The sequence below is a fragment of the Dreissena polymorpha genome, chromosome 11, assembly GCF_020536995.1.
Source record: "Dreissena polymorpha isolate Duluth1 chromosome 11, UMN_Dpol_1.0, whole genome shotgun sequence".
In the NCBI taxonomy this organism is placed as follows: Eukaryota; Metazoa; Mollusca; class Bivalvia; order Myida; family Dreissenidae; genus Dreissena; species Dreissena polymorpha.
In genome coordinates, this window is record NC_068365.1 from 38,500,992 (window position 1) to 38,557,318 (window position 56,327).

Genomic DNA, 56,327 nt, shown 5'->3' on the forward strand with positions numbered 1-56,327 from the left:
CACATCAGAGAAATGAGTTGGAATAAATGATACTGAGCAAACGGGCATTGTTAATTGGTAGTATTTTAAGCATGCTTTATTTAGATTAACTTTAAAATTATTTTTAACTGGAAGTAAATATTTTTATAATTTTGTCATTTTGATACTTTTTTGCTTATATTGCTCGTTTAACGTGCAAATTCGTTAAATTTTGGAACATTTGAATATTTATTATAAAAAAAATATTGAAATATGATATGCCTGTTTGTATTCAAAATTTACTTTTGACGATTTCATAGCATATCGACAACTTATGAAACAAATAAATTGTGCGTTAGAAGTGCTGTTTACTATAAAGCGGGATATATAGTTGTTGCCCCCACCTTCCGCCTACACATGTGGGGATAAGTAGTTGGACTAAAAACTAATGGTTTCATCCGTCATTGTCTTTGATGTAATTGATGTAAAAAAACTTGCTAATTTTGATTGTAAACTGTATTTAAATATGAACGTGGAGATTTGATATTCAATTCCAAACCATTAATTTTTTTCCCCAAAATTTCAATGCAAAGTTATGGGAGAATTAAAGCTTGATTGGCCATTGTCGGCTCGGGTACTACTTAAAAGTACCACGGCAACTTTTTAAATTTAGGTAATTTGTTTTGTATTATGAACCTGAAACACTCAATATTTTCAAAATATAAAAGAAAATGATACTACTTTTCATAATATATTACTTAAACAAACAAATAAAATCGTACCAAAGCTAATCGGATTTTCTTGTGATGGCAGAGTTTGTTCGTGAGAGCAAGGAACGACAACTCTGCGTGGAGATTGCTGAATTAAAAAACATACAAATAATACTTTCAATGTCGTTGTCGGTTCTCACTGTCTTGCGATAGATACTCAAACTTTCCGGTGTCTACGTTGATCTTTGGACCAACGTTCGTTCCATGTGCAGCACAACATTTAGGAGAAGACATCCGACGTAAATGATAATTTCTTTTTATCAGCTAGTACACATTTTGCACATCATGTAACATATTTGTCTTAAAGTATTATGATGTGTTTGTGCATGCATATCGGAATACATTAAACGATTTTGTATATAATAATAAACAAAATATATATATATACCTCTTCAAACTTAAACTTTAACTGTTCGAAGGCGGGACCGAGAACGATGTGCTCGCACGACAAATACGGCAAGGACATTAGTTTCCTCAACAAGAGGAATTTGTCGACCTTTGCCGCATATGCCGTTGCGATGATTATTGTTCGTCCATGCTTTTAAATTATTTTTAAATGTAATACACACTCACATAATGCAGAAAATAAAAATAACAGCACTTCGTGTTTCATATTTATTGAACAGAATGAACTATGCACACATATTTTATAATAGCAAGAAATCCTTTTTATTTCTAACATTTATAATTATAATTGTAAACACTGTTGTAATATACATAACATAACTATACATCCCTGTATTATTCACACCTATAGGTATGATTCAAACCTACTCGTCTATATATTATCAGTGGGCTGAAACGTCCAATACATCCCTACACAAATATCAGTGGCTCGAAATGGTAGTGGCACGAAACGACCATCACCGTAACCGCAGGTATAGTCGGGTGTGGGATTTTTACAGGCATTTCCGGAAATGAAAGCGGTTGTTTTTAAAAATAACAAGTGTTTTTGTTTATTTATTAGAGGTTATTTGCTATAATAGTTTGGCGTGGAATGTAATTTCACGTTCAGTAAGTGTTTAAGTTAATTTGTTATGTATTTGTTATCTGCTCGACTGCTGTCGCAATTACAGATTATAGCAAAATTTGAAATAGCAAATTGACTAAACCCCTAGTTCTTCTTGAATGCTCTGAGCTTTTACAAGTACATACGTACAGCTCAGAGTTCTTCTTGTTAACCCATTTTGTTATGTAAAAATTTATGTCTCACGTATGTCTATAAAATCGAGTTTAATCAACCGAAGACATCAATACCTGTTATTACCGATATCAATTTGCGAGTGAATTGTGCAGAAATACTAAAAACAAAAACTTAATACAAAAACCGTTATCAAACCGAAAGCCGAAGTTTTGAATTGACGTTTCGATCTATCTTACAGATATTCCGGAGGTAGTCGGTATATTACGATTGGTAGATTAGACACGAGATCTATCTCGCCGAGGATTCCGGAGATAGTCTATAGCGTATTTTCGCTTTCGGAATTACTCGGAATACTTGGCTATGTCCATTGCAAAAACACATACATTTAAATGAACCGTTGATGTGTTTGAAACTTTAGATTAATATCTATATTATGCAAGCATAACATATCATGTTAGTTGTTTTAATTTGCGCATTATGGATATATTTACGATCTTTTTGTGTTTATTTATGCCAGAAAATAGTTTATGTGGCTAATATTTCGGATTAAACTGCCGCCCGGATTCTGGGCGGGGGACTTGACATGGGAAATGCCGTAAGCAGTTGCAACTCCCAGCGACCAAGGGTCAACTAAGCTGGGAGTTGGATTATTGCAACTAACTAAACCCCATATTGAGTCCTAGTTCATATAAACGGACTCCCATAGCCTTTGATGATTTTTGCTTTGATGGCTCTGGGAGTCCATATACACCCCTTCATAAACGCAACCGCTGTTCTCGGCAGCGGATCAGTGTGTATCACTAAACTGATGTTATTCAGGGTTCCCTCTGGGCTTTAAAAAGTTGTCGCCACTTACTTTCGCCAAATTTAAAAAGTTGTCGCCACACTGGGGCTACATTTGGGCAATGAAGATCATGTTGTTATAATACAAACAAAAACTGAGCATTTTACAGTATGCATACATGCCATAATTTTTCAGACCAATTCCGGGACATTGAGTTAAATTGTCCGGGACTTTTGCAGATTTTCCGGGACATGTATAAAATGTAGCGATATTTAAAGACATATGCATTTTTGGTACGTTTTTTTTTGTTTCGCATCGTTAATTGCAAAAGATCGAAAGCCTATCCGAAATACACTTGATCTATTAACGTCAAATTAAACATTACTACTTCCGTTACTAGATACAAGCCACGTGTTTTCAGTGTAAGCGTTCTAAACATAGATGGTGACGTCACTGCGTTATTGTTATTAAGACTTGTGTGTAACGCGTAGTTGTTGATACGACATGGCGAACGCATTTCAAATTCACTTATTATTTTTAACGTATGTTTACTGAGGGTTTAGAACAAGACAATAATAAACCTAGTGAGGATGACGTTTTTATATGCTTACTTTTTTACTCAACTTCTTTGTCGGTTAAACGTGCGAACATAAACTGCTTTTAATGTTTTACTCAGCGATGTTGGACTTCAGATGTGTGAACAACTATCCTTTGCCCTTACGCAGCGGGAAATAATGATGTAGTAGATTAAAGTCAATTAACAACCACATTAAACAATGCGGCCTTTTCGGTTTGACCGCGAACGTGAGACAATCGATATGATTACAGGACCCCTGTTAAATTGATCCATTTTGACACGTAGCGTAGTCTGCCTATTCGGGTAGGCATTGTCATGGAGACGCTGCAGATATACCAGGGGTGGCGAAATCAAATGTCCGAGTTGCCCGAGTCGTACATTTGCTTGTCTGGGCAACTGACTTTTTTCAATTAAGTTGTCCGTGGACAACAAGTTTTTTTAAAAGTCGAGTCCAGGTATACAAAAATACATTGTATTAAAGCCGTAATTAAGTTTTACAAAACCAGATATTGACACGCGATTACATTGTCAGTGCTATTTGCGGAGCAGTCAAGCTAAAATACGTGCACTTTCCTGCGCAGTGATCTCCCTTATTCTATAAGAGACCGGGAGCATGCCGCATTTTTAACATTTGGCCCGACTGTTAGACAGTGTACAAACTGGTTTCTTTATTTTTACAATCAGACGGAAATAAAAAGTATCAATCTAAGATAATCAAAACACGGTCTACCTTGTTATTTAAGACGACTTTAATGGTAAAGATGAAACTTTTTTTTTAATCTTCAACAACGGAGCAGAAACCCGAAGCTTTGAGGATCCCACCTCCCAAAAAACTAAGAAAGATTATGATAAAAAATATGATCTAAGTAAACGCACCAGAACTTTTCAAGAAACTTGGCTAACAGATTTTCAATGGTTACCAGTTTATATAATCAAATTGCTACCAGTAGCGGAGCCTCAGTCTTGATGAGGTCCACATATTGGACTAGTTTAATTTGTTTAGATTACAATGTACTTGTGTTCAGCACATGTTTTAATAACACTAGCTTCGCAAGATTTAAAGTTTGAGAAAGTCTTTATATTGTTTATAATATACTGCTATAATGAATGTACCATTGAAATACAATCAGTGATTTTTTTTGCCCAAAATTACAGCCGATATTCGGCTGCTTCCCAATTGCAAAAAATGACTTTTTTTCCCAAAAATTTGATTAAAATTTCCCAAAAAAAGACAAAATTTTCCCAATAAAGCCAATAAAATTACAATGTGATTTAGCAATAATTTCGAACGAGTGCTGATCAAGCTTGTCGAGTCTTCGCTGAACGACAACTGACTTACGTATTGTTCGCGAATTTAGCTGAATACGATTTTACGTTGCTATCCACATCTCTCTCAATATTGCGGATGATACGGACGATAGTCGATGTATCCCGATTGTAAACGCCTGTTTTTACACACGTCCAAGATGGCGGCAAGCAGACGAGAAATTTGCGATGAGCGGCAAAAATGAAAAAGTAACATTCAAATTAACAACAGATATCATATGGTTATTACCAAATAATTTAATGCGTGTGTCCATTAACGCAAAATACAACGTTTGAGATAAAAACAACAAATATTTATTAGAAATCTTCACAGTGAATGTGCATCACGGAAATTAGTGTTGGGAAATTGGCGTTAGTCTACCGGTACTCACAAAGTTAATGCATTTAAGATGAGTATCGTTCGAAAATGGAAAGAGACAAACATGATATGATTTATATGTTAGTGGATCTGTGTATAATCAGATTCATATGCATATTCTGCTTTATTATGTTTGTCACGCTTTACAGTTTACTGAAATAGCATTGAACGGAGGATGTCAAGTGCAAGATGTTGAAAGGTAAAGAAATGAAATAAATTATTTTAACTCCATTTAATACATCATTGACATAGCAAGACCACTAAAATTTTTTTTTTTAATATTTGTTAATGTTTTCACCATATGATATTTAATTAAAAAAAAATACTGAATTAAATTCTTACTGTTAAAGAGGTTATGATTAAATGGTATATTTAAGAATCTATATAGAATATTGCAAGATCAATATGCATGTGGAAGGATATTAACTTAACATTGACTTCATTGTAAGAACACATTAAATTAGCACTTTATAATATAAAAATGCTGTCAAAGATACTCTAATAATTTTAATTCTGTTCTTATAATCATATTTATAATGTTTCCCAATTTCATGGATTATCGCGCTATTTTTCCCAATTTCATGGTTTATCGCGCTAATTTTCCCAATCCAAATGGCAAAGGCTGTAACAAAAAAAAGCAAAAAAAATCACTGACAATTATAAACAAAACAAGCAAATCATACTCATTTTGATATATTCAACATTATTTAACATTAATCAATCAATGCGTTTATAATTTATATAAACATTAACGGACAAGTGTAGTTCAGCAACGGGCAAGTTAAATTTCCTAAATGGTTGTCCGTGGACAAGTATAGTTTTTAACCAGGTTTTCCGAAGGAAAAAACTGGTTATTAGATTGGCGAATGCGGGCGGGCTGGCTGGCGGGCTGGCGGAATAAGCTTGTCCGGGCCATAACTATGTCGTTCATTGTCAGATTTTAAAATCATTTGGCACATTTGTTCACCATCATTGGACGGTGTGTCGCGCGAAATAATTACGTCGATATCTCCAAGGTCAAGGTCACACTTTGAGTTCAAAGGTCAAAAATGGCCATAAATGAGCTTGTCCGAGCCATAACTATGTCGTTCATCGTCAGATTTTAAAATCATTTGGCACATTTGTTCACCATCATTGGACGGTGTGTCGCGCGAAATAATTACGTCGATATCTCCAAGGTCAAGGTCACACTTTGAGTTCAAAGGTCAACAATGGCCATAAATGAGCTTGTCCTGGCCATAACTATGTCATTCATTGTGAGATTTTAAAATCATTTGGCACATTTGTTCACCATCATGGGACGGTGTGTCCCACGAAAGAATCACGTCAATATCTCCAATGTCAAGGTCGCCACGACTTAAAATAGATTTAAAAAAAAAAAAAAACTTACAAAGGGGGTTAATTTTTTTTGGTCATTTCAAAAGTTCAGTTTGAGTTTTCTCCCTTTATCAGATTTTTTTTTCACAATGAAAACCTGGTTTTGTGACAATTTTGTCCCTTGTTTGAGATTTCGCCACCCCTGTATACACAGATTCGAGGCGAAGTTAAGCCTATTAAGATTAGGTACATGTATATATGGATTTGTATATTCCGGGACATTTGACAGATTTCCGGGACAGCGGGACAAGTTCTTCATTTCCGGGACTGTCCCGGACAATCCGGGACATATGGCATGTATGAGTATGTTAAAGGAATTGATTTAATAACAGTATTATTAATAATAACAACACATTTAACATTGTTCATAAAATAAAGGCACATTCAATCAGTTGTAAGTCTTGTTGATTTACAACTTCTTAGCAGCCTGAATATGTTGCAGGGGTTTTTATCTGATTTTGGGGAAAGGGCCTGACCTTTTTTGAGGGGGAAAAAATCGCGCAAAATGCCGGATTTTGGGGGGAAAAATCACGCGAAACGCCAGATTTTGGGGAAAATAAGGAAAGTCTTAAATAATCAATTCAACATATTTTGCTGTTTTTAAAACAAAATTAAGGCAACAGATAATTTAATTATGCAATATGTTATATTTTCTACACTGGATCAGGTAAACTTATGTATTTAAAGTTAAAAAAAAAAAAAAAAAATTTTTTTTTTTTTTAGGGGAAAAAAATGAAGTCTGGGGGAAAATTTACCTGCTGAGGGGAAAAAAAATCGGCGGGTCCCAAAGAAGGAAAAAAGCCCTGGCAAAGCGTCCAAAAACACGCTTTTAACATATTGTACGCAAAGTGAGCCGAAGTTAAATGTTAAGAAAGACATAATAGAAAAGATCTTATACGATGTTGTATGTTCAGTTGCCGACACAGTCGGAAAAGCTAAACAAAAACGAGACACGACGGGTCCAAACTTAAACACAAAAAAAACATTGAACGAGTGGAAGGGACAAGTCCCGTGGCTAATCGTTGAAAAGATTGAAGGGGAGACCCGTTTTAATTGTGAAATATGTAAAAATTCATCTAAGGCATGCAATCTAAGCACAGTTTGGGCATATGAAGGTATTTGAAAAATAAAATTGTATAATACTGAAAAGACACTGTTGAACTCGCATAAATTAAGTTGCTAGTATGTTTATTTTGATTTTTTTTTTTGCATGAAAATAACCAATTATTATTTATTTTTAGGTCATTTAGAAAAAGTAAGAATTATTTTCCAAAACTTAGTCGTCACGTTAAGAATAAAATTTCAGAGTAAAGAATTATTTTTGAAAATCTGGTAGTTATTTAAGAATTTCACAAAACCTTATCTGGAGCTCTGATTAATGTGTAGTATATAAGTAATATAAATGTGTGCTAGCATATGACCTACTACAAAGAGCTCATAACACAACAGTCAAATGAAATAAGCATTTGTGTATATCAAATGTCAAATTGATTTAGTTTTGAGGATAGAAAGAGTTCACACAGCAATGTGACAGCATAGATTGTGTGTTGGAAATCATATTGATGCTGTAGTGTTTATCACGGTTAGCTCTTTGTGCAGTGCTCACTCTGGCCTTCAGAAAATAATAGCCATATTTTTTTTCCTTAAAAAAATAATAGCCAAAACATATGCGGACTTTTCCGAAAAACGGTACTGAAGGCAAAAAGAAAGAACAAACCATGAATCTCATTTTATCTATGTTTTATTAAATGTATATCTATTGGATTCAAGTTATAATATATATATATACTTAAAAACAAGCATAATATCAGTGTGTCATTTTCTTATAAAATATTATCATGGCTTTACAATAAAGAATACAATCAATGTTGTGGGTGTGACTTAACAAACCAGATCTCAGCTACAGTTACATACACATAAGAATTAAGGGCAGAGGCCCCAACCCACCCAGAGCACTAATTATACTATTTTTTTTATAGTTTTTCCAATTGCAATTTTTGGTGAACACTCGAAATATTATAAACCACACCTTCCGTATCACCGCATGTGTATTCGTCATTCTATTTTTGCTGTTATGAACTTCGAAAATAAATCATAATGGACGAAAAAAATACAGTATCCGAAAACGGTAATCCGAAAAATCGTACGCGTTTTGCACATGAAATATGCATAATAAAAAATATTAATATGCATAATCTAAAATGTGCATATCGTTCGACTACTTTATCTATTAATACGGCGTTTGCCATCAGCTGCAATATTGTAGGCAGAGGCCAATATCAATTGTAAATGATTTATTCCAAAAATAACACTTTCGCGATGCCGATCATACATCAATTAACGTCACAGCGCGTGAGTTAAAATACACCACCTTAGGGTAATTCCAAACACGTGTTTCGTTAAAATTAGCTGACCATGGCATATGCCGGGTCCCTTTGAATTGGGAAAACCAGGTTACCTGGTAAAAAAATTGGAATCATATGTTAAAGCAGACGACAAACAGCGGTAATTACGGGGATAATTAGTTGATGGCGATTAAATAATTATTTCATCAAGCAATGTTCAATGTAATCTAATTGCAGAAAAAACGGCGTGCAAAACAAAACCAGCCAACATTATTAGCGGCGATTTTCAATAATGACGATTAAATAATAATTGGCGAAAAATTAACAAAGATCTAACAGTTACCGATAATTGGTAAAGCACAGGGAGATTAAAGACGTTTTTTCCGAAATATATCACTGCTGTCGGACACTGATTGAGAAAAATGCTCTAGGCCACAATGTCTCAGAAGTTATTGACGCGTGTATGACAATACACAGGGTCGAGTGTGTACACAGGTAATCTCGTTATCGATTTTTCCTGCTTGATGGCCCGATTTGCAGGCGTTTCGCATTCGCCGGACAACATTTAGAGGCAATTTGTTTTTTATGTAGGCGGATAAAATAATCGCCATTTTTTCTAGACAATTTTAAGAAATAATAGCCAGTTGGATAAAATAATCGCCATTGGCGATAATGTCTGGCAGCAGCGTGAGCACTGCTTTGTGGCTTTCGTCTGCAACTACTGAAACTACTAGCAATGATACTTAATACCATACTCACATAAATGTTGACTGGAATCCTCGTGAGAATGGCATCAATCGTCCTCGGCGTCCCGAGGGAAACTCATCAGCTACACTGCTCGTCGGCTACACGCGCCGGCTCGTCTGGTAAACGTCACGGAATGGCACTTAAACCTTCTGGGAATGCTCCACCAGAGAAATATGTGTGCACACACAGTCACAGGCTAACATAACCAGTCACAGACTCACAATTTCTCCTGGCAATACTCCAGGCTTGGCGAAATTGGAAAAAATATGGCTGTCATCCGGACAGGCATTTAAAAAAAATGTGCCGGTCTGGAGAAAATTTAGCCGGACCGAAAAAAACAACATAAAAACAACTTATTGGATGATGATCATCCAACGAAATATGTAACAGGGCATCTTATTCATCAAACTATACTCAACTGACCAATTATATCCATTTAGGCATTAAAACAACGTAAACTAAAGTAACAAGAAGTATTGAAAATAAAATTGTGGTTAACAGACACCAACTTGTACAATGTAAAATGATAACATTTTTGGAGACCAATGAGGAGTGCATGTTATCACTAGAACATTGTTTATATTTAATAAACAACCTTTTTAAAGCCATGCTTCATAAAGAAATGCATATTTTAATGTCCTTATCTACTCGAAAAATATGTCAAAGCTATCAAGATCTTTTTTGTTAGAACGCAGTTGCCGATTTTGCGACTGAGTTTGAAGTAGGTGTTGTGTAATTAGTCGGATTTGCTAATTGTACGTAACAAACTTATTGCAAACATCAAAACGATGAGCGATTTCATTTTCATGATGTAGAAAGGGGTTTGCTCTTCGAATTTTCAACTTTGAAAAAAATATGATTTGTTTGCATTCATTTCACATTTTGCCGGTCGCCAGGACCAACATTCTTGTTAAACCTGTCGGACCAAATGGAAATCTGCCGGTCATGACCGGCGGACCGGCAATTTTGCCAAGCCTGATACTCACCTCAGGGAAACACATCCACCCACGTTAACCGCCCGTGCACGAAGAGAGCGTAAAAACTCGTGCTCTTAGTAAGCTCTCTTCTGATTGGCCGCCGGTTCCCAATCATGAGGCATGTGCATGTTTTGTGAGAAGGGCACCAACACTACAATGCGTTTCTGCTTATACGTAAAAGAATAAGTAAACGATGAGTTTTTGCCGTATCAGTGTTCATTAGCCCTCACTTTTCTGATCAAATTTTGCACATTAGGACAATAGACAGTGTATTACAACTCCTAGCAACCCTCTTGGCAATAAAGCTGAAAGTTGAATTATTGCAACTAATTGAGGCCAGACAAAACATTTTGCGCCTGCATAAATCATGATTTCCCTAATGAAAATATCAAGTTACTTGACAGTGTGTTTTTTTCACCATTTTGGAAATGGGGCAGAGTCCCTTTACAGGTTTTTATTTCCACTTTTTGGGAAGATAAAGTGCTTTGGAATTGGGAATTTTATCGGCATTTTCATGAAATTGGGAAAATAAATTCATTAGCCTTTTTTTCCACATGAAAAGTCCACTGATTAGGGAAATATTAAATTTGATATAACTCTTTATAATCATTCAAATTAAAAGAACAAAATCATATAATACTTTGTTAGATGTAATTGAATTGAAATTGAGATAAAATACGCATTAGACTTCTTTCTAAAAAAAAAAACAAAAAAAAAATTTATTTATTTATTTTTTTTTTTAATTGGGAATTTTTTGCCACATTGGGAAAAAAGTATACTTTTTGGGATTGGGAACATAGCCGAATTTCGGCTATAAAATCGGGCCAAAAAAAACCCTGCTTTATATTGGGAAAATTTACGGTGTTTTGACTAAAATTGGTAAATTAGTGTTCTTGTTGTTTTGCTAAAAAATGATTCCAAATCGAGAATTCAAGTGTTTTCAGTATTTTATTTACTAAGCTTGAACTTCTTTGGTTGGGAGATGAACAGAATATTGAGAAATAAAAAAAAATAAAACATTTTTTTTATTTGGAAACCTTCAATGTGGAATTTTTAGCTCCCATTTGGAAAAATATATATTTTTATGCCCCCGGATCGAAAGATCGGGGGTATATTGTTTTTGGCCTGTCAGTCTGTCATTGTGTCAGTCAGTCATTGTATGTGTGTGTCACAAAACTTTAACCTTGGTTAAACTTTTATAACTTTTGCAATATTGAAGATAGCAACTTGATATTTGGCATGCATGTGTATCTCATGGATCTGCACATTTTGAGTGGTGAAAAGTCAAGGTCAAGGTCATCCTTCAAGGTCAAAGGTCAAATTTATGGCTTCAAAGCGGCGCAATACATGTAGGTGGCATTGTGTTTCTGACAAACACATCTCTTGTTTTAATTGGGAATGGGGCTGAGTACCGGACCCGATTTTGAATGAAAAAAACATACTGCTTGATGTTATGTTTCAAAGTGTTCTCACTTAACCCTTAACCCTTTGCATGCTGGGAAATTTGTCGTCTGCTAAAATGTTGTCTGCTGAATTTATAAAATTCGCATTTTCTTCGATTTTTTTCAAAGAATACTATCAGAATAGCAAACAGTTTGGATCCTGATGAGACGCCACGTTCTGTGGCGTCTCATCGGGATCCAAACTGTTTGCAAAGGCCTGTTTGCAAAGGCCTTAAAAATTCGGTTCCCGCATTGCAGTGCCTTCCCCAGGAATTTGTTCAGGCGCCCCAGGGCCGACCGGGGGTGGGACGTTGATTTTTTTAAATTTAACGTGTCAATTCACGTTCTGTGGTGCGTTATAACTCAAAGAAAAACAGCGTCAAAAGACGTCATTTGGTGCGCTATGACTCTTCAAAAAAATCCCCCAGTCATTTAAATTTTTTTTTTTTTTTTATTGTTTATTTGTTATAAAACTTTTCCGCACAGATAGTAAAATCCCGACTCGAACGATTCCCCCAATACATCCGTTTCAACCCGACTCTATAACTGTATACTTACTATTTTTCAAGTTTCTATTTATTACCCGATAATCCCGTTTATTCCGTTTTTATCAATCTCTTTCTGGTAAATATTTACGATAAAAGCTTTCAGTTATTTCTTTAACACAAACCTTGCCATTTTTTAAGTGACTATTTATAGATTTGATGAAATATTGCCTCTTAATATGCGTCAATCCCCTGACCTGTTGTGTGCTTGCTAAAACGCTCAATACACGCCATTTGTATGCAATAGACGCGACGTTGTATATGCTGCATAATTTTCGCGCTCTTTTTAATTGAGAAAAAGATTCGACACAAAATAAATTTGCACTGCTAATTTGAAGCAAAAATATTGAACGTTGCGGTAACATTTACATTCGGACATGGACTTACGGTAATGGGTTTCGGATTACAAATTTAATTATTCCCATTTGAGATGTCAACAAATATTAACCGTTGCGTTATAAATTCAACGATAATTTGTTTACACACTTTACGAGTCGAATAAATGTTTTGACGGAATTATGCATGAAATTCACGTTGTCCACGAGGATCACGACCGGTTGCCATCATCAGTCTTCTAACTATCGATTATCGGACGAAACATTTACAAGTGTGCGTAATTAATTCAACGAAAATTTGTTAAAGCGCATTACGTGTCGAATAAATGTCAGAAAAACGAGGTGAATCAGTTCTATAAATGGACATGTTGAAATATACATGTACTGGAATTAAATAAATTGTTATCACATAATTGTAACCGGGAGTCATTTGCACAACTTACTCGCTATAATAATTAATTGTTTACCACTTGCAATTAATTTCTCGTATTAATTATGAGTCATAGGTAACACTTGTTTACAGTAAAAAGGTGTGATGATGATGCCCGAAACCATCTTTAATGTTCTGTACTGTACTAATTACCGGTTTTATATTACTCAAATGGTACAACTTCTTGCTAATCAAGCTGCGATAAACTCTTACTTCATGCCCGACGTCAATCAAAAATAATGGTCGATAGTTAACCCTGCCCTCATAAGCATTCCCGTAACCGATTGGACGATGTACTTCACAGTTTGACGACTGGAAAGTTACCAGATACATCCTTGTCAGCATTTAAATGACCGTGTAATGTGGCTAGAATAATCGATACGCGCGTCATGCTATTCTCTTATCAGTGGATTATCCATTACCCCATGTGGTGTTTATGGCGATTACTTGTGAAAGTAGGTACCGAGTGCTCTTTTAAAACAGGGAATATTTATACACTGATAGGGAAACCTTGATTTTTTTGGACATTCTCCACTTTCTTTTACTGAAGAATACACTGATCGGAAAATTTCAAGCGCCCTGGGGACTCTGATTTCGAAATTCAAGCGCCCCGGCAAGGGGCGCTTAAATGGCCTGGGGAAGACCCTGCCGCATTGTAAGGGTTAATGGTAAAAATCTTCATGAAAGACTTGTTAAAATGACTTCAAATGATCACAGCATTTTACATCTGGTCAACTGTCAATCAGATTCTTATCTAAACATTGATTGACAAATCAGCGATGGATAAATCGGGCGTGTTGGTTGCTAACAACCTGTCTGACATTTTCCGTCATTTTCTGGCCAATATTGACGAAAAATGTGTTTAGGAATTTCATGAACACAAACTTTCTGATCTCCATTTTCGGCAAATAAACACACATGATCACTATGCGGATGACTCCATAAAGTGAAATGTGGGACATGTCTCTATTTGACATCAAATTGAAAATGTGTAAATTGTGTAACATGATGTGCGCGCATTGAGCACTGTTTTTATTCAACCAATCATCAGTTACCTGATTGATATTTAGATTGATGTAAGATGTGCAAACTAAGTATTGAAAATCACTCCAAAACAAAAATTAATGTATGTCAAACATCATTGTGTAATGGTCAGTACTCAATTTGTTTGATATACAAAATTGGTGTTTTGACAGTTTTTTTGCCTGCATGGTATAACCCTTTGCATGCTGGGTAATTTGTCTTCTGCTAAAATGTCGTCTGCTGAATTTCTAAAATTAGCATTTTCTTCGATTTTTTTCAAAGAATACTATCAGAATAGCAAACAGTTTGGATCCTGATGAGACGCCACATTCTGTGGCGTCTCATCAGGATCCAAACTGTTTGCAAAGGCCTTCAAAATTCGGTTCCCGCACTGAAAGGGTTAATACACAGAGTCCCGGGTAATAGCAGTGTTCTCCGGAAGTACTGGCAGGCAGTGATTTCAATGGTTACTAACAATCTTGGCGCCAGCTCATGTTCCCAGGGCTTTTCACCCTTATATAACAGAGGCCGAAATTCGGCTACTTCCCAATTGAAAAAAAGGTCATTTTTTCCTAAAATTGATAGAGGAATTTCCCAAATTGTATTTTTTTTTTAATATTAGACATATTGGGCATCATCTCCAAAATTGAAAGCAATGAGCTCTAATATGATTAAAAATGCAAAACAATGTGTCTTTTAATACTTCTGCACAATGAAAAAGACCCTGTTTCAAAAACTTTAAAAAACAATGTCTTCCCAAAATGAGCAGTTATCATGCATGAAATTCTCAATTTGAAAGGCTAAGGCCTCTTACCAATTTTCTGATGAAAAGCCCTGGTTCCCCAAAATATCAATTCAAAAAAGTGCAAAAAATGCCCGTTTTAGTTTGAAGTCGCTGGCTACTTTTAAAATATAACTTGCTTCTCAAATTTTTATTGAGAACACTGGTAATAGTATCTTTGGACTTGATTGAATATCATAAGTATTGACATGAGTTTAATTTGTTCTCTGTTGGATATCTTATTTAAACTTCACATGATACAGTGGTGTCAATGTTTTTTTGAATGATGTCAAAGCAGAAAATTTAATAAAGTCTGCATTGATATTTTTACAAATTTTCTCACCTGAGTCCAGGGACTCGATAACTTGCAAATCTATGAGTCCCCGTATTGCAAGAATTAGTCCAAATATTAAACGATATTATTTTTTGAGAAATTTCAATGCATTTTTGGGACTCACATAATTCAAAACTTTGCATCCCCAGAGGTTTTTGTGAGTCCAGGACGCAGGACTCGCAGGTAAAAAAAAGTCTGGAAACATTTCCAGTTAAAATAGGGACCGGTAATCAGCTCCATTCTCAATGGAAAAAAGTATATATTTTTCCCAATTACATTGTAGGAGCTAAAAATTCCAAAATTTATGGAAGGTTCCCCCCCCCCCCCAAAAAAAATAAAATTGAACTCAATATTTTATTCAACTCCCATCCATATAAGTTCAACCTTAGTAAATATAATACTGAAAACACTTGTATTCTCAATTTTGAAGCATTTTTTAGTAAAACAACAACACTCATTTCCCAATTTTTGTCAAAATGGCGCAAATTTTCCCAATCCAAAAAGTATCCGGCCCCATTCCAAAATGGTGGAAAAAACACTGATATCTATAATCTGTATTAATTAAGTTACATTATTAGTTACTAGCAATTGATCAAATTTAGTTTCAGTTGAAGGAGATTTGCCGAGTGTCACAAAGATGAATATTGAGGCTCTCAGAGAAAGGCTTCACAAGATACAGAAAAAAGAAAGCACTTTGGATCTGACAGGTGACACAAATCTATTGTGTTTTTCAAAAAGTATAGAATTTAAGTCAGAAGTGTTTACTAGGTATTATTCCTGGACCTTTAGATCTCATAAGGCCTTATTTCTGAAATCAAAGTAAGTTTCAATTTATTGTCTGAGACCTGTTAAATTGAAATTGAAAACTATGCCAAATAATTTTTTCATTTACAAAGAACTGACGGACCAAAGTTTTGCACACTGTCCTCTGTGCTCTTACATTTTGAGTGTTCGATTTCGCAATTAATTTTGAAGAAGTACAATGTATTTTTATTCTCATTTGGTTATTCTCATTTGGTTATTTTACTCATATATTTTCATTAAAACCGTGGCCCATTCAAAGGCTTTAACAGACTCTAGGAGAGAGGTTAACAATACAAACATTTGAGCTCCGCTCTGAGAAAACTGGGCTTAACGCATGTTTGTAAAGTGTCATCCCAGATTAGCCTGTGCAGGTGTTTAAAGAAATTCTTTGCTTAGCGAAAATCCAGTTTAGGCGGAAAGTGTCGGCTAATCTGGGACAGCACTTTACGCACATGCATTAACCCCATTTTCCCAGGGCAAGACTTATTTTCAAAGAACTGTTTTGCATGGTTTAATGTACTATTTTTCAGACCCAAAGCGATGCCTGAAGGGAGACAGTCCTGAGGACTGGCTGGAGTACATAGAGCAGGTGCAGGGGGAGGTCACCTTCCCCTCTCAGATAGCCCAGCATGAGGCCCTCTCAGAGCTCTTTGACAGGGCCTTCAAGGTATGTCACCTTCCCCTCTCAGATAGCATGAGGCCCTCTCAGAGCTCTTTGACAGGGCCTTCAAGGTATGTCACCTTCCCCTCTCAGATAGCCCAGCACAAGGCTCTCTCAGAGCTCTTTGACAGGGCCTTCAAGGTATGTCACCTTCCCCTCTCAGATAGCCCAGCACGAGGCCCTCTCAGAGCTCTTTGACAGGGCCTTCAAGGTATGTCACCTTCCCCTCTCAGATAGCCAAGCATGAGGCCCTCTCAGAGCTATTTGACAGGGCCTTCAAGGTATGTCATCTTCCCCTCTCAGATAGCCCAGCACAAGGCTCTCTCAGAACTCTTTGACAGGGCCTTCAAGGTATGTCACCTTCCCCTCTCAGATAGCCCAGCACGAGGCCCTCTCAGACCTCTTTGACAGGGCCTTCAAGGTATGTCACCTTCCCCTCTCAGATAGCCCAGCATGAGGCCCTCTCAGACCTCTTTGACAGCGCCTTCAAGGTATGTCATCTTGCCCTCTCAGATAGCCCAGCACAAGGCTCTCTCAGAACTCTTTGACAGGGCCTTCAAGGTATGTCACCTTCCCCTCTCAGATAGCCCAGCATGAGGCCCTCTCAGACCTCTTTGACAGCGCCTTCAAGGTATGTCACCTTCCCCTGTCAGATAGCCCAGCACAAGGCTCTCTCAGACCTCTTTGACAGCGCCTTCATGGTATGTCATCTTGCCCTCTCAGATAGCCCAGCACAAGGCTCTCTCAGAGTTCTTTGACAGGGCCTTCAAGGTATATCACCTTCCCCTCTCAGATAGCCCAGCATGAGGCCCTCTCAGAGCTCTTTGACAGGGCCTTCAAGGTATATCACCTTCCCCTCTTAGATAGCCCAGCACAAGGCTCTCTCAGACCTCTTTGACAGCGCCTTCAAGGTATGTCATCTTGCCCTCTCAGATAGCCCAGCACAAGGCTCTCTCAGAGTTCTTTGACAGGGCCTTCAAGGTATGTCACCTTTCCCTCTCAGATAGCATAGCACAAGGCCCTCTCAGACCTCTTTGACAGGGCCTTCAAGGTATGTCACCTGTCCTTCCCCTCTCACCGACACAACTTATTAAACAGTGCTTTAGCTAGGATCATAAAAAGACAGGGAACAATTTGTCAAAAGGACATTTTGTTTCCCAGTCATTATATCCGTTTGGGATATTTTCAAGTAGTATGATAATGTTAATAGATTTCATATTACATGTATTTTCATAAAATAAGATTCAATACATTTTTTTTCTGCTTTGCAAAAAAGTCCATAAAACGGACCCGATCCGAAAGCAAAAGGACCCATTCCCAAACCGTAATTTTTATTTTTTTCTCACAATCCCCCCCCCCCCCATTAAAATGAATTGTCTAAGTGAATAATGATTATTATATCTCAATTTTACTTCATAAACATCTAACTTTGTATTATTTATATGATTTTTGACCAAAAAATCCAATGAAAGGCCTACTGTGTCAATATTTGTAGAAAAATCACCAATTTGGTCCATTTTGTCCATAAAACTTACCAACTTTGCCATTTTATTGATTTAAAAAATCTCATTTTAACCAGACTCATTTCCCCAAAATGGCTAACAAAACCCTTGCCATAATTGATCAACATTTTTTGACTATGAAAATTAAGTCAATTTGTTGAAATTTCAAATAACATTTGCTGCATTATAATGTGATCATATAGAAAAAAGGCATGGTGGGGGACTTTGGTGGCAGGGTGCTGCACCTTTCAGTTGAGGGCTAGCTGGAGCGCTGCTTAATGTTGTAAAGATGCAAGAATTTGTGATGGGCCGATTAATCATTACAAATGACCATGCACTGTGTTCATCAACAGAGTCTTAAAACTACCAAAGTTAGCTTCAGTCATAAAAAATACAAACAGCTGTTAACTTCTTAACAGCGAAATATGTTATTACTGCATTACCTGGTATAGGCAATTCAATAGTCATTATATTTGCTGCCTATAGAAATGATTTTTATGATTTTACATGCATTTTCAGGGCCCTCGATGTGCACTTTTTACCGGCTTTTACCCCCATGAAAAAAGTATACTTTTTCCCCCTATTTCAGCAAAAAATCCCCTCCCCAATGTTAAATTGGTTGGTGAAAAGATCTAAAATTCCCCTTTTTCGCCCAAAACGACGAGAAATTCCCCCCTCTAAGGGCCCCGGCCCCAATCCCCCAAAGTGTAGCAAGGGCCCTGATTTTAGCAAGATAAGAAAGGAAAAAGTATTTGATGTATTATTTATTTCAAGATACTTTGATCAAGTAATTTATTGTGTATGGTCACTGTGCTTATATTGTTATTGTTGAAATATTTTACATGCGGTCCTTATGCCCATTGTTATTCTGATCTTAGCCGAGCTCTGGGAAATTGGGGCTTAATGCATGTGCAAAGTGTGGTCCCAGATAAGCCTGTGCAATCCATACAAGCTAATTAGGGACGACATTTCCAGCCTAAACTGGACTTTAGCTAATAACAGATCATTAAACGAACAATTCCACAAAAGCAGAAAGTATTGTCCCTGATAAGCCTGAGCAAACTGCAGTGACTTATCTGGGAAGACGCTTTATGCCTTTAGCCCTGTTTTCCCAGAGAGATACTAATTTGCATGTTTCAGGAGCTGAATGCTGATAAACACAAGTACAGTGAGGCGTATGCTCAGCTTTTTGTGGCCTATGGAAGGCTCAAGAGGTATTGTTTCAATTAGGCCAAAATAAAAATAGGTCCGTTTCCAGTCGCCCGACCGTGTCTCCCGAATCGGCGCCGACCCTCAACTTTGTATAAAGGTTGCCAAAAAAAGAAAAACTTTTTTTCATTTTCGTTCATAAAAGATTTAATATCAATCAAACAAAGCATATATATATATATACATGTTTTTTTTATGATAAGCTTTAGTAGCCATCCATTCTAGTATCCTAGAATAATAAAAAAAAAAATCCCTACTTACCGACCCTGTTTTTTTTCCCAAGGAGACCAGAAACTGACCTTTTTTTGGCCTTGTCAGTTTTTTCCTAAATGAGATTTGTAAACTTTAATATTTTTAATTGCTTTCAAATAAGCATTGCTGACTTTGTATATTTTGCTACCATGTTTTGTTGAACTCTATAATAAAAATAAAAAGTTCTTTAATCATCTAGTAAAATAAAAGTTTCTTTGAAGCATTTCTGGTGTTCTTGCAAAACAATTATTTCAAAGCTTTTTTCTTTGAAAACATGAAAAATCATAAGCATAATTTATTGCTTTATTCCAACACAAGTTCCCTCCCTTGTTGGTGCTGATGCTTACCTCCCTTGATCATGTTCACTTATTGCATTTCTGTGTTCAGTGGGTTCGTGCCTGATGATGCGTCCATGATCTTCAACCAGGCGCGGGCAATCAGCCGCAGGTTTGCTGTGGTCCACCTGGCCTCGGCACAGTTTGAACTCGAAAGAGGTCGGTCTCACATATAAGTGTATTTTTTTCGCTCAAAGCAGTGGTTGATATTCCGCCCCATCCATTCTCAATGAAAAAAGTATATATTTTTCTCAAATGGGACCTAACAATTTTCAATGGAATGTATAAAAATTTGTTTGTGTACATCTCAACATAAAGTTTATCTCCCATCCAGCCGTTCTTTTTCCCAATCTAAAGGAACCCAACCCTATTCCAAAAAGATTAAAAAAACGCACTACAGGATGTTGTATCCTCTTTTTTTCCAAAACATGCCGAGAAAAATGGGCAGGGCTTTGTATCCTTACCTTTGACTCTTTTCTGTAACTGATCATACATTTTTCTGTAACTGATCATACATTTTTCTGTAACTGATCATACATTTTTCTGTAACTGTTTATACATTTTTATGCCCCCGGTAGGGTGGCATATAGCAATTGAACTGTCCGTCTGTCTGTCTGTCAGTCTGTGCGTCCGTCCGAAAACTTAAACATTGGCCATAACTTTTGCAATATTGAAGATAGCAACTTGATATTTGGCATGCATGTGTATCTCATGGACCTGCACATTTTGAGTGGTGAAAGGTCAAGGTCATCCTTCAAGGTTAGAGGTAAAAAAAAAAGAAAACAAATCAAAGCTGCGCAGTAGGGGGCATTGTGTTTCTGAGAAAAACATCTCTTGTTTTAAAGATAATTTTAGAAGATTAGGAACAGTACTGTCTGTTGTTGATGCCCTATTCAGTAATTTGAACCATGCTTTGTTATATCTACATGTTGAACCATGCAAATGCATGAGCATATGATCGGTTGATAAAAAAACAAATGAAGAAAACTCAGCATTTTGAATATACCTTTGTTTAATGATCTTTCTTGTTAATATATAAAACCAAAAAAGTGCTTGTCCCCTGCGATTTGAGATCAAAAACGGTCCTGTCTGGCAATCTATGTGTATTTGATGCAGAGTATAGCGTCCTGTAAATCTCTTCCATAAAATGTGTTGTCTTCATGTTTAACCATGCATCGTGCTATCATCATGCGTGCGTTGCTGCAGACAACCCTGGGAAGGCGAAGAAGATTCTACAGAAGGCACTGCTGTTTGAGGCGAAACCTAAGGAGGAAATAGAGGCAGCCCTGGAGAAGTTGAAGCATGGAGAAAAGACTATCTACAGGTCACCAGTCACAAGATACCGCAGGGGGAGTGGCAACTCTGGTAAGGGGGACAACTCTGGTAAGGGGGGCAACTCTGGTCAGGAGGCAACTCTGGTAAGGGGAGCAACTCTGGTAAGGGAAGTAACTTTGGTAAGGGGGGCAACTCTGGTAAGGGGAGCAACTTTGGTAAGGGGAGCAACTTTGGTCATGGGAGCAACTTTGGTAAGGGGGGCAACTCTGGTAAGGGGAGCAACTTTGGTAAGGGGAGCAACTCTGGTAAGGGTGGCAACTCTGGTAAGGGGAACAACTTTGATAAGTTGAGCAGCTTTGGTATAAGGGGCAACTCTGGTAAGGGGAGCAACTTTGGTAAGGGTGCAACTCTGGTATGGGGTAGTCAGTCTTGTTTATAGACATGTTTAAACAATTCACATAGTACCTTGTAGGAAACATGCAAGAGCTTGAAAAAGCATGTTTGAGTTTATGTGGCAGTGTTTTTTTTCACCTATAGGGCATTGAATGGTGGCGGGGCCCGTCCAAAGGGGAAAATGCTTTGTTTTTTAGAAAAAGGGAAAAATTAACAATTCACTCTTTTATATGTAATGATATTTATTTTATGAATACACATGCATGTATGAATGTAATATTTACAGCCAGATGTCACTGTCCTTTTTAACCAGGTTTTCCGAAGGAAAAAACTGGTTATTAGATTGGCGAATGCGGGCGGGCTGGCTGGCTGGCGGGCTGGCTGGCGGGCGGGCTGAACAAGCTTGTCCGGGCCATAACTATGTCGTTCATTGTCAGATTTTAAAATCATTTGGCACATATGTTCACCATCATTGGACGGTGTGTCGCGCGAAATAATTACGTCGATATCTCCAAGGTCAAGGTCACACTTTGAGTTCAAAGGTCAAAAATGGCCATAAATGAGCTTGTCCTGGCCATAACTATGTCATTCATTGTGAGATTTTAAAATCATTTGGCACATTCGTTCACCATCATGGGACGGTGTGTCGCACAAAAGAATCACGTCAATATCTCCACTGTCAAGGTCGCCACGACTTAAAATAGATTTTTTTTAAAAACAAACTTACAAAGGGGGTTAATTTTGTTTGTTCATTTCAAAAGTTCAGTTTGAGTTTTCTCCCTTTATCAGATTTTATTTTCACAATGAAAACCTGGTTTTGTGACAATTTTGTCCCTTGTTCTTAAATATAAATCAATAATTTTTTCGACATTAGTTTAAGACAGTTCAGACATCATGCACAGTCTCAGTTTTCCTAGCTATTTTGAATCTAATAGGGATTTTTTTAAATCGATAAAATGGCAAATTTCAGCATTTTTTATCAATAAAATGGACCAAATTGGAATGTTTTTATCAACAAATATTGACACAATATAGATACATAAGGCCTTTTCCTGGCCATTTTTTTATGGCAATTTTGGGGCCGATATTCGGCCCCATTCCCCTCAAAAAAGAGTATATATTTCCCCTATATTGTAGAAAAAATCCCCTCCAAAAGATAAAAAAAAAAAAGATTTTTTTTTTTTAGTTAGAAAGAACTCTCATATGATTAATATATCTCAAATTTATTTCATAAGCAACTAAAAAAGTATATAACAAATTAATGTGTTTTTGAATTATTATAAAGAGTTATATTAAATTATTTTTTCCCAAAACTGGACTTTTCATATAAATTGCCTTTTTTTCCCAAAATGGTCAGGAAAAGGCCTGACATATCTATATTGTGTCAATATTTGTTGATAAAAACATTCCACTTTGGTCCATTTTATTGAAAAAAATGCTCAAGTTTGCCATTTTATTGATTAAAAAATCCCGATTAGACTCAATATGGCTAGGAAAACTGAGACTGTGCATGAAGGCTGAAATGTCTGAAACTACTGTTGAAAAAATCATTGATATATATATTTAAGAAAAAGGACAGAGAAATTCAGCTGTGAATATAACATTCATACAAACATGTGTATTCATATAATAAATATCATAACATATAAAAGAGTGATTTTTTATTATTTTCCCCTTTTTCTAAAAAAACAACGTGTTTTTCCCCTTTGGACGGGCCCCGCCACCATTCCCCTATTTGTGAAAAAAAACACTGTAATATTAATTGTGTAACAAGTGAATTGATATCACATATATTAAATATTATGAACAAAACTAAGGTCTTACTACATTCCAGTGGGAAGATCACAGTTTCTTATTTATAATAGGAGCCTTGCTCTGTGTAAAGGAGGTAAAATGCATTTGCGTACAGTGTAGTCTAGATTAGCCTGTGCAGTCTGCACAGGCTAATCTGGGACGACAGGTTCCACTTTTATTGTATTTTTTGTTTAAAGGAAGACCCTTCTTTACAAAAATCGTGTTTAGGGGGAAAGTGTTTGTAACTGATTAGCCTGTGCGAACGTCACAGGCTAATCTGGGACAACACTTGATGCACATGCATTTAACCCCCTTTTCACAAAGTGAGGCTCATGTAATTGCTCAAGCTTACTTATAATTTGTGGAAATCATAATAAGGGCGGAAGCAAAATAGACCAATATATGGTTCCCATACTGATAATTACACAGACTACCCCAGACCTCTTATTTCAGCAGGTTCCAGGGTTGGATCGTCGGGCAGTGAGCCAACAGATGAGCTGACTTCCTCCTCCCAGATATCCAACACCTCCCTCAACCTGTCAGCCTGCATCACTGCCAGGTACAGCCAAGGTTTTTGCCTGATTGGAAAAAGTACCAGCACCGCGCCCATTTGGAAAAAGTAGCCTGAAAAACATGAAATTGAGAAAAAATTGTCGTCAAATCCTAGAATTGGGGATTGAAATTTTTTTAAGCTGACTTGAGCACAAGGTGCTCAATGGTGAGCTTTCGTTATCACCTTTAATCATACTGCTGCATTGATACATGCCTGATATAACACTGTCTGATATATTTTTAGCTCGACTATTATATATGAAATATATATAGTGGAGCTATCCTACTCACCCCGGCGTTCCCGTGAGCGTTGGAATGTTAAAGTTTGCGTACCACCCCAAATATGTCCTTTGACATATTGCTTTTATTGTTTGCATACTTCTTTACCAACATGACCCCAAACTATAAACAAGAGCAGACAACTGTATCAAGCATTTTGTAACAATTATGGCCCTTTTTTCAATTAGATTTTCTATGTTAAAGTTTGAGTACCACTTCAAATATTTTCTATGTCACTTGACATATTGCTTTTATGCTTTTATATTTTGCATACTTCTTTACCAACATGACACTAATCTAATAACAAGAGCAGACAACTGTATCAAGCATTTTGTAAGAATTATGGCCCTTTTTCACTTAGAATATGCATATTATTGATAAATCTATATTTAAGTTTGCGTACCACCCCAAATATTTTATATGTCCTTTGACATATTGCTTTCATATTTGCATACTTCTTTACCAACATGATCCCAATCTATAAACAGGAGCAGACAACTGTATCAAGTATTTTGACAGAATTATAGCCCCTTTTATACTTAAATAATTGAACATTTGGTTAAGTTTTGTGTTTTGGTCCATTTTACTCCTAAGGTATCATAGCTGTTGCTTTATAGACTTGGAAAACTCGCTAACTTTTGTAAGGGGACTGTACAGGGCAAGTTGCATAACTCTGGTTGGCTTTTTAACAGAATTATGGCCCTTTTTTGTCTTTGTAACTTTGAATATTTTGTTAAATTTTGTGTTTAGATCCACTTTACTTCTAAAGTATCAAGGCTATTGCTTTCAAACTTAAAAATACTTTCTTACTATCATGATGTTACTGTACCTGGCAAGTTGAATTTGACCTCGACCTTTGAATGACCTTGACTCTCAAGGTCAAATTAATAAATTTTGCTTAAATTGCCATAACTTCTTTATTAAAGATCAGATTTGATTCATACTTTGACAAAACAACACTTACCTGACATACCACAATGGACTCATCCCAAACCATCCCCCATGCCCCACCCCAGAATCCCCCCCCCCAAAAAAAAATAATAATTTTTTTTTTTTCTTTTTTTTGAAAGATCATGTATTAAATGACCACACACCCACATTATTCCCCCTCTCCATGATGGCTTACATTATTCTGTCAAGCACTCGAATAGTTGAGCGCGCTGTCCTCTGACAGATCTTGTTTTATATCAGTTCAACAGGAAGTTTTTATATCAGTCGATGATTGGAGGTTGGTCTTATTACGCGGAATTAATTATAAAGTAATCATTAATAACCTGGTTTGCCAGAATGCTGCTCAACTGATTCCTGTTGGGTATTTCAGTTTCGCCCCTAAGCTTTACCCGGCCGGTGAACCCTTGTCATCCAGAAAGCCTCTACCTGCCAGGACAGGCACCCACGTCTCTCGGTCACATGACCCTGCCACTCGACAGAGTGACGGAACCTTTCAGGACTTTCTTGTCGCGATGCCAGAAGTGTCAGACAAGTCAGGTGACCACACTAGTACCATGCCCACTGACAATGCAGGCCCTGGGCACAATGTGGCGATAGTGGCAAGGAGGGACAGGAGTTCTATTGAACCCCCCTACACTGACTCTGTGTTAAACATGAGTGTGCAGTCTAGCAGACTGACAGCCGAAGTTGGACTGGGGCTGTTGAGTTCAGACACTGACCGGTGTCCAGTGAGTGCCTGCAAGGGTCAGCAGGCCGGAAGACTGACCCTAGACGGTTCCCAGCTGCCCCCAGCACACCCGGGCACCGGTATACCACATGACAGCTCGGTACACAAACATGGCATGAGGACCTTCAGGAGTACACCACTGTTACACAGCGAAAAAAGGTAGACAACTGTTGTGGTCCTCATGGGATTTAAATTTGTTCTTCCAAATTAGATTTCTAGATTCTTTTACATGAAAAAATGTAACCCAGAATAGATAGTATTGAAGAATGTTACTTACTTCGACTAAAATAATCCAAATTCATCCATATTTAATACATTTTATGGGTACCCTTCATTAAATTCCACATAAATTGCGAAGTGAAGCTGGTGACTGCAGAAGTGTCAACACAACACTTTCATTTATTTGATTCATTTTCAATAAAAAATACTTTCACATCCTCCCAATTTCAAGAAAATGTTGCATGAAAAATTCTAGCATAAGAAATGTGCACAGATTGTGTCAGGTTATGAACTAATTTTCAGTGGGAATACCCTATTGGACTTTTATTTCATCAAATCTTTTAATAGCAATATATATGCCAAAGTTGATTTGAACAAATGGCAACCTTTTTTGCTACAAACAGGCCTTTTCCTGGCTTGTCTACAGGTCCGTTAAATGGAGCCATTCCTAAAGCAAAATGGTAAAAAAAATCTTAATTTGAAATCAAAATCCCAATTTTTTTTTAGAAAGGAGTGTCTAATTATACAGTCTTCGAAATTAGCTTTGAAAAGTTACATGCCAGTTGGACCAGTTACTTCAGAATTTTTACATGCCCAACATATTTTTTACATGCCCAAACTTTTATAACCAAAAATATATAACAAATTACAACATTTTAGCACTTAAATGCTACACAAATTAAAGCAAAACATTTGTTTTAATAGTAGTGAATACAATGACATCTAATCAGTCACTAGAATAAGGAAGGTCGATTGTTACACCAGTGCTCTTGAAAAGAGCGTTCTCTGGTGTCCTCGTACCGTTTCTTGCCTTTTTCTCTAAATCATTGTCAATTTTCTATTTTGGAAGTGCTTTACCGGGCTTAGCCCCATTAACATACCTTAGATATTGCACAGCCTCTATGTCGACAATGACATTTGTTGACATTGGCGAAAACGGAAGCGTATTACTTGATTGAAATAATCGATTAGAAAAGCTTCTACTGCATTAATTTCTAGAGAAACCGTCGATAAGAACCGAAAGTGACAGAAATGCATCTGTCAAAAACAATAAAAATGACGTGCACAAGCAGGTGCGTGTTGTTAAACCAATCGAATTTCATTGTTTTACAACTTCCGGCAAGGTGTTTGTTCGCAAAATTGAAAATTAGATTTGCAAATATCAAGAAAAACTTACGATTTTTTTTTATAAACTGTCAATTGGCCTCAATAATTAACATGCCCGGCGGGCCACAAACTTAATTTTTGTATGTGCCCGGCAGTAATTTTACTCGCCACGGGCGATTGAGCGTGTGCTAATTTCGAAGAAGACTGATTATATTTCTATTACATCTAAAAAAGAATATTACTATAGTTAATATGATCTTGTTCTTCTAATTCAGGGCCCTCGTTTTGCACTTTTTACCGCCGAATATTGGCGGCTTCCCCCATGAAAAAAGTATACTTTTTTCCCCTTTTCCAGCTAAAAATTCCCCCTCTAAAAAAATAAAAAAAATAATGTTTTTTTTTTTTTTTTAATACTTTTATACCTATGTTGCCAGTTGGTATAATGCTACTAACCTTTGATTTAATGTATATTTATGTAAATCACATAAAAATATAGCAATTTTAGGTGTTGAATGGTTGGTGAAAAGATCTTCTAAAATTCCCCTTTTCGCCCAAAACAACGCTAAATTCCCGCTCATGAGGGATTTGGGTGGCTTCCCCTGGCAGCAAGAGAGGGCCCTGTAATTTAAATTATTACAAAGATAAAGCTACATGAATTTGCACAATCCAAATGTTGCCAGCCCCATTTTCAAAACAGTGAAAACAGTGTTTTTTTCATTCAAGTTTTGGTCTGGTAGAGGGACCCATTTCCAATGGAAAAAAGTATACATTCTCCCAAATGGGACCTAAAAATACCCAATTGAAGGTTTTCAAAAAAGAATTATTTCTGTAATAAGTCTAAATATGTCAAAAATTATCTCCAAATCCAGCTCTATAAATTGAACCTTAGAAAATATAATACTCAAATCACTTTTACAGTCAATTTTAAAGTATTTGTAAGCATAAAATCAACAACATAAATTTCCGAATTGTACACAAAAGTACGCGATATTTCCCAATCCAAAGGGACCTGCCCCATTCCCAAAATGGTGAAAAAAAGCACTGCAGAAAAAACAACACTGCATACTTTCAGACCGGTGCGATGCACAGCACCTCCCGCCCGTATTAGAAAAATCAACCTGCCCTTTGAGCCCCTCAACGGAGAGGAGGACGAAGACGAGGATGATGCCATGGATACAATGGACAGCTTCAAGCCTCTAGATAAATGTATAGCAGGGCCTTGTTTTCACCAATTTACAAATATTACTGTAACCCGTTCACTTGAGATTTTTAGCTCACCTGATTGCTCAGGTGAGCTTTTGTGACCGGTCTTTGTCCGTCCGTCCGTCGTCCGTCTGTCCACATTTGTTCGTAAACACTCTAGAGGCCACATTTATTGTCCGATCTTCATGAAACTTGGTCAGAAGATTTGTCCCAATTATATCTTTATCAAGTTCGAAACTTGGTCATGCTGGGTCAAAAACTAGGTCACTAGGTCAAAAAAAAGAAAAACCTTGTAAACACTGTAGAAGTCACATTTAATGCCCAATCTTCATGTAACTTTGTCAAAATGCTTGTCTTAATGATATGTTGGTTGAGTTTAAAAGAGGTTCCAGTCCGTTGAAAAACATGGCCGCCAGTGGGCGGAGCAGTTTTCCTTATATGGCTATAGAGAAACCTTTTAAACACTCTAGAAGTCACAATTTTTGCTCAATCATCATGAAAGTTGCCAAAACAGTGGTTTTATTGATATCTTGGACGAGTTCGAAAATGGTCCAGATCGGAGAAAAAACATGGCCGCCAGTGGGCGAGGCATTTTCTCTATATGTATATAGTGAAAACATGTGAACACTAGCATTTGTTTCCTTGATACCAAAGTTGAGTTCAAATATGGTTCCGGTCAGTTGAATAACATGGCTGCCGGGGGGGCAGTTTTTAACCAGGTTTTCCGAAGGAAAAAACTGGTTATTAGATTGGCGAATGCGGGCGGGCTGGCTGGCTGGCGGGCTGGCGGGCGGGCGGAACAAGCTTGTCCGGGCCATAACTATGTCGTTCATTGTCATATTTTAAAATCATTTGGCACATTTGTTCACCATCGTTGGACGGTGTGTCGTGCGAAATAATTACGTCGATATCTCCAAGGTCAAGGTCACACTTTGAGTTCAAAGGTCAAAATTGGCAATAAATGAGCTTGTCTGGGCCATAACTATGTCATTCATTGTGAGATTTTACAATTATTTGGCACATTTGTTCACCATCATGGGACGGTGTGTCGCACGAAAGAATCACGTCAATATCTCCAATGTCAAGGTCACCACAACTTAAAATAGATTTATTTTGAAACAAACTTACAAAGGGGGTTAATTTTGTTTGTTCATTTCAAAAGTTCAGTTTGAGTTGTCTCCCTTAATCAGATTTTTTTTCACAATGAAAACCTGGTTTTGTGACAATTTTGTCCCTTGTCTTTTATTTATATACTAAAAACAGCTTGTGAACATTCTAGAAGTCACATTTTTTACCCAATCATCATGAAACTTGGTGAAAAGAATGGTTTTATATATATCTCGGATGAGTTTGCAAATGGTCCCGATCGGTAAAAAAACATGGCCGCAAGGGGGGTGGGGGATTTTTTTTTATGTGACTATATAGAGAGAAACCTTGTGATCGAACACTATAGAAGTCACATATTTTGCCTAATCATCGAGAAACTTAGTCAATACATTGGTTTTATTGATTTCTTGGACAAGTTGGAAAATGGCTCTGATCGGTGAAACACTTTTTAGCTCACCTGATTGCTTAGGTGAGGTTTTAGGATTGGTCTTTGTCCGCTGTCCGTCCACATTTGGTTTGTTAACACTACAGCATTCACATTTCTCAAGCATTCTTTAATAAAGTTGCTTACAGATCTCAGTCAAGTTTGATGATGAGCAAAATCACATAATGAATGCCATAATTATTGCCCTTAGATTGTCCTAATTTTCATTATATTTTACAGAATCCTTGTAAACACTCAACAGGTCACAAATTTGTTTCAGATTTTATTAATCTTGGTCAAAATATTTATTTTTGTCAGCAAAGTTTGATGTTTGGTAAGGGGGGGTCAACTCAAAATATAGGTCACCATTTTAAATCTTACAAAAACAAAAAAAATCCATGCGCCAGAGTTTTGGTTCAATCATGATGGTACTTGACCAGGATGTTTGTCTGGTCAATATCTAGGTCAAGTTTGACATTAGGTAAACATTGAATGAACCAACTCCTCTCAGGTGAGCAAACTAGGGCCATCTTGGCCCTCTTGTTAGAGTAAACTTATTTAGAATTACGTATATTTGTGTGATTAATACATTTAAAATATACCAAAATCTATTAAAAACTGTTTGAAAATATAATATCGTGAACCAAAAAAATCTGTTCATATATATATATATTACTACGACAAACCTGGCTTGCATTAACCTTTGTAAAGTGAAAGTCTGAACTTTGAACTGCAAATTTCATGGGAAAATGTTATGATAACTTTAAGTATACGCATATATGTAAATCCTATCTTTGGCATAACAAGAAGTAATTAGTTAATATTTCCACTATTTTCAAATGAGAAACCCATATCTGTTAAAAAAAAGGCCAATTCAATAAATCTTGTTTACTATCAGTTTTTATGCCCCCGGTAGGGTGGCATATAGCAGTTGAACTGTCCGTCAGTCAGTATGTCAGTCAGTCTGTCCGTCCGTCCGAACAAAAAACTTTAACATTGGCCTTAACTTTTTCACTATTGAAGATAGCAATTTGATATTTGGCATGCATGTGTATCTCATGGAGCTGAACATTTTGAGTGGTGAAAGGTGAAGGTCAAGGTCATCCTTCAATGTCAAATATATGGCGTCTGTCCGTCTGAAAACTTTAACATTGGCCATATTTTTTTCAATATTGATGATAGCAACATGATATTTGGCATGCATGTGTATCTCATGGAGCTGAACATTTTGAGTGGTGAAAGGTGAAGGTGAAGGTCATCCTTCAAGGTCGAATGTCAAATATATGGCGTCTAACCGTACGAAAACTTTAACATTGGCCATAACTTTTTCAATATTGAAGATAGCAATTTGATATTTGGCATGCATGTGTATCTCATGGAGCTGAACATTTTGAGTGGTGAAAGGTGAAGGTCAAGGTCATCCTTCAATGTCAAATATATGGCGTCTGTCCGTCTGAAAACTTTAACATTGGCCATAACTTTTTCAATATTGATTATAGCAACTTGATATTTGGCATGCATGTGCATCTCACGGAGCTGCACATTTTGAGTGGTGAAAGTGAAGGTGAAGGTCATCCTTCAAGGTCAAATGTCTAATATATGGCGTCTGTCCGTCCGTCCAAAAACTTTAACATTGGCCATAACTTTTTCACTATTGAAGATAGCAACATGATATTTGGCATGCATGTGTATCTTATGGAGGTGAACATTTTGAGTGGTGAAAGGTGAAGGTCAAGGTCATCCTTCAAGGTCAAATGTCAAATATATGGCGTCTGTCTGTCCGAAAACTTTAACATTGGCCATAACTTTTTCAATATTGAAGATAGCAACTTGATATTTGGCATGCATGTGTATCTTATGAAGCTGCACATTTTGAGCGGTGGAAGTTCAAGGTCAAGGTCATCCTTGAAGGTCAAAGGTTTAAAAAATAATTTCAAAGCGGCGTACTCAGGAAGCTGCACATTTTGAGTGGTGGAAGTTCAAGGTCAAGGTCATTCTTCAAGGTCAAAGGCCAAATTATTATTTTATTTTTTTCAAAGCGAAGCAATAGGGGGAATTGTGTTTCTGACCAACACATCTTTTGTTTTGACTATTTGTGTGATTGAGGTAACCCAGATTTAATTGAACTACACCATACTTGTCATAAAATATAAAAAATAATTATCTTCATCTGTTAACATTAAGTGACTGCCTTGGTGTATGAACACAAAATCCAGTTATTGAGGCTGTTATCAGAGGCTGTTTTTCACCTTATAAAACAATACACAACTTCTTTAAATCATGCAGATTTTCCCCTGAATAAAGACTTACACCAGCTTTTCCTTTCATCAGCTTTTTAGCCGTAAATTCTTCTAAAATTGAAAAGGCTAAGACCTCTTGGCAACAAGAAGTGAGAACAAAACAGGTCATATTAAATATCATGTGACTTATGAATTGTGTGTGTGTTTCAGCTGGGTTCAACAATCACGCCCACACCTCGGGCTATCTCTCCATGGTATCCGACTCAACTATCGCCATGGAAACTAAACCTCTGGAAAAACAGGTATGTAGTGGTCATCCTTGTCAGACTGTTACTATCATGAATTTTACTGTAAGTTATGTTTACTGATCATTGTAAAGTGTTTATAAGTCTCATTCTTGGAAAACTGGAGTGGTGTTCAAGATGAATCTGTGCAGTCAGCCATTAAAGTGCAGAAAGTGGCGTACCTTGTTAGTAGAGCTAAAACGATTCGATCCGATTCATCGAAAATCGATTCGAAATGCTTCGATTCGATAATGATACCAAACCTACCAAATTCGATTCGATTCTTTAACATATATACATATATATACATAGATACGTAAAGCGCGCTGTATTCTGACTATTGATACAGGAAGGTGTAGGTTTTATCTTTACCTGTAATTACGACGCGCGCGATTGGTTGCTTATTACTTTAGTCATCCAATCAATAAGCCCGTTACGGTCTACTTTCGGAAAAAGCGTCAAAATGGCTGAACAAGTTGTTGCCGACAAATTGAAATTATCAGATGCGACTAAGAAGCTAAAATCAAAAGTGTGGCAGTATTTTGGGTTTCGGGATGGTAGCCCTACCAATAAAGCAAAGTGTAAACTGCGCTTCACGGATGTGGCGTACGCTAAGTCCGGCTCAACCACTAATCTAATTTAATGCAATATGTCAAACGCAAACATAACGTTGATTTAGCAAGACAAAGAGGTCGCACAAGTGCAACTACTCAAGTCGCCAGCCAGAAAAGTAGTTCTATTTCTGTTGGAGTTTTGTTAAGTTTATAAGAGAATGTGATTTGTCCTACAGGTACAGTGATGTTGTCATGGCACAGTGGTAGACATGCTTATAGCGGTTTTGGGTAAAGGTGTAATAGTGATAGTACTACCATTCAACTGATTCCAGATACGTTCTTATGATTTTTTTTTTTTTTAAATTATTGTGTAATCAACCCAATCTTCTAGTCAGAATTTTTTATATTAAAATTGAGTCCTAATTTGCTATTCTTTTGTATGTGTTTTATTGAAATCACATTTGAACAGAAATGTTAATTTTGAGGCATAAGAGTGAATATATGATAAAACTAGGTTTGAAGATGAATCGAATCGAAAAAATCGGTATCGGAGTGTCTGAAATCGAAATCTAAACGAATCGAGCTGTTGGTGAATCGTTGCAGCTCTACTTGTTAGCCTGTGCAGATTGCTCAGGCTAATCTGGTAAAACACTGCGCACTTGCATTAAGTTCCTATTATGACTTTATTTATTTCCCACATGATCTTCTAAACATTTTTAGTATAAGTTTTCAAATAAGTATTTTGTCCAAGTATTGTGATCGTCTCTTTTTTAAGCGCCATTGTGTGTAAGCTTTTGTGTGATAATTTGAATCATCATGCATTGTCACTCATGTTCTCTGTGTGCAGGTTATGGACCCTTTGAGAGAGCAGGAGGAACCCCCTCTGTGTCCCCCCTCCAGCCTGCCAGCCCCCCGCTTGGCCCCCCACCACACAATGGCGCCACCTGCGGGCCCCTCTCCCCAGACCCCGGCACACCAGGGACCCCTCAGGCCACACCCAGGGGCTCAACAGATTGTAACACCTGCCCGCCCAGCAGCTGTCCCTCCTGCTGTTACTCCTATGGTAAGACAGGGTTGGGCACTGCAGAGATTAACATTGATGCAGATTCATGATTTTCTTGAATTCATTGACATTTACTGATGTTTAAATCAAGTTAACCCTTTTACCCCTCAGATATGTATTTTGACCCACGTGTAGTCCATCAGAAAATCAAATTTAATCAAAGACCTTTCTTTACTGCTTCAAGTTTTAATGGCTTCATTTCTGATCCAAAGATACTGATGAGCATTGCATATCATTGCGTATAGCAATATTCACTTCACCTCTTATCGGGCAATGGAAAATAATCTGTCTTGCATAAACTTATGCACTTCTTTTTATGCCCCCGGATCGAAAGATCGGGGGTATATTGTTTTTGGCCTGTCTGTCATTGTATGTGTGTGTGTGTCCCAAAACTTTAACCAAAACTTTAACCTTCTTCATCACTTTTGCAATATTGAACGTAGAAACTTGATATTTGGCATGCATGTGTATCTCATGGAGCTGCACATTTTGAGTGGTGAAAGGTCAAGGTCATCCTTCAAGGTCAAAGGTAAAAAAAATAAATCAAAGCGGCGCATTAGGGGGCATTGTGTTTCTGACAAACACATCTCTTGTTCAGTAGTAAACTTCTAACAGTTAAAAAGTTATCAAATATACATAGGCACAATTTTTGTGTTTTCAGTGTTTTGACAGTTGCAGATTTAATTTTTCATCAAATTTCATCAAAATTTCATTTGCCTCATAATTTTCCAATTTTAAGGATTATCCTATCGTTGTTATACATATCAACAATCTATCACACATTATATGGTCATTTTTCACACAAGTTATTGTTACTTTAATCAACATTATTTTTGGATGCAATTCACCCTTTACTACTTAGATACGTATTTTGGTGCATTTGTATTTCCTTAGAAAGTTAATTTAATTTAAGACCTTTCTTACGAAATTCAAATTTTAAAGGCTTCCTTTCCAACCCTTAGATACTGATGAGCAGCAAACAGCATAAAACCTAAACACACTACGAGTGACTCGCAGGCTGTTCTGGTTTTATGCTGTTTGCATATAGCAATTTTCACTTTGCTTCTGAGCGATAAAGGGTTAAAACAAATGTTGAATATAGTTTAAAGAAAAAGTGGTGATAAGTGATTCTGCGCTGATTTTTGGATTTTAAGATCAAATTAATTGTTGTCACAATCCAGGCTTTATTGTGAATAATTTATTTGAAGAGATTCTTATTAGAAGCTGACATATGTTATGATAGTGTTAGTAATTTTTCATCATTATCATTATTAACCCTTTCCACTTAGAGGCATAGTGAAAGTGGCTGTATACAACCATCACAAAACCAGAACAGTCTGGGAGTGACTCGCAGCCTTTTCAGGTTATAAATTTACACTGTTTGCTGCTCATCTGTGTCTTTGGGTTGACAATGAAGGCTTTAAAACTTAATCTATTCAGAAAGGTCTTTATTTTAATTCCATTTTCTGAGGGACTACAAACAGGTCAAACTGCTTATCTGAGAGGTAAAGGTTTAGTCAGAGTTTAACTGAATTTTTGATTTGAAAATCACAATACAGTCCAATCCCTCTTAAGCAGCCAGTCAAGGGAAACGACCAAATTGGCTGCTTAAGCGGGGTGGCCTCTTAAGACGGGGTTGGGTCATACGGAGTCTAGAGTTGATGAGTGCATGGCCAACTCAGCGATTTTCCTCCTTCTTTATAAAGTACCGGTAAACGGTACTTTCCCAATCGAGCGAAAATTCCCAAATTTCCAATCAGCATCTGAAAAAATCCCAATCGGCTTCCGAATTTTTTCTCAAAACGATCGAAAGTTTCGTAACAAAACCCAACTTTCGGCGAGCGAACAAAGAAAATCGTATAGTTGTGTGTAACCACGCGCTCGATTAATATCGGGTTTTATTATTCAGCGCGTTCAATCAATAGAGTCGTTACTGTTTGCGGTTCTTTTGTCAGGCAGCCAGCGTACTGTTTGACGTCGGTTTGAAACCTTGATCGTAGTTTGAAATGCCCTCCAGCACTGCCTCTGTGGAAAGGTTGTTCAGTCTAATGAACAATCTTTGCACGACCAATCGGAACCGTCTATCACAGGACACATTGACAGCTCTAATGATGCTGTGCAGAGAGGGATGCCAGCAACTGAGTGATGATCAAACATCAAAGATTGTTGAAATTTTCAAAATAATGAAAGAGAGAGACATTGCTTTATAAGAGATTAAAACAACTAGTAATTGATTTTGTGTCTTCTATATCATATTTTGTTATTTATATCAACTTTATTACTTTAAGTAATGGTCATTTAGGCATGCCTGCAAATGATTATTTTAATGGGTATGTTCAATTAAGTTTGAACTGTATGATGTTTTCAATAAGACCCAAACTTCACGACGCGATTTTCCCAATTTAAGGATTTCACGACTCGATTTTTCCCAATTTTGAGGTTTTCACGACTCAATTTTTAACCAGGTTTTCCGAAGGAAAAAACTGGTTATTAGATTGGCGAATGCGGGCGGGCTGGCTGGCTGGCTGGCGGGCTGGCTGGCGGGCGGGCGGAACAAGCTTGTCCGGGCCATAACTATGTCGTTCATGGTCAGATTTTAAAATCATTTGGCACATTTGTTCACCATCATTGGACGGTGTGTCGCGCGAAATAATTACGTCGATATCTCCAAGGTCAAGGTCACACTTTGAGTTCAAAGGTCAAAAATGGCCATAAATGAGCTTGTCCTGGCCATAACTATGTCATTCATTGTGAGATTTTAAAATCATTTGGCACATTTGTTCACCATCATGGGACGGTGTGTCGCACGAAAGAATCACGTCAATATCTCCAATGTCAAGGTCGCCACGACTAAAAATAGATTTTTTTTAAAAAACAAACTTACAAAGGGGGTTTATTTTGTTTGTTCATTTCAAAAGTTCAGTTTGAGTTTTCTCCCTTTATCAGATTTTTTTTTCACAATGAAAACCTGGTTTTGTGACAATTTTGTCCCTTGTTCCCAATTGGACCGGTACGGGTACTTTTCCCAATTGGACAAGGAAAATCCCTGCCAACTGTTCAATTTTTGTATAAACAAAATGGTAAATATGTGTACATGTACTAAACAATGTATAGACTTAAAATAATGTTATTTCTTCCTTTCTAAAATCAGCTATAAAACAACATTTCCATTCAAAAAAATATTCTATTCATCTTTCTTATCATCATCAATATCATCATCATCAGAATCAAGTCAATGAAAAAGAATCATTCTCATGATTCGTTGTTTACACAATGCGCGTTGTATGGCCCAATGCACTTGAGATGGGAACAGTTGTGAATCAGTTATGCGTGAATAACTCCTGTGTCACTGTCAATCGATAATTTAATTGGTTTATTGCAGTTTTATGGCTTTGTAATACCTACCGCACGAATTGGTCCCGACAGTGATCTCCTCCACGATAAAATCGTGGCCAGTTACTTAAGAGACTGATAATAGCAACCAGGTGTAATCCTACTGGTAATCGTGCTTTGCATGCATAATATTATAAAAACATTTTTTTCGCAGCGTAAATGGTTGTATCAAAATTAATATTGAAATCATTGTAAATATAAAACAAATATAAATGTTTTGTTTAATTCCCAAATTGGAATCATAATTTGTAATCCGAAACACACTCCTGATTGTTTTATGTTAACGAGACGTTTACAAATTCTAACATCAAAAAAGTCCTCATGTATTTCCTTTGTCCCCACAAAAGCGCGCGAAAATTATGCACTGATGTACAATGTAACGTCATACCCATGCGTGCGTGTATTGATTTTTGGATAAAAACTTTGTAGCACAGAGAACATATAGATCAGTTGATTTCGGTTAAAATGTTAGTTGTTCTTTTTAACTTTTAATTAGCCGATAATTGTCATAAATGTGTGCTTGAAATAGTATGATTCAACAGCTACAAATAATAAATTATAAATTAAGAATCTCTTTTCCAGTACTAATAGATGATATTCGCATGTGTGGAAACAAAAAGATCAAACGGTCGCATATTGCTTTTAACCCGATAACCCGATAATCTGCCGCTAATTAATTGCAATTTGCAAACTGGCTGTCAAAATGTTTATCACACATCACGCTTCAGTACTACAGAGTCAAAACCGCAGACTGTCAGTACGTATCGATTCTTTCGCCGCTGCGTCGGTGTAATTTTGCCAATGTACATGACTGACTTACTCGCGTGTGACCACTCATATGGGGGGAATTTAACATTTGGGATGCAAAACTGCTGGCCGCTTGCCGGAGAAACGGGGTTACCGCTAAAGAGGGGTGCATTATATAGTGTTTATCGACGGACGCGGCTGTAGGGGTTGGACTGTAATTGTAATAACAATCCAGCCTTTATTGCCAACAAATAGTTTAAACACATTATTTAATACATGTGCATGAATGCTCTATGTGATGATAATGTTGGTAGTAGTTCCATTTTTAACTCTGTACCACTTAGATACTTATTTTTACGCATTTGTAGTCCCTTAGAAAGTTAAATTTAATTAAAGACCTTTTTACTAGATTAAAGTCTTAAAGGCTTAATTTCCAACCCATAAATACTGATGAGCAGCAAACAGCATAAAACCTGAACAGACTGTGAGTTACTCGCAGGCTGTTCTGGTTTTATGCTGTTTGCAAAAGCCTTTTTATGTCCCCCTTCGAAGAAGAGGGGGTATATTGCTTTGCTCATGTCGGTTTGTCGGTCGGTCGGTCCGTCCACCAGGTGGTTGTCAGACGATAACTCAAGAACGCTAGGGCCTAGGATCATGAAACTTCATAGGTACATTGATCATGACTGGCAGATGACCCCTATTGATTTTCAGGTCACTAGGTCAAAGGTCAAGGTCACAGTAACAAAAAACATATTCACACAATGGCTCTCACTACAACGGAGAGCCCATATGGGGGGCATGCATGTTTTACAAACAGAACGCTTAGGCCTAGGATCATGAAACTTGATAGGTAGATTGATCCCTATTGATTTTCAGGTCACTAGATCAAAGGTCAAGGTCACAGTGACCCGAAATAGTAAAATGGTTTCCGGATGATAACTGAAGAACGCTTAGGCCTAGGATCATGAAACTTGATTGGTAGATTGATCAGGACTCGCAGATGACCCCTATTGATTTTCAGGTCACTAGGTCAAAGGTCAAGGTCACGATGACCCGAAATAGTAAAATGGTTTCCGGATGATAACTGAAGAACGCTTATTTCTAGGATCATGAAACTTGATAGGTAGAATTATCATGACTCGCAGATGACCCCTATTGATTTTCAGGTCACTAGGTCAAAGGTCACAGTGACAAAAAACATATTCACACAATGGCTCTCACTACAACGGAGAGCCCATATGGCGGGCATGCATGTTTTACAAACAGCCCTTGTTTACTTTGCTTCTGAGTGGGGGAAAGGGTTAACAGAATGAAAGCATAGTTTTGAATGTGTTCTCAGGGCAACATGAAAATGATAGCTGTCAATGACAAGGTGTACACCGTGCTGTCAGTGCTGGGTAGAGGAGGATCCTGCAAGGTATGTCTAGTGACCTAGCTACTGTAGAATAACTAATTGACTCTCACTCTAGAAAAATAGGGCTTAGTTCCTGTGCATAAAGTGTTGTTCCAGATTAGCCTGTGCAGTCCGCACAGGCTAATCAGGGACAACACTTTCTGCTTTCAAAGTATTTTTTGTTTAAAGGAGGTCTCTTCCTAGCAAATATCCAGTCCAGGCGGAAAGTGATAACACACAAATATCAAGTCCAGGCAGAAAGTGTTTACACACAAATATCAAGTCCAGGCAGAAAGTGTTTACACCAAATATCAAGTCCAGGCGGAAAGTGTTTACACACAAATATCAAGTCCAGGCGGAAAGTGTTAACAAACAAATATCAAGTCCAGGCGGAAAGTGATAACACACAAATATCAAGTCCAGGCGGAAAGTGTTTACACCAAATATCATGTCCAGGCGGAAAGTGATAACACACAAATATCAAGTCCAGGCGGAAAGTGTTTACACCAAATATCAAGTCCAGGCGGAAAGTGTTTACACAAATATCAAGTCCAGGCAGAAAGTGTTTACACACAAATATCAAGTCCAGGCAGAAAGTGTTTACACCAAATATCAAGTCCAGGCGGAAAGTGTTTACACACAAATATCAAGTCCAGGCGGAAAGTGTTAACAAACAAATATCAAGTTCAGGCGGAAAGTGTTTACACACAAATATCAAGTCCAGGCGGAAAGTGTTTACACCAAATATCAAGTCCAGGCGGAAAGTGTTTACACACAAATATCAAGTCCAGGCAGAAAGTGTTTACACACAAATATCAAGTCCAGGCGGAAAGTGTTAACAAACAAACACACTTTATACACAAGCATTAAACTCTGTTATCCCAGAAAGAGGCTTAATGTATGTGCATTTCATTCTCCCACCAATTCTGCGAATTTACAATCGCTGCAAATATTTACCAATCTTACAGATAGTCACCATCTTGGCAGGTTATACATACATCCATGTTGAGATTGATGTGTATATGTGTATTCAAAATATTGTTTTCAAATCTTAATGTAAACATTAAAAACATAATTTTAAATTATTTCAAATTGCGTTCGATAAACACAAATTTGATTGGCAATGCCTGTCTGAATACTAGTGTTCAAATGAGGTAACACATGTTTTTGCACAGTTGAATTCCAGGTATTGGTTGTGTCTTTTGTAATTCCTGAAAACATGCACTGTTTAGCATCACATTATCTGTATGGAGAGTGTTGGAGTTGTCATTGCATCATAAAAACATGGTAGAGTGGAGAACATCAAGATCCTTACATTTTTAGCTCGGCTGTTTTCGGAGAAAACCCGAGGTATTGTCATAGCCAGCTCGTCGTGTCGTGTCCGTCGTCGTGTCGTCCGCCGTCCGCGTCGTGCTAAAACCTTAACATTGTGTCAAGGTTTTGAACATTGGCTCTAAAATCAAAGAGCTTCAACCTACAACTTTGAAACTTCATATGTAGCTGCACATTGATGAGTTCTACGTGCCACACCCATTTTTGGGTCACTAGGTCAAAGGTCACTTTGACCTCTAAAAAAATATTTTCTGACAAACTTTCATCTATTCAAAACTGCACCCGCAGCCGAGCGTGGCACCCGTTATGCGGTGCTCTTGTTAACAAAATTGTGTTGCCCATTAAAACCATTCATGCATGCAATGCACACTGTTTTTACAAGTTGACATATGTAGTTAAGAATTTGCACATCAGATGTGGAGCGTTAATTAAGATGTTATTTAATGAACAAGAATGTGCTAGTTTGAGCCAATGTGATACACATAGCTCCGTTTTGGGAAAACTGGGTAATGCATGTGCATAATGTGTCATCCCACATTAACATGTTGGAAGTGCTGACTACACAGGCTAATCTGGGATGATACTTTACAGACATGCATTAAGCCTAGTATTTTTAAAGCGAAGCTCATATGTTACAAAGCCCTAGTCTGTCTTGTGTGTCTTCCACAGGTGTACCAGGTGTTTGACCCTTTTTTCTGTGTCTTCCAAAGGTTTTCCAGGTGTTTGACCCTTTTTTCTGTGTCTTCCTCAGGTGTACCAGGTGTTTGACCCAGAGTGCAGCAAGGTGAAGGCCCTCAAGGAGGTCTACCTGGACAGCGCGGTGGGGGCCGTTGTTGAGGGATACAAGAACGAGATTGCCCTTCTGAGGAGACTGCAATACTGTGATAAAGTCATCAAGATGTATGACAGGTATGTCTGCAGATTGGGGTCAGCTGTTACTGAAAGTCTATTGCTTTTGCATATTATTGACAACATATTTGGGTGTTGTTCAGGTTCACTAAAATCTTGTTGTTTTCCATACATCTGATTCAAGTTGAAGGTCAGACACTGACATCAGTAGTACTGGTGAACCAGCTTATCAAGGAAGTGTTCGTGTATTAACCCTTTCCTGCTCATAACAAATAAGGCATTGCTATATACAACCAGTATTGAACCAGAACAGCCTGTGAGTAACACGAAGTCTGTTTAGATTTTCTGCTGTTTGCTGCTAATCAGTATCTGAGGATTGGTTAATGAAGCCCTCAAACTTGAATCAAGTAAGAAAGGCATATAATGTAAGATGATTTTCTGATTACAGACTCCTCAAAGTGTGCATGTGAGTGGTACAGAATTAACTGAATGCCTTGATAAAAATCAAACAAACTGACTGGGTTCTCTCTCGTTATGTATCAGTGAGTACAAGCCTGATGAGGCCAAGCTGTACATGGTGATGGAGGCAGGCAGTGAGGACCTGGCCATGTTCTTCCAGCGCGAGACCCAGAACCGTAAACACCTCAACAGTGTGGACGTCCGCTTCTACTGGCGGGCCATGCTGCAGGCTGTACAGGCATTACACAGGGAAGGTAAGACCCAGAACTGTAAACACCTCAACGGTGTGTAGTTCGCTTCTACTGGCAGGCCATGCTGCAGGCTGTACAGGCCCTACACAGGAAAGGTAAGACCCAGAACTGTAAACAAGTCAACAGTGTGGACGTCCGCTTCTACTGGCGGGCCATGCTGCAGGCTGTACAGGCCCTACACAGGGAAGGTAAGACCCAGAACTGTAAACACCTCAACAGTGTGGACGTCCGCTTCTACTGGCGGGCCATGCTGCAGGCTGTACAAGCCCTACACAGGGAAGGTAACCCAAGAACTGTAAACACCTCAACAGTGTGGACGTCCGCTTCTTCTGGCGGGCCATGCTGCAGGCAGTAGAGGCCCTACACAGGGAAGGTAAGACCCAGAACTGTAAACACCTCAACAGCGTGGACGTCCACTTCTACTGGCGGGCCCTGCTGCAGGCTGTACAGGCATTACACAGGGAAGGTAAGACCCAGAACTGTAAACACCTTAACAGTGTGGACGTCCGCTTCTACTGGCAGGCCATGCTGCAGGCTGTACAAGCCCTACACAGGGAAGGTAAGACCCAGAACTGTAAACACCTCAACAGTGTGGACGTCCACTTCTACTGGCGGGCCATGCTGCAGGCTGTACAGACCCTACACAAGGAAGGTAAGACCCAGAACTGTAAACACCTCAACAGTGTGGACGTCCGCTTCTACTGGCAGGCAATGCTGCAGGCTGTACAAGCCCTACACAGGGAAGGTAAGACCCAGAACTGTAAACACCTCAACAGTGTGGACGTCCGCTTCTACTGGCGGGCCATGCTGCAGGCTGTACAAGCCCTACACAGGGAAGGTAAGACCCAGAACTGTAAACACCTCAACAGTGTGGACGTCCGCTTCTACTGGCGGGCCATGCTGCAGGCTGTACAGGCCCTACACAGGGAAGGTAAGACCCAGAACTGTAAACACCTCAACAGTGTGGACGTCCGCTTCTACTGGCGGGCCATGCTGCAGGCTGTACAGGCCCTACACAGGGAAGGTAAGACCCAGAACTGTAAACACCTCAACAGTGTGGACGTCCGCTTCTACTGGCGGGCCATGCTGCAGGCTGTACAGGCATTACACAGGGAAGGTAAGACCCAGAACTGTAAACACCTCAACAGCGTGGACGTCCACTTCTACTGGCGGGCCATGCTGCAGGCAGTAGAGGCCCTACACAGGGAAGGTAAGACCCAGAACTGTAAACACCTCAACAGTGTGGACGTCCACTTCTACTGACGGGCCATGCTGCAGGCTGTACAAGCCCTACACAGGGAAGGTAAGACCCAGAACTGTAAACACCTCAACAGTGTGGACGTCCGCTTCTACTGGCGGGCCATGCTGCAGGCTGTACAGGCATTACACAGGGAAGGTAAGACCCAGAACTGTAAACACCTCAACAGTGTGGACGTCCGCTTCTACTGGCGGGCCATGCTGCAGGCTGTACAAGCCCTACACAGGGAAGGTAAGACCCAGAACTGTAAACACCTCAACAGTGTGGACGTCCGCTTCTACTTGCGGGCCATGCTGCAGGCTGTACAGGCATTACACAGGGAAGGTAAGACCCAGAACTGTAAACACCTCAACAGTGTGGACGTCCGCTTCTACTGGCGGGCCATGCTTCAGGCTGTAGAGGCCCTACACAGGGAAGGTAAGACCCAGAACTGTAAACACCTCAACAGTGTGGACGTCCGCTTCTACTGGCGGGCTATGCTGCAGGCTGTACAGGCATTACACAGGGAAGGTAAGACAGCCAGAACTGTAAACACCTCAACAGCGTGGACGTCCGCTTCTACTGGCGGGCCATGCTGCAGGCTGTACAGGCATTACACAGGGAAGGTAAGACCCAGAACTGTAAACACCTCAACAGTGTGGACGTCCACTTCTACTGGCGGGCCCTGCTGCAGGCTGTACAGGCATTACACAAGGAAGGTAAGACCCAGAACTGTAAACACCTCAACAGTGCGGACGTGCGCTTCTACTGGCGGGCCATGCTGCAGGCTGTACAGGCATTACACAGGGAAGGTAAGACCCAGAACTGTTAACACCTCAACAGCGTGGACGTCCACTTCTACTGGCGGGCCATGCTGCAGGCTGTACAGGCATTACACAGGGAAGGTAAGACCCAGAACTGTAAACACCTCAACAGCGTGGACGTCCGCTTCTACTGGCGGGCCATGCTGCAGGCTGTACAGGCTCTACACAGGGAAGGTAAGACCCAGAACTGTAAACACCTCAACAGTGTGGACGTCCGCTTCTACTGGCGGGCCATGCTGCAGGCTGTACAGGCCGTACACAGGGAAGGTAAGACCCAGAACTGTAAACACCTCAACAGCGTGGACGTCCGCTTCTACTGGCAGGCCATGCTGCAGGCTGTACAAGCCCTACACAGGGAAGGTAAGACCCAGAACTGTAAACACCTCAACAGTGTGGATGTCCGCTTCTACTGGCGGGCCATGCTGCAGGCTGTACAGACCCTACACAGGGAAGGTAAGACCCAGAACTGTAAACACCTCAACAGTGTGGATGTCCGCTTCTACTGGCGGGCCATGCTGCAGGCTGTACAAGCCCTACACAGGGAAGGTAAGACCCAGAACTGTAAACACCTCAACAGTGTGGACGTCCGCTTCTACTGGTGGGCTATGCTGCAGGCTGTACAGACCCTACACAGGGAAGGTAAGACAGCCAGAACTGTAAACACCTCAACAGTGTGGACGTCCGCTTCTACTGGCGGGCCATGCTGCAGGCTGTACAGGCCCTACACAGGGAAGGTAAGACCCAGAACTGTAAACACCTCAACAGTGTGGAGGTCCACTTCTACTGGCGGGCCATGCTCTGCAGGCTGTACAGGCCCTACACAGGGAAGGTAAGACAGCCAGAACTGTAAACACCTCATCAGTGTGGACGTCCGCTTCTACTGGCGGGCCATGCTGCAGGCTGTACAGGCCCTACACAGGGAAGGTAAGACCCAGAACTGTAAACACCTCAACAGTGTGGAGGTCCACTTCTACTGGCGAGCCATGCTGCAGGCTGTACAGGCATTACACAGGGAAGGTAAGACCCAGAACTGTAAACACCTCAACAGTGTGGATGTCCGCTTCTACTGGCGGGCCATGTTGCAGGCTGTACAGGCCCTGCACAGGGAAGGTAAGACCCAGAACTGTAAACACCTCAACAGTGTGGATGTCCGCTTCTACTGGCGGGCCATGCTGCAGGCTGTACAGGCCCTACACAGGGAAGGTAAGACAGCCAGAAAAGATATGCTGTAGCTTATACATGGTCATTGTAATCTCATTTAAGGAAAAATTGGGGATTTCTAAAATTGATTATGAACCTTTATTGCTGGTATGTTTACTGTAAACCTGTCTGGTCATCAGTGAGTTACGGTCAAACATCATTGATGTTTCTAAATAAGATGAGGACAATTTTCATCCCTTTCACAGTAAAGTTGTTCATGCAAGCTCATGTAGTTAGTTTATAATTTTAAAGTCTTTGGGGTTCTTCTGGGAAAACAAGGCTTAATGCATCTGCATAAGTGTCTGCACAGGCTTATCTGGGACAATATTTTTGTCCCAAACTGGATTTTGGTTTAGAAGCATTTTCTATCAGAGACTTCCTTAAATGACTGCAATGGGTAATCTGGGGTGATACTTTACGCACATGCATTAAGCCCAGTTTTCCCAGCATGCTGTATCTTACAGGGATCATCCACTCGGACCTGAAGCCAGCCAACTTCCTGTTTGTGGGAGGCACCCTGAAGCTGATTGACTTCGGCATCGCCAAGGCCATCCAACAGGACAAGACGAGTGTGATCCTTGAGGCCCAGATTGGCACACTCAACTTCATGAGTCCAGAGACCATCATGCACCAACATGATGGCAGTGGATCCAAGCCTCAGTTCAAGGTAGTTGCTTCTTTTCACTAAGACACATTGAAGTTCCTTAGAAAATCAAATTATATTTAAAGACATCTGTTACTAGGTCCTAATTGTAAAGCCTTCATTTCCAACCCTCAAATACTGATGAGTAGCAAACAGCATAAGACCTGAGCAGACTGCCAGTTGCTTGCAGGCTGTTCTGGTTGTATGCTGGTTGGATATAGCCATTATTTATTTGCTCCTAAGCTGGAAAGATTTTAGACATAGGACAAATTTTAAAATCACACTTAAATCTTGCCACCCATTTTTGATAGACTGTAATTTGTCACTTCACTGCATGGTATACTAGGATTAGATCCTCTTTCCTAAACCCTTTCCCCATAAGAAGCAAAGTGAAAATGACTTTTGCAATCAGCATAAAACCAGAACAGCCTGTGAGTAAGGTTTTATGCTGGTTGCTCCTCATCAGTAACTAAGGTTTGAAAATGAAGCCTTTAATACTTGAATCTAGTAAGAAAAGTCTTTAATTAAATATAACTTTCTAATGAACGACAAATGTGTAAAAATACATGATTTTAAATATGTATTGACTAAGGTACAACTGATAGAGCTGGATTTGCAATGAGACTTATTAAGACCAATGAAACCTTCATTTGGATATTTTTTAGGTCCCATAAAAGAAAAATATATACTTTTGCCATTGGGAATGGGTACCTCGACCGGACCCAGATTTGAACGATAAAAACACTGTCCTGTGTTATCTTACCATTAGTAATGTACATACCTTGTGTGCCAGGTTGGAGTAAAGAGTGACGTATGGTCCCTGGGCTGTATCCTGTACAACATTGTGTTCGGACGGACGCCCTTCCAGCACATACGCAACAACCTTCTCAAGCTGCAGGCCATCACCAACCCGGACCTGCCCATAGAGTTCCCGGACTGTGATGACAAACATGTCATTGACGTCCTGAAGGTCAGCAGTTCCAGAAATTCATCCCATATACCAATGTTCATTGAACAGACATGATACATAGAATCGTCAAATACAACTTTAAAGCTTTATACAGTCCTTAATGTGTGTGAGCCTCAACCTGGGGAAACTATCCTTTATGTATGTACATAAAGTGTCATCCCAAATAAACCTTTGAAGTCTGCGGAGGCTAACAAGGGATGACACTTTCCGCCTTAAGTTGATTTTTATTCATAAAATTGCTTTAAATGAAAAGCTCCATAAAAGCGGGAAGTGTTGTTTCTGATTAGCCTGTGTGGAATGCACAGGCTTATCTGGTACGACACTTTATGCACATGCATTAAGCCCAGTCATTCCCAGAACAAGACTCAGAGTGTACCATATAGAAAATGTATTGCAGAGGTGCCTGAACCGTGACCCGAAGCAGAGACCGTCGATAGATGAACTTCTAGACCACCCCTACCTGACGGGTAATGAAGGTAACAGGATGTTATGTCTTCCATGTCTTATTTCTTTATGTGTAATATAATACAAAGTTTATTCCACTATAGACATATTGCTTATTTCTGGAAGTAAATGTGTGTGTATTAAGCAACAACAATGGGCTGTTCCAATAAGCCTTGTTCTGGCAGGCTGGTCTTAATGCATGTGCAAAAAGTGTCTTCCCAAATTAACCTGGACAGTCAGCACTAGCTAATCAGGGAGGACTTTTTACTGCTTTTATAAAAATTTGGTTTTTAAGAAAGTCTCTTTCAAACAATAATCCAGTTTAGGTGGAATGTGTCATCTGTGATAAGCCTGTACAGGTGCATTAAGCCCAGTTTTCCTGAAATGAGGCTAAATGTATTGTACTTCAACAAACTGCTTATTGTGTATCTACAAATTCACTGGCTAATGTTAGAAGCATTGAAAACAGGATGTTAGTGCACATGCATTAACCCTTTCCCACTAAAAGCAAAGTGAAAAGGGCTATGTGCAAACAGCATAAAACCAGAACAGCCTGCGAGTAACTCGCAGTCTGTTCAGGTTTTATGCTGTTTGCTGCTCATCAGTATCTAAGGGTTGTAAATGAAACCTTTAAAACATGAATCTAGTAAGAAAGGTCTTATATTAGATATAACTTTCTAAGGGACTACAAATGGTTGAAAAATAGGTATCTAAGGGGTAAAGGGTTATTCCCAGTCTTCTCAGGGTGGGCCCTAATGTACGCCTCTCGGTTCCCGTTTCAGAGCCAGACAAGAAGTCCCCGCCCCTCTCTGAGAGGCCCCTGGACACCAGGATGGAGGCCTTTGTGAAGAACCTTGCCTCACAACTAGACTGCTCCCCTGGCGGTATCAGGAACCTCGTCTATAAAACCATGACATCAGATGAGGTATCACTGATCTTTCCTTATTGTTTACATTTTAAACATGAGCATTTTGTTGATTCAGTGTTGTTTTTTTTCACCATTTTGGGAATTGGGCTTGGTTCCTTTGGATTTGGAAAAATCGCTGCGTTTTGACTTAAATTGTTGTTGTTTCGCTAATAAATGCTTCAAAATTGAGAATACAAATGTTTTCGGTATTATATTTATTAAGGTTGAACTTATATTGATGGGAAATGAACAAAATAATGAGATCTAAAAAAAATAAATAATTTAAACCTTCCATTGGGAATTTTTTGCTCCCATTTGGGAAAAATAAATATAAAAAATCCATTAGGTAAGGGGCCGATTACCGGACCCAATTTTGAATGGAAAAAAAAAACACTGTGATTGCATTGCGTTATTAAAGTTTACAAAAAAAAACTATAAACATGAGACCCTTATTGAATAGAGATCAAGCTTGGGACTTTATAGGGTCCACTGTTACTGCAAATAGAAAATAGTTTCTGCTCAATAACTTGAGTTGTGATAGAGATAGTGCACTGATATTGTGTTTGTGGGTAACTTACATGAATACCTTACTTGGTAATTCATTTTCAGGGACCTCAATCTGTCAAATCCACGGCCGAAATTCGGCCGCATTCCCCCCTGAAAAGTATACTTTTTCCCCTTTTGGGGGGAAAAATTCCCCCTAAAAAAAAACAAAAAACATTTATTTTTTATAGATAGATGTGTTTAATGATTATTATATCTCAATTCTATTTTAATTTAATCTTGTCAAACATACTAAATTATGAAACAAGCAATGAATATAGTGCAAACATGTACAAATGTTATAATTAGAGAGTAAGTAAAAAATCCCCCCAAAAGAGAAACGCCGCGAAAATTCCCCCTGCTATGTGTAACGACCCGCTTCCCCTAAAATGTATTGAGGGCCCTGATTTTGGGCTAGTCAGGTCAAAGTTTAAAAAATATAAAACAGCTTACCATCTTGGTGAAACTTATAATAAAATAAGCATGCATGGAGATCTAGCTCAGGGTTGTAGTTTTGGTTTGTCAGGTCAAGGTCGCCATTGCTAAAAATAGAATAATAGTTTTTGTTTATTAACTTAAGGTTAGATGGAGATATTAAACTGAAATTTCGTTTGTCGGTAGCATACATGAAGAGCTAATATTTGAAATGCATTTGGTGCTAGTTAGTTAGGTCACTGTTTCTTTAAATAGAACAAAACACTTTGTACCCAATAGTATGGATGAGATATTGTGCTGAAATGTTGTGTATTGGTAGCTTACATGCAGACCTGGATTGAGATTGCATTTCAGACCAGTTGGATCAAGGAGATGGTCAATGTTACTCGATAAAAAGAAAAAGTGTATTCTGCTTAATCTTTTACCACTTTGATATGTATTTTGACACCGGTGTGTACCGGTAATCTCTTAGAAAGTTGAACTGAATTAAAGACATGTCTTACTAGATTCAAGTTTTAAATGCTTCATTTCCAACCCTTAGGTACTGTTGAGCAGCAAACAGCATAAAAACTGAACAGACTGCAAGTTATACGCACGCTGTTCTGGATTTATGCTGTTTGCACATAGCCATTTTCACTTTGCTTCTGAGTGGAAAAGGGTTTATAACTTATGTTTGGTTTGTGCTGATATTTTGTTTGTAAGTATGCTGGTATTAGGACCTAGCATGGGATTGCTCAATTATTTAAGTTAATATGGTAAACATTTAAAACCTGGTGTGGCTTTGACATGTTTTCAGCACTATTGATTTTGGGAAAGGAACCAGCAACCTATTTGGGGTTTTTTGTCATGTAAACTGTTGAAAAGGAAGAAATGTTCTGCAGTAAACTTCAATTTTGGTGGAAATGTAATTATTTCAAAGGAACTCTTTTTATTAGGAGAAGAGGCACATATGTGTACAAGAGGCATATATGTGTACAAGAGGCATATATGTGTACAAGAGGCATATATGTGTACAAGAGGCATATATGTGTACAAGAGGCATATATGTGTACAAGAGGCATATATGTGTACAAGAGGCATATATGTGTACAAGAGGCATATATGTGTACAAGAGTTACAAGAGGCATATATGTGTACAAGAGGCATATATGTGTACAAGAGGCATATATGTGTACAAGGCTATGTGTACAAGAGGCATATATGTGTACAAGAGGCATATATGTGTACAAGAGGCATATATGTGTACAAGAGGCATATATGTGTACAAGAGGCATATATGTGTACAAGAGGCATATATGTGTACAAGAGGCATATATGTGTACAAGAGGCACATATGTGTACAAGAGGCATATATGTGTACAAGAGGCATATATGTGTACAAGAGGCATATATGTGTAGAATAGAAATATATGTGGCCTAATCTAAAGGTAGTGAAGCTATAATTTTACCAATGATTGTTTTATATTTCAGGGGAGCTCAGCAGGTTGCCATGACCTTGCAGCCAATCTACAGCGTCAGTCAACCATATCCAATCAGAAGCGGCCTGTAGCCCCTCCCCCTAGCATGGCTCAGCCTCCTAGCACTCAGGGGGGTCAGGTCAAGAGACTAAGGGCCCCTCTCAACCCCCTTAACCTGCAGGACTTGAAGCAGCCTGCGCCCATCGCCCATGGCAACCAGAGAAGGCATGAGCCCACTTGATACAGGGTCCGGGCTCGTAGGGACATGTTATAAAGCCCCAGGGGTCATAAGCCATATGCTCTAGGGGACTGACTTGTGTGAATGTTTTACCAGAGTGCCAGGTTGAAAGGGTCACTTGGGTTCAGCAATGCCAGGCTTTAAGGGCATTATTGTAATATTTGGCTAGGATTTCATTATTTTTAAGTTGCTTTTTGGCTGTATATCACTAAGTTGTTTGAAGAGCTTGTTAATTGCTTAATTGTACAACAATATATAAGTGTTTGACAGATATCTGTTATTGACAGGAAAATATTGCTAATTTCTTTGTAAACCCTTGTATTTTATACACAAAATGTGCAAATGATGGTTTCTACTATCATTGTTTTATAAGCCAGTTTTTAAGAGAGGTGTATATGTCAAGTCCCAAACTGTGACACTGTCCCTTTAAGATGGCTGCCATGTTTAACTTTCAAGATGTGCATTAAGTCAGATGCTGACTGCTAGAAACCTTGCTGTTTTTCTGTTGTCATGGTGATAGAGCTTTGGTTGATGCTCAACATTTCATTTAGCTTTGTAGTTGATCTCATTTGAGCTTTGGGAAAACGGGGCTTTATTCATGTGCATAAAGTGTCGTCCCATATCAGCCTGTGCAGTCCACACAGCTTAATCTGTGATGACTTTTGCCTAAACTGGAATTTCCCAAAGAAATTTGTGCGGTCACTGGAAAGAATTTGCGTACTGCATAGTCTAATCTGGGACGACACTTTACCCACTTGCATTAGGCCCAAATTTTGCAGAGTGAGGCCTATTTAAATGTGTCTTGTTCTGAGAAAAATGGGCATAACGCATGTGCGTAGAGTGTCGTCCCAGATTAGCCTGCGCAATCTGCACAGGCTAATCAGGAACGACACTTTCCGCTTTTATCACATTTTTTGTTAAAATGAAGTCTCTTCTTAGCAAAATTCCAATTTAGGCAGAAAGTGTAGTCCCTGATTAGCCTGTGCGGATTGCTAATCTGGGACGACACTTTACGCACATGCATTATGCCGAGTTTTCTGATTGGAGATGGTTGACTGACGCTGTAGATTGGCTGCAAGGTCATGGCAACCTGCTGAGCTCCCCTGAAATATAAAACAATCATTGGTAAAATTATAGCTTCACTACCTTTAGATAAGGCCACATATATTTCTATTCTACACATATATGCCTCTTGTACACATATATGCCTCTTTTCCTAATAAAAAGAGTATGTTTTGTGAATAAAGTAAAATCTGGGTCGCAAGTGTTTGCAATATTGTTTTAGTTATGAACATTCCTGTATTTTAGTTATTAAGATGTTAAACCTGTGTTCATGTATGTCTTTGTTTCCTTCAAATTGTATTAAACAAATAATGCAGAAAGTCTTTTTGCAGTTACTTTACATTATTATTTTTTATTTTCTTTTATTTTGAGAACATTTCAAATCCAGTATTGACACAAGAATTACAAGTTTGTCTTTAAAAAGCAAAAACACACTAAACATTTAATTGTGTTCACGTTATTTCTTGATTCAGTTCATCACATCATATATCAAGATGACATCACTAATATTCGAGGGTTCTAGCAATACTTGCCTGGCATCTTGTGATATCATTCTGAAGGAAATAAAGTGTGTGCTGGCTGTTATTGACTAAGATTTCGTATGTATAAAATTGGCACTGCTTATAAAGAATTTCTGGAAGCCTGTTTGTTTTTTATTTATTTATTGTACATCAGTGAATGCATTGTTAATTGTTTTTGCTACGAATCTACTGGAAATATTGAAAGTATTGAGAACTCAATGTCTTACTGGCGCTAGGATTTACTGATTCCTACAAAACTTGTTATAATCGAAAGGACAGCATTTGTAAATTTTGAAAAGTTCTTCTCGCGGATGTTCAGATGTTATTTTACAACACATTTGCTTTCTGCATGTAGATACCTGTGTTTATTATTGCGAGCTTACATACAAAAAACTTGTTTTGAATGCTGCGATTGGTGCACTGGAAAAATTGTATTTGTTGATGGCTAATAATATTATTTTACAGTGGTAATACCTTAACCCTTACAGTGCGGGAACCGAATTTTGAAGGCCTTTGCAAACAGTTTGGATCCAGATGAGACGCCACAGAACGTGGCGTCTCATCTGGATCCAAACTGTTTGCTATTCTGATAATATTATTTGAAAAAAATCGAAGAAAATGCTAATTTTAGAAATTCTGCAGACGACATTTTAGCAGACGACAAATTTCCCAGCATGCAAAGGGTTAAACATTATCCCTATCTGTTATTCATTTATGGCATTATTTACATCAGAGAAGGCGTGTTCTTTCTAAATTCAATTTTATTTGTCTTAAATTAAATGTAAGTTTGGTAAATATGTTATATTCTTAATTACAAATATTTATGTTGTTTATTGAAGATAAATGTATGTATCAGTGAATACATTATTTTAACTGTACATACATTAGTAACCAATTACGCATTGTCTATTAATAAATCATGAAAGCTTCTTGTTTGTTTCTGTTTGATTTTGTCTTTAGAATGACTAGAGGTGGTAACTATGATCACTGATGGCATTGGTAGCTGTTGGACACGGTGGTGGGGGGGGGGGGGGGGGGTAACTACTTTGTGGCGTTCGTCCCCTGACTTAAAAGAATTACACTGGAAATTCAAATTTCATAAAAAATAAAGCACCCCAGATTGCTTGTGACTTGCACTTATCATTCAACAAATACATTAAACATGTTTGTCATAAGCACAGGCTGAATGTTTTTGACCTGTTGATTTGTAATAGTAATATGACATTGTAAACATTCTCAGGCTTAATACTTGTGAAACAGTATGGGTTTCGTATTTTGGACATAAGAAGGTGTAAAGCATTTTTTTGTTTGCGGAACAAAAGCATAATATGTCTCTACACTTACTTTAAACCTGGTGCACATAAGACACTGTCAGATCATGATGGTAGCAAACCATTTTCTAAGGTCATTTCGAAGTTCCATTTATACCACCATTAACAAGAGTAGCAATCAGTTTATAAAAGAAAATGTTTGTATACAAGTTTTATTTGAGCTCTGTAAAAATGTGTAAATAACTTTAAATAAATAAAATCAATCCACAATAATGTGTGCACCTACTGGTCCATTAACAATAATGTGTGCACCTACTGGTCAATCAACAAGAATATGTGCACCTGCTGGTAAATCAACAAGAATGTGTGCACCTGCTGGTCAATTTACAAGAATGTGTGCACCTGCTGGTCAATCAACAGGAATATGTGCACCTGCTGGTCAACAAACAAGAATGTGTGCACCTGCTGGTCGATCTACAAGAATGTGTGCACCTGCTGGTCATTCAACAAGAATGTGTGCAACTACTAGTCATTCAACAAGAATGTGTGTACCTACTGGTCAATCAACAAGAATATGTGCACCTGCTGGTCAATCAACAAGAATGTGTGCACCTACTGGTCAATCAACAAGAATGTGTGCACCTACTGGTCAATCAACAATAATGTGTGTATCTACTGGTCAATCAACAAGAATGTGTGCACCTACTGGTCAATCAACATTAATGTGTGCACCTACTGGTATATCAGCAATAATGTGTGCACCTACTGGTCAATCAACAAGAATGTGTGTACCTACTGGTCCGTTTACAAGAATGTGTGCACCTACTGGTCAATCAACAATAATGTGTGCACCTACTGGTATATCAGCAAGAATGTGTGCACCTACTGGTCAATCAACAAGAATGTGTGCATCTGCTAGTCAATCAACAAGAATATGTGCACTTACTGGTCTGTTACCAAGAATGTGTGCACCTACTGGTCAATCAACAAGAATGTGCACACCTACTGGTCTATCAACAAGATTGTGTGCACCTACTGGTCAATCAACAAGAATGTGCACACGTACTGGTCAATCAACAAGGATGTGTGCACCTACTGGTAAATCAACAAGAATGTGTGCACCTACTGGTCAATCAACAAGAATGTGTGCACCTTCTGGTCAATCAACAATAATGTGCACCCCTACTGGTCAATCAATAAAAATGTGTGCACCTACTGGTCAATCAACAAGGATGTGTGCACCTTCTGGTCAATCAACAAGAATGTGTGCACCTACTGGTCAATCAACAAGAATGTGTGCACCTTCTGGTCAATCAACAATAATGTGCACACCTACTGGTCAATCAATAAAAATGTGTGCACCTACTGGTCAATCAACAAGGATGTGTGCACCTACTAGGCAATCAACACGAATGTGCACACTTACTGGCCAATCAACAAGGATGTGTGCAATTTCTGGTCAATCAATAAGAATGTGTGCACCTACTGGTCAATCAACAAGAATGTGCACACGTATTGGTCAATCAACAAGAATGTGTGCACCTACTGGTCAATCAACAAGAATGTGTGCACCTGCTATTCAATCAAAAAGAAAGTGTGCACCTGCTGGTCAATCAAAAAGATTGTGTGCACATACTGGTTAATCAACAATAATGTGCGCACTTGCTGGTCAGTCAACAAGGATGTGTGTACCTAGTGGTCAATCAACAATAATGTGCACACCTACTGGTCAATCAATAAAAATGTGTGCACCTACTGGTCAATCAACAAGGATGTGTGCACCTACTAGGCAATCAACAAGAATGTGCACACTTACTGGCCAATCAACAAGGATGTGTGCAATTTCTGGTCAATCAATAAGAATGTGTGCACCTACTGGTCAATCAAAAAGAATGTGCACACGTATTGGTCAATCAACAAGAATGTGTGCACCTACTGGTCAATCAACAAGAATGTGTGCACC

At 38.5% G+C, this 56,327-nt stretch overlaps 1 protein-coding gene across 4 annotated transcripts; it reads left to right on the forward strand.

Annotated features, from left to right (window-relative positions):
• Positions 1 to 1,603: 1,603 nt before the first annotated feature.
• LOC127850482 (dual specificity protein kinase Ttk-like) lies at positions 1,604 to 54,022 on the forward strand. Of its 4 annotated transcripts, none has more exons than XM_052383561.1 (19): positions 1,604 to 1,742; positions 15,856 to 15,960; positions 16,588 to 16,724; positions 19,361 to 19,434; positions 20,069 to 20,175; positions 21,223 to 21,381; positions 23,932 to 24,037; positions 25,631 to 26,146; positions 28,386 to 28,519; positions 32,498 to 32,589; positions 33,973 to 34,188; positions 39,668 to 39,745; positions 41,805 to 41,962; positions 42,446 to 42,615; positions 46,338 to 46,540; positions 47,310 to 47,486; positions 47,884 to 47,961; positions 48,706 to 48,855; positions 51,286 to 54,022. In XM_052383561.1, the coding sequence occupies exons 2-19, from the start codon at positions 15,891 to 15,893 to the stop codon at positions 51,511 to 51,513; spliced, it is 2,853 nt and encodes a 950-aa protein (XP_052239521.1). In that variant the 5' UTR covers positions 1,604 to 1,742; positions 15,856 to 15,890; the 3' UTR covers positions 51,514 to 54,022. The 4 variants fall into 4 exon arrangements, with proteins under 4 accessions (XP_052239521.1, XP_052239523.1, XP_052239524.1 ...); XM_052383563.1 differs by having other exon boundaries at positions 1,633 to 1,742; positions 15,862 to 15,960; XM_052383564.1 differs by having other exon boundaries at positions 1,644 to 1,742; positions 23,935 to 24,037.
• Positions 54,023 to 56,327: the final 2,305 nt, after the last annotated feature.

What these genes read in the sequence shown, in the direction of transcription:
- LOC127850482 (XM_052383561.1), top strand. Translation starts at nt 15,891, where the DNA reads ATGAATATTGAGGCTCTCAGAGAAAGGCTTCACAAGATACAGAAAAAA. An exon ending in TCTTTGACAGGGCCTTCAAG is followed by an intron (nt 16,725 to 19,360) that starts GTATGTCACCTT and finishes TGCATGTTTCAG; the next exon opens with GAGCTGAATGCTGATAAACA. An exon ending in ATGTCATTGACGTCCTGAAG is followed by an intron (nt 47,487 to 47,883) that starts GTCAGCAGTTCC and finishes AATGTATTGCAG; the next exon opens with AGGTGCCTGAACCGTGACCC.